The sequence below is a fragment of the Salmo trutta genome, unplaced genomic scaffold (assembly GCF_901001165.1).
Source record: "Salmo trutta unplaced genomic scaffold, fSalTru1.1, whole genome shotgun sequence".
In the NCBI taxonomy this organism is placed as follows: Eukaryota; Metazoa; Chordata; class Actinopteri; order Salmoniformes; family Salmonidae; genus Salmo; species Salmo trutta.
This window is the reverse complement of record NW_021822911.1, coordinates 10,103,915-10,165,677: the sequence shown is the minus strand read 5'-3', so window position 1 is coordinate 10,165,677 and position 61,763 is coordinate 10,103,915. Positions and strand designations below refer to the sequence as shown.

Below are 61,763 nucleotides of genomic sequence, written 5' to 3'. Positions count from 1 at the left end.
CTCTCTGCTCTTTGCTTTCCCTGCTCTCTCTGCTCTCTCAGCCTGCTCCCTCTCTCTGTTCTCTGCTCTCTCTGTTCTCTGCTCTCTCAGCCTGCTCCCTCTCTCTCTTCTCTCTCTTCTCTGCTCTCTCTGCTCTCTCTGCTCTCTCTCTCTGCTCTCTCTGCTCTCTCTGCTCTCTCTCTGTTCTCTGCTCTCTCTCTTTCTGCTCTCTCCCTCTCTGCTTTCGTGTCTTTGGTTATGCCAGATTAAGTGATATGACATGCTATCCTATAAAATCCTTTCTCTGTAATTAATATCACCTGATTAGCTAATCATGTAAATGTAATTAACTAGAAAGTCGGGACACCACGGAAGAGTGTTTATAGAGCCATTATCTTCCGAATAAACTCTTAACCTGATGGGGATAGGGGGCAGTATTTGCACGGCCGGATAAAAAACATACCCGATTTAATTTGGTTACTACTCCTGCACAGTAACTAGAATATGCATATAATTAGATTTGGATAGAAAACACTCTAAAGTTTCTAAAACTGTTTGAATGGTGTCTGTAAGTATAACAGCACTCATATGGCAGTCAAAACCCTGAGACAAATTCTGACAGGAAGTGGATACCTGATGTGTTGAATTACCTTTAAGCCTATGCCATTGAAACACACAGGGGCTTATTAATCGTTGAGCACTTCCTATGGCTTCCACTAGATGTCACCAGTCTTTACAAAGTGTTTTGAGTCTTATACTGTGAGATCTGACCGAACAAGAGCCTTGGAACGGTGGTGGCCGATTAGACTCTGGCGCGCGAGTTCATGTTGGGTACTCTCGTTCCAATACGTTCTAAAAGAGAACGCAATCGTCCGCCTTGAATATTATTCATGTTCTGGTTAAAAAAGGCACTAATGATTTATGCTATACAACGTTTGACATGTTTGAACGAACGTAAATATATTTTTTCCCCTCGTTCATGAAGTGAAGTCCGGCTGGCTTAGATCATGTGCTAACAACACGGAGCTTTTTGGACATAAATTATGAGCTTTTTTGAACAAAACTACATTCGTTATGGACCTGGGATTCCTGGAAGTGACATCTGATGAAGAGAATCAAAGGTAATGGATTATTTACATAGTATTTTCGATTTTAGATCTCTCCAACATGGCGGTTAGTCTGTATCGCAAAGCGTATTTTTCTGGGCGCAGTGCTCAGATTATTGCAAAGTGTGATTTCCCAGTAAGTTTATTTTTAAATCTGGCAATCCGGTTGCGTTCAAGAGATGTAAATTTATAATTATTTGAATGACAATATAATATTTTACCAATGTTTTCGAATAGTAATTATTTAATTTGTTGTGCTGATTTGACTGGCGGTATTGGAGGGAAAAGATTTCCTCAACATCAACGCCATAGTAAAACGCTGTTTTTGGATATAAATATGAACTTGATAGAACTAAAAATGCATGTATTGTCTAACATAATGTCCTAGGAGTGTCATCTGATGGAGATTGTCAAAGGTTAGTGCATACTTTTAGCTGGTTTTCTGCTTTTGGTGACGCGTGTCTTTGCATTGACAAAACATTACACACAGCTATAAAGGCACTGCATCTCAGTGCTAGAGACGTCACTACAGACACCCTGGTTCAAATCCAGGCTGTATCACAACTGGCTGTGATTGGGAGTCCCATAGGGCAGCGCACAATTGGCCCAGCGTTGTCCGAGTTTGGCCGGTGTAGGCCATCATAGGTAAATAATAATTAGTTGTTAAATGACTTGCCTAGTTAAATAAAATAAAACATATGACCATGGTTTGTTTATTTGGTCTATTCAGCATGGCTCTGTTCTGCCCTGCCTTGCCCCCTTGTGGAGCACAAAAGTTACTTTCTTACTGTTAGAACTCAAATCTGGGATTTTGTCAATGCAATAAACTAATTTTATGTTATTTGTAATATTGTTTTATTGCTATATCCTTATATTGTATTCTAATGAATAATTACTCTTTATTCTGTACTTTCAGAAACCACAAACAGTATTTGCCAATATCATAACTGGAACTGGACATCTTTCCAGCTGAAGATTGAGGACAGCTTTTGTATGTTAAGGTTTTCTCCTTAAAAGTTTTACTGGATGGAAACACAGCAAGAAAACACACAGGCCAATATGTAATAGTCCTCTATTTTATTGAAGTATTGGTAGTTGGTTCAACAACAACTTGTTTTACTAGAGGACAAAAAAATGGAATATGCATAACCCATATTTAATATTCATGCAGTGACTGAACAACAACTGCATTTCCACCCACACCTCTAAAGGCATAGTATCATGGCAGGTGACCTGGCAAGTCACCTGTCAAGTCACCTGTCAAGTCACCTGTCAAGTCACCTGTCAAGTCACCTGTCAAGTCACCTGTCAAGTCACCTGTCAAGTCACCTGTCAAGTCACCTGTCAAGTCAGTCACTTATTGCTGCAGATGGGCTCAATAATGCTTGAGCTAGGGCTGGGCGATATGGACCAGAAGTCATATCCCGATATATTTAGGCTGAATATCGATATAAGATATATATCCTGATATTTTTTCCGCAAAGTGAAAGCAAATGTTCAGTCAAAATCAAAGCCAGATATGACATGTCTCAAGTAGTTTTCTTGAAACCGGCTATTTCAGTGAACAGTTGAAAAATCAAATGAATAAATAATAAACAGGGCTCTTCACCTGGTTCAGATTAAATGCTCAGCTGTTCAAATAACAATAACATGTAAACATAAACACTGTATAACAACAGGAGAACCTTTTCTGAAATCAAAGCTCCATAAGGTGCACATTTAAATAAATACAAATATCTTAAACAAAAATAACCAATAAAATAAAATAGGCCTATCTTTTTCTGAAATAAATATTATATATATTTATGAGAAAAGTCAACTTTTTTTTTAGTTTGACAACTTTAAATGGCTTATTAAAATCAAATGACAGATTTCTTCTCCTTTCTAACAAATCCACAGATGCAAATAATGAACATTACAAAATAATAAAATATGACAAACCCTAGTAAGGGCAGCAATTATATATAAATAAAGAACAAAATAAAGTGCTCAGTTTGAGAAAATGTTTTTTAAACATCAGCCTGAGATTACCATTTGCTTTTTGTTAACTCAATTTCTTATCTGAACAGCCTCAACCAGTTGCACAAGAAAGACAGCGACTAATATACACCAAAACAGTGTAAAGAGCGTGAATGTTGTAGCTATGTTTGCTAGAAAGCTACCGAGGTGTCTGACTACCTGTTGTTGTTGAAGGAGCGTCCCGTCCACTAGATTATACGTCACACTGGCAGCATCGCCTGAACCTAAAAGACCCACATCGCCATCTGCTGACTGGAGGGCAACGCAGTTGAGGAACCAAACGTTTATTTTTCATTTATTTCAGGAAAGTTTAATATTATATTAAGTCGTTCAAAGAGAAGCATGTGTTGATTGATTCGTTTTTAATGAGTGAGAATTTAAAACAAACTTTACACCCACTACATATTTGCATTGAACCATACTTCTGACATGGATCATTTTGACCTCAGAGGCATATCTTTGATCATAGTCAAATTGTGGTTTATTCAATTCTACCAATTTTTCATGACTTTGTCAATCAACTTGTTCTTAATACATTTAAATCATGGTTTAGTGTTTCTGTATCAAAATGGACTTTTAACAAATTCAAATCCTTTGGAGTCATTTTGACCCCAGCCAAAAGCACCTTTAATAAATAGGACGTTTATTTGAAAACAAAATCAAATCACATTTTATTGGTCACATACACATGTTTAGCAGATGTTATTACGGGTGTAGTGAAATGCTTGTGTTTCTAGCTCCGACAGTGCAGTAATATCTAACAAGTAATATCTAACAATTTCACAACATAGACCCAATACACACAAATCTAAGTATTTGATTCTAGGTTTCTCTGTAGACATGATCCATTCCACCAGAGGGTGGAGGGGCACCTGTATCAGTGGATTTGACCAGATAGACACCTGCAGACACACAGTATAGTGCCTCCCATGTACTCTCCTAAGATTGGACTTTTCTATGCCACGTATCTCATGACCGTGTACAAAACTGCCAGCGGTAGAAAACTCTGCCAGTGGTAGAAAACTCTGCCAGTGGTATACAGTGCATTCGTTAAGTATTCAGACCCCTTCACTTTTTCCACACTTTTTAAAGTTACAGCCTTATTCTATAATTGAATAATTGTCCACCCTCATCAATCTACACACAATACCTCATAATGACAAATCAAAAACTGTTTTTTTTTTTGTTGTTTTTTTACATTTTTGCAAATGTATTTACTTAAGTATTCAGACCCTTTGCTATGAGACTCGAAATTGAGCTCAGATGCATCCTGGTTCCATTGATCATCCTTGAGATGTTTCTACAACTTGATTGGAGTCCACTTGTGGTAAATTCAATTGATTAGACATGATTTGGAAAGGCACACAACTGTCTATATAAGGTCCCACAGATTACAGTGCATATCAGAGCAAAAACCAAGCCATGAGGTCAAGGAATTGTCCATAGAGATCTGAGACAGGATAGTGTCGAGGCACAGATCTGGGGAAAGGAACCAAAAAATATCTTCAGCATTGAAGGTCCCCTTGAACACAATGGCCTCCATCATTATTAAACGGAAGAAGTTTGGAACCACCAAGACTGTTTGTAGAGCTGGCCACCCGGCCAAACTGAGAAATCGGGGGAGAAGGGCCTTGGTCAGGGAGGTGAACAAGAACCCGTTGTTCACTCTGACAGAGCTCCAGAGTTCCTCTGTGGAGATGGGAGAACCTTCCAGAAGGACAACCATCTCTGCAGCACTCCACCAATCAGGCCTTAATGTATCAATGATTAAATTGTCAAAATGTATTTCAATGGACAATTCTGTGAACTGTTCTGTGAAAGGTGTTGGCTAGAGATGACATGCAGGAGCTTGCAGGGATTTGTAGTCTTGCATGTCGTCTACTTTGATGCCAATTAGCATTTTCGAATCCGAGAGTAAAGAGAGACAAACATATTGATACAAGTATTTGTATTTATTATGGATCCCCATTAGTTCCTGCCAAGGCAGCAGCTACTCTTCCTGGGGTTTATTATGGATCCCCATTAGTTCCTGCCAAGGCAGCAGCTACTCTTCCTGGGGTTTATTATGGATCCCCATTAGTTCCTGTCAAGGCAGCAGCTACTCTTTCTGGGGTTTATTATGGATCCCCATTAGTTCCTGTCAAGGCAGCAGCTACTCTTCCTAGGGTTTATTATGGATCCCCATTAGTTCCTGTCAAGTAAGAAGTAAGGTCAGGGAGCGTGCCAGCCTGCCTGAACCACCCCTTTAGAGCAAAAGGTATAAATAATGGGTTATGAATTAACAGGCATAAATGATGGGTTATGAATTAACAGGTATAAATGATGGGTTATGAATTAACAGGTATAAATGATGGGTTATGAACTAACAGGTATAAATGATGGGTTATGAACTAACAGGTATAAATGATGGGTTATGAATTAACAGGTATAAATGATGGGTTGTGAATTAACAGGTATAAATGATGGGTTATGAATTAACAGGTATAAATGATGGGTTATGAATTAACAGGTATAAATGATGGGTTATGAATTAACAGGTATAAATGATGGGTTATGAATTAACAGGTATAAATGATGGGTTATGAATTAACAGGTATAAATGATGGGTTATGAACTAACAGGTATAAATGATGGGTTATGAATTAACAGGTATAAATGATGGGTTATGAATTAACAGGTATAAATGATGGGATATGAATTAACAGGTATAAATGATGGGTTATGAATTAACAGGTATAAATGATGGGTTATGAATTAACAGGTATAAATGATGGGTTATGAATTAACAGGTATAAATGATGGGTTATGAATTAACAGGTATAAATGATGGGTTATGAACTAACAGGTATAAATGATGGGTTATGAATTAACAGGTATAAATGATGGGTTGTGAATTAACAGGTATAAATGATGGGTTATGAATTAACAGGTATAAATGATGGGTTATGAATTAACAGGTATAAATGATGGGTAATGAACTAACAGGTATAAATGATGGGTTATGAATTAACAGGTATAAATGATGGGTTATGAATTAACAGGTATAAATTATGGGTTATGAATTACCACATCCCTTGCGAGCCCAGGCATTCCAATACATTCAGGATTTGTTACGGTCCATGTGCAATGTATATGGTTATCTCTGTCTCTCTCTCCATCTCTTCTTTAACAAGCAGCCATGTTGTTGTCATTCCACTAGGGACCTGTTTTCAGCATTTTAAGTCTCCAGTTAATAACCGGTACACTGGAATTATCCCTCAACACCCTTTACACATGTACTGCACTGGAATTATCCCTCTACACATGTACTGTACTGGAATTATCCCTCTACACCCTTTACACATGTACTGCACTGGAATTATCCCTCTACACATGTACTGCACTGGAATTATCCCTCTACACATGTACTGTACTGGAATTATCCCTCTACACCCTTTACACATGTACTGCACTGGAATTATCCCTCTACACATGTACTGCACTGGAATTATCCCTCTACACATGTACTGCACTGGAACGATCCCTCTACTCATGTACTGCACTGGAATTATCCCTCTACTCATGTACTGCACTGGAATTATCCCTCTACACATGTACTGCACTGGAATTATCCCTTTACACATGTACTGTACTGGAATTATCCCTCTACACATGTACTGCACTGGAATTATCCCTCTACACATGTACTGCACTGGAATTATCCCTCTACACCCTTTACACATGTACTGTACTGGAATTATCCCTCTACACATGTACTGTACTGGAATTATCCCTCTACACCCTTTACACATGTACTGCACTGGAATTATCCCTCTACACATGTACTGTACTGGAATTATCCCTCTACACATGTACTGTACTGGAATTATCCCTTTACACATGTACTGTACTGGAATTATCCCTCAACACCCTTTACACATGTACTGCACTGGAATTATCCCTCTACACCCTTTACACATGTACTGCACTGGAATTATCCCTCTACACATGTACTGCACTGGAATTATCCCTCTACACATGTACTGCACTGGAATTATCCCTCTACACCCTTTACACATGTACTGTACTGGAATTATCCCTCTACACATGTACTGCACTGGAATTATCCCTTTACACATGTACTGTACTGGAATTATCCCTCTACACCCTTTACACATGTACTGCACTGGAATTATCCCTTTACATATGTACTGCACTGGGATTATCCCTCTACACATGTACTGCACTGGAATTATCCCTCTACACCCTTAACACATGTACTGCACTGGAATTATCCCTCTACACATGTACTGCACTGGAATTATCCCTCTACACATGTACTGCACTGGAATTATCCCTCTACACATTTACTGTACTGGAATTATCCCTCTACACCCTTTACACATGTACTGCACTGGAATTATCCCTCTACACATGTACTGTACTGGAATTATCCCTCTACACCCTTTACACATGTACTGTACTGGAATTATCCCTCTACACATGTACTGCACTGGAATTATCCCTCTACACATGTACTGCACTGGAATTATCACTCTACACCCTTTACACATGTACTGCACTGGAATTATCCCTCTACACATGTACTGCACTGGAATTATGCCTCCACACATGTACTGTACTGGAATTATCCCTCTACACATGTACTGTACTGGAATTATCCCTCTACACATGTACTGTAATGGAATTATCCCTCTACACATGTACTGCACTGGAATTATCCCTCTACACATGTACTGTACTGGAATTATCCCTCAACACCCTTTACACATGTACTGCACTGGAATTATCCCTCTACACCCTTTACACATGTACTGTACTGGAATTATCCCTCTACACATGTACTGCACTGGAATTATCCCTTTACACATGTACTGTACTGGAATTATCCCTCTACACCCTTTACACATGTACTGCACTGGAATTATCCCTTTACATATGTACTGCACTGGGATTATCCCTCTACACATGTACTGCACTGGAATTATCCCTCTACACCCTTAACACATGTACTGCACTGGAATTATCCCTCTACACATGTACTGCACTGGAATTATCCCTCTACACATGTACTGCACTGGAATTATCCCTCTACACATGTACTGTACTGGAATTATCCCTCAACACCCTTTACACATGTACTGTACTGGAATTATCCCTCTACACATGTACTGTACTGGAATTATGCCTCTACACATGTACTGTACTGGAATTATCCCTCTACACCCTTTACACATGTACTGCACTGGAATTATCCCTCTACACATGTACTGTACTGGAATTATCCCTCTACACCCTTTACACATGTACTGTACTGGAATTATCCCTCTACACATGTACTGCACTGGAATTATCCCTCTACACATGTACTGCACTGGAATTATCCCTCAACACCCTTTACACATGTACTGTACTGGAATTATCCCTCTACACCCTTTACACATGTACTGCACTGGAATTATCCCTCTACACATGTACTGCACTGGAATTATCCCTCTACATATGTACTGCACTGGAATTATCCCTCTACACATGTACTGTACTGGAATTATCCCTCTACACCCTTTACACATGTACTGTACTGGGATTATCCCTCTACACCCTTTACACATGTACTGTACTGGAATTATCCCTCTACACATGTACTGCACTGGGATTATCCCTCTACACCCTCTACACATGTACTGCACTGGAATTATCCATTTACACATGTACTGCACTGGAATTATCCCTCTACACCCTCTACACATGTACTGTACTGGAATTATCCCTCTACACATGTACTGTACTGGAATTATCCCTCTACACATGTACTGTACTGGAATTATCCCTCTACACATGTACTGTACTGGAATTATCCCTCTACACATGTACTGCACTGGAATTATCCCTCAACACCCTCTACACATGTACTGCACTGGAATTATCCCTTTGCACATGTACTGCACTGGAATTATCCCTCTACACATGTACTGCACTGGAATTATCCCTCTACACATGTACTGTACTGGAATTATCCCTCTAAACCATTTACACATGTACTGCACTGGAATTATCCCTCTACACATGTACTGCACTGGAATTATCCCTCTACACATGTACTGCACTGGAATTATCCCTCTACACATGTACTGCACTGGAATTATCCCTCTACACATGTACTGTACTGGAATTATCCCTCTACACATGTACTGCACTGAAATTATCCCTCTACACATGTACTGTACTGGAATTATCCCTTTACACATGTACTGCACTGGGATTATCCCTCAACACCCTTTACTGCGTACTGCACTGGAATTATCCCTCTACACATGTACTGTACTGGAATTATCACATTGGCTGGCAGAAACTTACAGTTTTTTTATTGGGCCATCAAAGCTGTCTCAGTAAGAGACTAGTTGATTATGGACTAACAGTCTAACAGCTTGAAGGTCACAACTCACGTTATTCTGGTTAAACAGAGAGAGACCAGTTGATTAAGGAGTGGGGATTTTTTGACAATTAGGAAATAATGTCATGTTTTACTCGTACCTCAGCCAGCATTGTCAATGGTTAGGAAATAATATGTCATGTTTTACTCGTACCTCAGCCAGCATTGTGAATGGTTAGGAAATAATATGTCTAATGTCTACCTGGCCCACCACTCTACCCTGGACTTGAACAGCCTTTATGACCAGGTCCACCTCTGCAAGGTAGCAATCCCAACGTTTGCAGGACCCTGAAGGACGTCACTCTCATCTGTAGCCCCAGCACCTCACACAGGACAAACAGAGCAACAGACACCCTGCCCAGACACGCAGACACTCTCCCAGACCTGCAAGACCCCCTCCCGAAGGACCTGCACCGAGAGAACCCACACCAAGAGGACCTACACCCAGACCACCACTTCTACAGACACACCCCAACCAGCTGAGACCACCCCAAATAAACCTTGGCCACACCCTATATAGGCCCCCCAGATAAGACCTATGCCCCTTCTGCCCTCCCCCCCGCCCCTGCAGCAAGGACCTCAACATGACAGCCGCACATATGCCCAGGCAGTGAGCAGAGCAACAGGCCCAACCCCTACTAATGCACCCCCCCCCCAAAACTACTCTACTAAATTAGTCAAACCACAAACATTTTATATCTGGCTGGAAATTAATATGGAAATGATCTCAATAGAGAAAACGTCATGTTAGTAGAAGATATACTGAATTTATACTCTTTTTCATACTAAGATGGACCAAGATACATGTTGCTTTTGCACATATTTGTTCATTGGTTTTGCAAGAGTATGTTGATTGGTCAGTCATTGGGTTCATTTGTTTTACAATATGTTCAAATCAAATCAAGCTTTATTTATACAGCACATTTCAGACATGGATGCAACTCAATGGCTTCACAGGAAAAAACAAATAAAAAAACAATAAAAATAAACAGAAATATTTACTACTCAGCAAACATAAGAGGATACAAAACAGAATAATAACTGAAAGACTAATGAGCATTGTAAGGAAAATTCATTGATTAAAATTTTAACAATTGGATGCAATATTCAACATAACAAGATGGACAAGCCAGCACAGGTGTAACACATACTGACTAACGAGGTGACACCAATCAGTGCGTCCTACGTGCTAACGAGCTAGACGTGCTAACGAGCTAGACGGGCTAACGAGCTAGACGTGCTAACGAGCTAGACGTGCTAACGAGCTAGACGTGCTAACGAGCTAGACGTGCAACGAGCTAGACGAGCTAACGGGCTATACGTGCTAACGAGCTAGACGTGCTAAAGTCCAACCTCAAAACATAAATGGAAAAACCAAAGCCTGTAACACCTTCCCCCTTAATAAGACAACAAATATATCCTATATTTTTGTTGGACAAGTTTGCTCACCACCAACAGAAAACAACTTCCATTTCACATTATAATCAACTAAATTGATTCCCTTCTACAATATAAAAATGGTGTCTACTGGATGTCAACAATTAAAAACAATTAAAAACACGTATTTCTAAATAATACTATACAATAGTATTATTTTTCTCTCCTTTTTCTTTCTATAGAATCCTAAAACTCACTAGCTTCTAGAACTCTCGTCTTCCTAAAACTCACTAGCTTCTAGAACTCTCGTCTCCTTGGAACGAGCCCAAACAAAACTCATCTCCAATACGGAAAAACATGCAGTCAAAATAAATTGCGATCCATGGTAACTCACTGGCTAAATGCAAAACACAAAACGTTTTGACTGCCCACCCTTGAGACAATCAGAAACCAAATTGTCCTTGCCACGGACATGTCTGATTTCAAGAGGAAACTCCTGCAATATCCGTAGTAACTTTCCACCTCACTGCAGAGTTTCTCTCTCTTTTCAGGGTTCACTAGATAGGCATGTTGTTGGATCGGGGCCCAGTCCCCAATGTCATGCTCTAGTACATTTGGGTTGGCACATCTGAGAATGAACCCTGATATTCTAAAAGCAGGGCAACAATGTCAATATAATTGTACCCAAAAATTGTCAGTCGGTTGCATAATTAATAATTATTACTAAATGTTAAATGAATTGTAAATATGAAATATCAAAACGAAATATACACCCCTTTGTTAATATCTGTTGGCAATAATTAACTTAATGGTGAGGCATGAAATAATAAAAATGTATCTTTTGTCAGGTTGAATGTTTGAAATATGAGGTGATTTGGGTCATGCTTCTTCAGTAGTGGAATAAAGACAATTAGCACTTGAATGTTGTCAGGAAATACTGGAGTGATGTCAGATTGTTAATAAAATTGATTATAGACCAATTTATTATACTGCGTCCATGTGTATAGGCTGCAAGTATGTTGAAATGAAGTTGTTTGAGTATTTTAGCAAAACTACATATTTTGCTAGGTGGGATAGCCCCAATGTCAAAACACAGTTTTAACATGTCCAAATCAATAACCAATATGCAGAAACAGTTTGTGATATATTGAAAACCTAAACATAAAATGTGCAATATACACAAACATCAGCCATAATAATCATATTACTTGTATTTTTTAAACAAGCACCTTATAAACTGACCAAGCACCAGAAACGCTGATGTTTTGACAAGTAGCAATAAATCACTGATATCGATTAGGGGGGAAATCAGGTTGTACGTGCTGTTGAAACTAACAACTAAAATAAACACATGGAAATGGGAGATATATTTCACCTCACTGGTTAGAGGACAACCTGCAGAAGACAGTCAGCTACATTTTGGAGTGATACATTTAAATGTAGGGGTCGCTGAACAAAGGAACACAACACTTATTTGTCATCACTCATCGATATCCTGCTAAAATCATTTGTGCGAGAGGAGGGAGATGAGGTTGCACGTCTTGTTAAAACTAACAGCTCAAACACCACACGGAATCTGGGAATAATGTGTACATCACTGGTTAGAGGACAATTTGTAGAAAATAGATTGCTACATTTTGAAGTGTTGCATTTTGATTCAAATGGGTCACCAACGTGGTAACGTGGTACACAACTCTTTTTTTTGTCACTTTTTGTTAAAACTCATAAATAGTACTCTTCCATTTCAGAGCCTGGATTTTCCCCCTGAGGCTAATATCCATATCATGTTGAAATCAATAGAACAGGGGACAAACATTTAGGGTTCTACATTGTGACATCATTAAAATACTCCTACTACAATGTTAAAACATTCTACATTGTGACATCATTAAAATACTCCTACTACAATGTTAAAACATTCTACATTGTGACATTAATTCATTGATATCATGAAACAACTCCTTCATGTATGTATTTTTAGAAGCACAAGCATTTCGTTACACTTGCATTAACACCTGCTAACCATGTGTATGTGACAAATAAATTTGATTTGATTTCTAATATTTGATCAGAGATCTTTAAATCAGATTATCTCTGGTCAGAGCTATAAGGTTTATCTCCTGTGTGTGTTCTCTGGTGTATAGTCAGATAGCTAGATGTAGTAAAACTCTTCCCACATTGATCACAGCTATAAGATTTATCTCCTGTGTGTGTTCTCTGGTGTATAGTTAGATAGCTAGATGCAGTAAAACTCTTCCCACATTGATCACAGCTATAAGGTTTCTCTCCTGTGTGTGTTCTATGGTGTATAGTCAGATAGTTAGATGTAGTAAAACTCTTCCCACATTGATCACAGCTATATGATTTCTCTCCTGTGTGTGTTCTCTGGTGTCGTGTCAGGCTGCTTGGCTGAGTAAAACTCTTCCCACATTGATCACAGCTATAAGGTTTATCTCCCGTGTGTGTTCTCTGGTGTGATATCAGGTTGGTTAGCTGAGTAAAACTCTTCCCACATTGATCACAGCTATAAGGTTTCTCTCCTGTGTGTGTTCTCTGGTGTAGAGTCAGATGGTCAGATGTAGTAAAACTCTTCCCACATTGAGTACAGGTAAAAGGTTTCTCTCCTGTGTGGATTCTCTGATGAATTTTAATGCCTGCTGAGGAGGTGAATCTCTTCCCACAGTCAGAGCAGCGGTGAGTTCTCTTCCCTGTGGATCTCTGCAGGTGTTTCTTGAGGTGTTCTGATCTGGAGAGACCCTTCTCTGCCTTGTCAGCATCATGAGGTTGTTGAGGCTCCCCAGAGGATCCACGATAGTCACGTCTCTCTCCTGTGTGAACAACAAAGTCAGACAGATGGTTAAAGGCCCACAACAGCGGAAATCCACTGTAAAAGGTGATGCCAACAGCGTAGCCATGATGTTGTACAACAATTGACGTCTGTAATGAATGTAATGATTATTTGACATTTGTCTTAAAATGAGCAACAATAGTCATATTTTGTCTTGTTCTCACATTAGTAGTAACATCGATGATTGTAGGCTAGAAATAAGTTATTCATGTTGTTGAAACTATAAGCAGTGTGCCAGATGACTTTTGGTCTCCAATATAGGCCCCTTTCTGTGTTTAATAAAATTGTGGCACGAGGGCAATGCCCGTTCAATTTAGTTGTAGAAACTCCTCCCTACTAATGAGGAAACCACTAGTTATGGATGTTAGTATATCTGGTAACGAGGAAACCACTAGTTATGGATGTAGTATATCTGGTAATGAGGAAACCACTAGTTATGGATGTGGTATATCTGGTAATGAGGAAACCACTAGTTATGGATGTAGTATATCTGGTAATGAGGAAACCACTAGTTATGGATGTAGTATATCTGGTAATGAGGAAACCACTAGTTATGGATGTGGTATATCTGGTAATGAGGAAACCACTAGTTATGGATGTAGTATATCTGGTAATGAGGAAACCACTAGTTATGGATGTAGTATATCTGGTAATGAGGAAACCACTAGTTATGGATGTAGTATATCTGGTAATGAGGAAACCACTAGTTATGGATGTGGTATATCTGGTAATGAGGAAACCACTAGTTATGGATGTGGTATATCTGGTAATGAGGAAACCACTAGTTATGGATGTGGTATATCTGGTAATGAGGAAACCACTAGTTATGGATGTAGTATATCTGGTAATGAGGAAACTGTTTGTTATGGATGTAGTATATCTGGTAATGAGGAAACCACTAGTTATGGATGTAGTATATCTAGTAATGAGGAAACCACTAGTTATGGATGTAGTATATCTGGTAATGAGGAAACCACTAGTTATGGATGTAGTATATCTGGTAATGAGGAAACCACTAGTTATGGATGTAGTATATCTGGTAATGAGGAAACCACTAGTTATGGATGTAGTATATCTGGTAATGAGGAAACCACTAGTTATGGATGTAGTATATCTGGTAATGAGGAAACCACTAGTTATGGATGTAGTATATCTGGTAATGAGGAAACCACTAGTTATGGATGTAGTATATCTGGTAATGAGGAAACCACTATTTATGGATATAGTATATCTGGTAATGAGGAAACCACTAGTTATGGATGTTGTATATCTGGTAATGAGGAAACCACTAATTATGGATGTAGTATATCTGGTAATGAGGAAACCACTAGTTATGGATGTAGTATATCTGGTAATGAGGAAACTACAGCTATGGATGTAGTATATCTGGTAATGAGGAAACTACAGCTATGGATGTAGTATATCTGGTGTAAGTGGTGTTACATAGATGCTGTTTTCACGATGCATGATTAATACATAATTCAAGGTTTATTTGATGTAGTAAATAAATAAATGATTTATTGATGTCTAGATAAGAATTTAAATGTGATGTAACAGGTAAATTAACGTTAGGCCATTGTTTGTGTTTTTATGTTCCATCCAGGAACTGACGTTCTCTGTTGTGTTACTGCTACGGAATTTGTTAATTGACTGTGTGCAATTTAACTTAAGCAGATCTTAGTCTGAGTCATAATTGTTGATGGCAGAGGCTAAGAAAGACAGTAAAGGGACTTTCAAGGGACTTTAAGGATTCAAGAACCTCTTTTCTGGACAAGCAGCCAACGAGGTATTTTGTTCAACCTATAGAACTTTGTTTATAGTCGCGCCAAGGGCCATTTGTATTGTTGCGCCGAGCGCCATTTGTATTCCTTTGTTTTAGTACTGTATAATTTATCAACGTTACTGTGTTCATTCAAACATATAGTTCTCACGGCGTGACGTAGATGCATCGGAGAAAAAGACGTGCAAGGCAATAAACGCCGGTTTCAAGGAACCAACCTGTGTCTGTTGTCGTGAAGAGAGCTACAGAGGTTCTCACCCAAGATTTGACGATACATGGCCCCATCCACCGTCCCTTTGATGCGGTGAGGTTGTCCTGTCCCCTTAGCAGAAAAACACCCCCAAAGCATAATATTTCCACCTCCATGTTTGACCGTGGGGATGGTGTTCTTGGGGTCATAGGCAGCATTCCTCCTCCTCCAAACACGGCGAGTTGAGTTGATGCCAAAGAGCTCCATTTTGATCTCATCTGACCACAACACTTTCACCCAGTTGTCCTCTGAATGATTCAGATGTTCATTGGCAAACTTCAGACGGGCATGTAGATGTGCTTTCTTGAGCAGGGGGACCTTGCGGGCGCTGCAGGATTTCAGTCCTTCACGGCGTAGTGTGTTACCAATTGTTTTCTTGGTGACTATGGTCCCAGCTGCCTTGAGATCATTGACAAGATCCTCCCGTGTAGTTCTGGGCTGATTCCTCACCGTTCTCATGATCATTGCAACTCCACGAGGTGAGATCTTGCATGTAGCCCCAGGCCGAGGGAGATTGACAGTTCTTTTGTGTTTCTTCCATTTGCGAATAATCGCACCAACTGTTGTCACCTTCTCACCAAGCTGCTTGGCGATGGTCTTGTAGCCCATTCCAGCCTTGTGTAGGTCTACAATCTTGTCCCTGACATCCTTGGAGAGCTCTTTGGTCATGGCCATGGTTGAGAGTTTGGAATCTGATTGATTGATTGCTTCTGTGGACAGGTGTCTTTTATACAGGTAACAAGCTGAGTTTAGGAGTACTCCCTTTAAGAGTGTGCTCCTCATCTCAGCTCGTTACCTGTATAAAAGACACCTGGGAGCCAGAAATCTTTCTGATTGAGAGGGTGTCAAATACTTATTTCCCTCATTAAAATGCAAATCAATTTATAACATTTTTGACATGCGTTTTTCTGGATATTTTTTGTTATTCTGTCTCTCACTGTTCAAATAAACCTACCATTAAATTTATTTGTCAGTGGGCAAACGTACAAAATCAGCAGGGGATAAAATACTTTTTTCCCCTCACTGTAAGGTATGTCTTGACAAGTTCCATTGGGGCCTATGAAACAACAGAGCCCCATTCAATGAAGAGAAGCAAAGTGGGTGACACGAGCATGGGCGAGGGAGCGTGAACAGGGCAGGACCAAAGTTGGGGAAAGCTGAACAGTGATTTTTTTGGGGTACATTTTACCCCTTTTTCTCCCCAGTTTGTCCCTTCACTGCAACTCCCGTACTGACTCGGGAGAGGTGAAGGTTGAGAGCCATGCATCCTCCGAAACACGACCGTGCCAAGCCGCACTGCTTCTTAACACACTGCTCACTTAACCTGGAAGCCAGCCACACCAATGTGTCGGAGGAAACACCGTCCAGCTGGCGACCGAAGTCAGGGTGCATGCGCCCGGCCGCCACAAGGAGTCGCTAGAGCACGTTGGTTCAAGGACATCCAAGCCGGCCAAACCCTCCCCCATCCCGGACGACGCTGGGCCAATTGTGTGCCGCCTCATGGGTCTCCCGGTTGCGGCCGGCTGCAACACAGCCCGGGATCGAACCCGGATCTGTAGTGCGATGCAGAGCTGTGCCACTCGGGAGGCTGTTGGTACCTAGCACTACCTATTATGCTTGTTAGCACCACTCGGGAGGCTGTTGGTACCTAGCACTACCTATTATACTTGCTAGCACCACTCAGGAGGCTGTTGGTACCTAGCACTACCTATAATACTTTCTAGCACCACTCGGGAGGCTGTTGATACCTAGCACTACCTATTATATTTGTTAGCACCACTCGGGAGGCTGTTGATACCTAGCACTACCTATTATACTTGCTAGCACCACACGAGAGCGAAGCTAGCGTGGTTATCCACGTTTTACCAATAGTATAAACGCCCCTGCAAGCTCTTCCTCAACAACAATGCAGTATTCAATATCAAAAGTAAAGAAATGTTTTAAAATGCAGGGAACCAAGACTAAAGATTATATTTTAACAAACCAAACATAAATCTTATCAAACTCGCATGGTGCAGTTGAGTTGTGGGTGTCAGAAATAACGTAGCTATTTTTACAGCAGGAATTCTGATCAATAAGTTGTAGCTGTGGCGAGGGCTTAACCACTCACTGGCCAATGAAAACATGTTCCCAACCTTTTCATGTGGTTGCATCAAGTTGTGTATTTACGGTGTTTGATGTTGTGTTGTCATAACCTCCGGGAGGAGAGCATGGATGTTTATCCTGGGAGATTCCATGCCAGCGGAGCCTGGAAATATTTGTCAGAACAATCCGAGATATCAAAAATATTTTCAGGCTAGGCTGGTGTGTGTGTGTGTGTGTGTGTGTAATGTGAAGATAGTCAAGAAGCTCCCGACAAACAGTTCTTGTGCTGACGTTGCTTCCAGAGGCAGTTTGGAACTCGGTAGTGAGTGTTGCAACTGAGGACAGACGATTTTTACATGCTACACGCTTCAGCACTCAGCGGTCCCGTTCTGTGAGCTTGTGTGGCCTACCACTTCGCGGCTGAGCCATTGTTGCTCCTAGACGTTTCCACTTCACAATAACATCACTTACAGTTGACCGGGGCAGCTCAAGCAGGGCAGAAACTAGACAAACTGACTTGTTGGAAAGGTGGCATCCTATGACTGTGCCACGTTGAAAGTCACTGAGCTCTTCAGTAAGGCCATTCTACTGCCAATGTTTTTCTGTGGAGATTGCATGGCTGTGTGCTCAATTTTATACACCTGTCAGCAATGGGTGCGGCTGAATTAGCCGAATGTAAACTTAAGTTAACAAAAAATGTATTGGTTCTGCAATCTTGAAAATTCTACTTATTTTAGAATAAATGGGTCATTATTTAAGAAAAGTGCAACGGTGCCAATATGTTTATCTGCAAATGTATCCAATCAAATTAATTTAGCAATATTCAAATCATATATCAAATCCAATTCAAGAGGTTTCAAGGTTGGAATCAAGAAATGCAAAATTCCATTAATCTATATAACAACTTAATAGACTATCAAATCAAATCTTATGTCACATGCACTGAATACAACAGGTGTAGACCGTCACCTTACAGTGAAATACTTACAAGCCCTAACCAACAATGCAGTTAAATAAATAAATAATAATACCTTCAAAAAATACAAATGAGAAATAAAGATAACAAAATAATTAAAGAGCAGCAGTGAAAAATTAAGAGGATCTATAGACTAGAGTCCTGTCCAGGGGAAGTAGGTTCCTGTTACTATGAGCTGTTCTGGATCAGACAAGCCAAGGCTCCTGTAACTATGAGCTGTTCTGGATCAGACAAGACAAGGCTCCTGTTACTATGAGCAGTTCTGGATCAGACAAGCCAAGGCTCCTGTTACTATGAGCAGTTCTGGATCAGACAAGCCAAGGCTCCTGTTACTATGAGCTGTTCTGGATCAGACAAGCCAAGGCTCCTGTTACTATGAGCTGTTCTGGATCAGACAAGCCAAGGCTCCTGTTACTATGAGCTGTTCTGGATCAGACAAGCCAAGGCTCCTGTTACTATGAGCTGTTCTGGATCAGACAAGCCAAGGTTCCTGTTACTATGAGCTGTTCTGGATCAGACAAGCCAAGGTTCCTGTTACTATGAGCTGTTCTGGATCAGACAAGCCAAGGCTCCTGTTACTATGAGCAGTTCTGGATCAGACAAGCCAAGGCTCCTGTTACTATGAGCAGTTCTGGATCAGACAAGCCAAGGCTCCTGTTACTATGAGCAGTTCTGGATCAGACAAGCCAAGGCTCCTGCAAGGCTACTTACTTACTATCGTGGAAAATTACACACTTTGTTATGCACCTGCGCTGTATGAGCCTTAAACCTGTACATTTCCTCTGTCTGTTTCTCTCATGTTGGAAGAAACCAGTGTTTCTCCTCTCCTGTTTCTGAGTAACTTGGTCACGCGGCCAACAACAAAGGGCCGTCAGAGAGAGACCAGTTTTTGGTCCATCCTGTTCTTTTCGTATCTTTCAAGGGCAAAGCCGTGTGGAGATATGAAGAGAACAGAGGCTAGTTTGAGCAGCAGTGACAATTCTATCAGCAGAAAGGAGCAACAAAACTGGCGTCATCACTTGTTTGTACACTATGTTCCCATCATGATGTCACACACCTGCTAAACTGCCACGTAGACAAAGGTTCTAGAAGCGGAGACCTCTTGTTCGTTGGGCTCTTGGCTGTTGCACCTGTTGTGTGATTGTTAACTGCTCCACAATTGGAATTCTTATCATAAAATAAATTATTTGAAGAATCTACAGTCTCTCTTTCCCTTTCTGGTTAGAATTTCCACCACATTACTTATATAATAATTAACATTTTCAAAAATCCCAGTCATCAAATGAAAATCTAAGTCTTTACACTTGTATCCAATACATCAATGTACTTTTAAATCTCATTTTAGACACATAAAACATACTTTTTTTAAGTAAACCTATTTTGTTGAAGACTTCATATAAACAATATTTCATGTGGTATAAACAAAAACACACATTCTCAGTCAAAAACACAAGTCAGAACACAGTCTTTCTATTCTCTCATGTGATTCCAGGTCCTCTGACTGGGAAAATGTCTTTCCACAATGAGAGCAGTGGTATGCCTTCTCCTCCTGTGTATGTATTCTTTCATGCTTATTCAGATGCCTCAACCGGTTAAATCTCTTTCCACACAGGGAGCAGTGGTAGGTCTTATCCCCTCCTGTGTGTGTCCTCTCATGCCTAGTCAGGCCCTCTAACTTGGTAAAACTCTTTCCACACAGGGAGCATTGGTAGGGCTTTTCTTGTGGGTGTGTCCTCTCATGCTGTTTCAGGTTCACTAAACCCCTAAAATTCTTTCCACATTGGGAACATTGATAAGGCTTCTCTCCCGTATGTATTCTTCCATGTAATTTCATGGACTTTAACAGGGTAAATCTCTTTCCATATATGGTGCATTGGTAAGGCTTCTCTCTTGTGTGTGTCCTCTCATGCTGTTTCAGGCTCATTAAACCCCTAAAACTCTTTCCACAGTGGGAACAGTGATAAGGCTTATCTCCTGTGTGTGTCCTCTCATGCTGTTTCAGGCTCATTAAACCCCTAAAACCCTTTCCACACTGGGAACAGTGATAAGGCTTCTCTCCTGTGTGTGTCCTCTTGTGCCGATTTAGGTTCCCTAACTGGGTAAAATTCTTTCCACAGTGTGAACATTGGAAAGGATTTTCTCCAGTGTGAATTCTCTTGTGTGTTTTCAGGCTCCCTAACCAGGTAAAAGTCATTCCGCATTTGGAGCAATGGTAAGGCTTCTCTCCAGAGTGTATTCTCTTATGTATTAATAGGTACCCTAATTCGTTAAAACTCTTTCCACACTGGGAGCATTGGAAAGGTTTTTCTCCTGTGTGTGTCCTCTCATGCCTATTCAGGTTCCCTAACTTGGTAAAACTCTTTCCACAGTGGGAGCAGTGATGATGTCCTCCTGTTGCTTTGGGCATCTCTGGGCCTGATTCTGCTGATTCCCCTGAAAGACTCTTCCCTGGGTCTGATTCCCCTGAAGGACTCTTCCCGCTGTCAGAGGGAGAGTCTGGTCTCTCTCCTGTCAAAGACCAACAGAGTATCTAGTTACTTAGTTGTCTCCTGTGCTGTACTGTGTGGCCAAACTGGTGAAACGTATAAGTCTATGATTGGTTCAGATTGGATCTTGTTTGGGGGAGTTCATTAAAATAATAGCTAGTGTAAAAAACAGTGGTCACCAAGGCATTCCTAGTCAATCATCAAACATTTCTGTAAAAACCCAATGTGTTTTCTGTTTGCTGCAGCAGTATTCTTAAAATGTATGTGAAATTAGCAGTAAAACATTTATTTTCAAATATTAGTTTGATGAACCCGGCCTACAAGACCCAGTTTCATCACTGCCCTCTCCTGAGACTGAAAGCCCAGAGACTTGCACTTTGCCTGGGGGCTAAAATGAACATTCGAGGCCATTAAGCTACTACTCTCTAGGTCATGCCAGTAGGTTACAGTAGGTTGTATCTCTCTAGGTCATGCCAGTAGGTTACAGTAGGTTGTAACTCTCTAGGTCATGCCAGTAGGTTACAGTAGGTTGTAACTCTCTAGGTCATGCCAGTAGGTTACAGTAGGTTGTAACTCTCTAGGTCATGCCAATAGGTTACAGTAGGTTGTAACTCTCTAGGTCATGCCAGTAGGTTACAGTAGGTTGGAACTCTCTAGGTCATGCCAGTAGGCTACAGTAGGTTGTATCTCTCTAGGTCATGCCAGTAGGCTACAGTAGGTTGTAACTCTCTAGGTCATGCCAGTAGGTTACAGTATGTTGTATCTCTCTAGGTCATGCCAGTAGGCTACAGTAGGTTGTATCTCTCTAGGTCATGCCAGTAGGTTACAGTAGGTTGTATCTCTCTAGGTCATGCCAGTAGGTTACAGTAGGTTGTATCTCTCTAGGTCATGCCAGTAGGCTACAGCAGGTTGTATCTCTCTAGGTCATGCCAGTAGATTACAGTAGGTTGTATCTCTGTAGGTCATGCCAGTAGGCTACAGTAGGTAATATCTCTCTAGGTCATGCCAGTAGGTTACAGTAGGTTGTATCTCTCTAGGTCATGCCAGTAGGTTACAGTAGGTTACATCTCTCTAGGTCATGCCAGTAGGTTACAGTAGGTTGTATCTCTCTAGGCCATGCCAGTAGGCTACAGCAGGTTGTATCTCTCTAGGTCATGCCAGTAGGCTACAGTAGGTTGTAACTCTCTAGGTCATGCCAGTAGGTTACAGTAGGTTGTAACTCTCTAGGTCATGCCAGTAGGTTACAGTTGGTTGTATCTCTCTAGGTCATGCCAGTAGGCTACAGTAGGTTGTAACTCTCTAGGTCATGCCAGTAGGTTACAGTAGGTTGTAACTCTCTAGGTCATGCCAGTAGGTTACAGTAGGTTGTATCTCTCTAGGTCATGCCAGTAGGTTACAGTAGGTTGTAACTCTCTAGGTCATGCCAGTAGGTTACAGTAGGTTGTATCTCTCTAGGTCATGCCAGTAGGTTACAGTAGGTTGTATCTCTCTAGGTCATGCCAGTAGGCTACAGTAGGTTGTAACTCTCTAGGTCATGCCAGTAGGTTACAGTAGGTTGTAACTCTCTAGGTCATGCCAGTAGGTTACAGTAGGTTGTAACTCTCTAGGTCATGCCAGTAGGCTACAGTAGGTTGTAACTCTCTAGGTCATGCCAGTAGGTTACAGTAGGTTGTAACTCTCTAGGTCATGCCAGTAGGTTACAGTAGGTTGTAACTCTCTAGGTCATGCCAGTAGGTTACAGTAGGTTGTATCTCTCTAGGTCATGCCAGTAGGTTACAGTAGGTTGTAACTCTCTAGGTCATGCCAGTAGGTTACAGTAGGTTGTAACTCTCTAGGTCATGCCAATAGGTTACAGTAGGTTGTAACTCTCTAGGTCATGCCAGTAGGTTACAGTAGGTTGGAACTCTCTAGGTCATGCCAGTAGGCTACAGTAGGTTGTATCTCTCTAGGTCATGCCAGTAGGCTACAGTAGGTTGTAACTCTCTAGGTCATGCCAGTAGGTTACAGTAGGTTGTAACTCTCTAGGTCATGCCAATAGGTTACAGTAGGTTGTAACTCTCTAGGTCATGCCAGTAGGTTACAGTAGGTTGGAACTCTCTAGGTCATGCCAGTAGGCTACAGTAGGTTGTATCTCTCTAGGTCATGCCAGTAGGCTACAGTAGGTTGTAACTCTCTAGGTCATGCCAGTAGGTTACAGTATGTTGTATCTCTCTAGGTCATGCCAGTAGGCTACAGTAGGTTGTATCTCTCTAGGTCATGCCAGTAGGTTACAGTAGGTTGTATCTCTCTAGGTCATGCCAGTAGGCTACAGTAGGTTGTAACTCTCTAGGTCATGCCAGTAGGCTACAGTAGGTTGTAACTCTCTAGGTCATGCCAGTAGGCTACAGTAGGTTGTAACTCTCTAGGTCATGCCAGTAGGTTAAAGTAGGTTGTATCTCTCTAGGTCATGCCAGTAGGCTACAGTAGGTTGTAACTCTCTAGGTCATGCCAGTAGGTTACAGTAGGTTGTATCTCTCTAGGTCATGCCAGTAGGTTACAGTAGGTTGTAACTCTCTAGGTCATGCCAGTAGGTTACAGTAGGTTGTAACTCTCTAGGTCATGCCAGTAGGTTACAGTAGGTTGTATCTCTCTAGGTCATGCCAGTAGGTTACAGTAGGTTGTAACTCTCTAGGTCATGCCAGTAGGTTACAGTAGGTTGTATCTCTCTAGGTCATGCCAGTAGGTTACAGTAGGTTGTATCTCTCTAGGTCATGCCAGTAGGTTACAGTAGGTTGTATCTCTCTAGGTCATGACAGTAGGTTGTATCTCTCTAGGTCATGCCAGTAGGTTACTGTAGGTTGTAACTCTCTAGGTCATGCCAGTAGGTTACAGTAGATTGTATCTCTCTAGGTCATGCTAGTAGGCTACAGTAGGTTGTATCTCTCTAGGTCATGCCAGTAGGCTACAGTAGGTTGTATCTCTCTAGGTCATGCCAGTAGGTTACAGTAGGTTGTATCTCTCTAGGTCATGCCAGTAGGTTACAGTAGGTTGTAACTCTCTAGGTCATGCCAGTAGACTACAGTAGGTTGTAATTCTCTAGGTCATGCCAGTAGGTTACAGTAGGTTGTATCTATCTAGGTCATGCCAGTAGGTTACAGTAGGTTGTATCTCTCTAGGTCATGCCAGTAGGTTACAGTAGGTTGTATCCAAGTGGAAACAATTATCAACCCAATGTGGAAAGTGTTGAATTTGGTCAACAACAAAATGAATGGCTTATTTGCTACATGAGGTTTACTTGATCCAACAGAAGTTTCGTAATGATTAAGTTGTTTTGTGGACACGTGACATACCGACAACTTTGATAAAACACTATAGGATTTGTCTCCATATCGCTATGCATATTCATGCTAGTAGCTTAGCATCTCTCTCCATTGAATACAGGCGGTTGACGTCAACAACCCTCATAGAATATAAACAATAGATTACAATAATAAGATAAATGCTCTCTTAGGTTTTGAAGATGAAGTTTGCTAAGTTCACCCTCCCAGGGAGTAACCGTGAGAGCCCCGTGTCTGTACGGGCCCTGCAGGAGTCCCATTGCCTGTGGCCTCAGCGGGTGTTGGATTGGCCTGGCCCCCAGGGGGATGGGGACATGCCTGGCTCTACAGTCTGCATGCCCAAACTACGGCCTGCTTTCCCCGACCAGAGTCCCCTCTCAATGAAGTAAGATACCTGTCTGTCTGTTCCGCTGGGATAATTGGACCCGTGTGGCTCAGTTGGTAGAGCATGGTGTTTGCAACGCCAGGGTTGTGGGTTCGATTCCCACGGGGGACCAGTACAAAAAATGAAATGTATGCATTCACTACTGTAAGTCGCTCTGGATAAGAGCGTCTGCTAAATGACTAAAATGTAATGTAAATGTAAGATGTATCCACCAATCCAAAGACAGGATAGGTGGGAGATAGACAACCCACAGTGCAGCTTTGTGGACAACGACTCCCCTTGTTAGGACAGAGAGACATCTTGTCAGTATATCCATAATCTTTGGTGTAGCCAACCAACTCTCACATGGCTCTATTGGGGGTCACGGTGTGTAGTAAAACATCACTACATTAAAATCACTACATGCCGTGGCCCCCCCAGTCTGCGGTCAGCAGATAGACCCTTCTCAAATATATATGTTAAGTCACTTTTTGGAAACGGAACGGAGAAAACAAGGGGTAGCTTGTTCTCTACGTCGTCTGATTCTAGACATATCAGTCATCATCCCAGGGCCCTCCGTTGAAGAGGTATTGACGAGCCAACTCCGAATATCCAAAGTTAAAAACTAATTGAAGGTGGTACTTACTGGTGTTACTCAGATCTCCTGTCTCCTCCTCTTCATCTTTCAATGTGACAGTAATCTCTCCTTCCTTCTTCACTCCAAAAACAGCATCATCCTCTTCTTCCTCTTGTTTAACTGAAACGTCTTTCTCTTCATCTTTCACTGTAACAGCCTCACCCTCTACTTCTTGTTTTACTGTAACATCCTCCTCTTCCTTCTCCTCTTTCACGACAATGTTCAGCCCCAGAGCTTCTTTCTCCGTCCAGCAGACCTCCTCTTCTTTAACAGGAGGGGAGTAGTTTAGGGAGCTCATGTTCGGGGATGTTAGCTAGCTAGCTATCATTAGCGACTAGGCTAATGCTAACTTAACCAGCCAGCTACTATAGCTGACTAATAAAAAATAACGTAATATTAAATTAAATAGGTTAACAAGTAGATACGACAGAAGTGTGTCTAAAACACAGTAGCTAATATAGACCGAAAGCGTATAAATAGCTTGAATGTTTCGGCTATGTTGGCTAGCAAGCTACCGAGGTGGTTGACGAGCTGTTTATGAAGAACCGTCCACTAGATTATACGTCACGCTGCAGCATCGCCTGAAAGACGCACATCGCCGTCTGCTGACTGGAGGGAAACGCAGTTGAGGATCACATTTTATTTTCAGACTAAGATTATTTTACATGGATTTAATTAAATGATACTATTATATTGAGACATACAAAGACCTGAATGTGTTGGTTGATTAGTGAGAATAAAAAATGTTCACTACAGCACATTTAAGGTAGTTTCATTAAGTCAAACAACATCTAAATAAGTAGCCAGCTACTGTAGGTCTATACTGCTGCTACATGGTGTAACAATACATCATGTAGATGTATATAATGAACAGACTAGGTCTATACTGCTCCTACATGGTGTAACAATACATCATGTAGATGTACATAATGAACAGACTAGGTCTATACTGCTCCTACATGGTGTAACAATACATCATGTAGATGTATATAATGAACAGACTAGGTCTATACTGCTCCTACATGGTGTAACAATACATCATGTAGATGTATATAATGAACAGACTAGGTCTATACTGCTGCTACATGGTGTAACAATACAGTGCATTCGGAAAGTATTCAGACCCCTTCACTTTTTCCACATTTTGTTACATTACAGCCTTATTCTAAAATGATTAACACTACCGTTCAAAAAGAAAAACACTTTTTTTGTCCATTAAAATAACATCAAATTGATCTGAAATACAGTGTAGACATTGTTAATGTTGTGAATGACTATTGACCATCACTCCTGTGTTCCAATGCCACGTTGTGTTAGCTAATCCAAGTTTATTATTTTAAAAGGCTAATTGATCATTAGAAAACCCTTTTGCAATTATGTTAGCACAGCTGAAAACTGTTGTGCTGATTTAACAAAGCTTTTGTAAACAGTGTTGTTGCATAACAATCAGGCAGTAGAACAACAATAATCATCACCCTCTTGACCAATCTTCCCTCCCCTTAACATTGGGTTGATTCAGACCCTGTCAGTGTACCAAGTGGACATTGGGTTGATTCAGACCCTGTCAGTGTGCCAGGTGGACATTGAGTTTGATTCAGACCCTGTCAGTGTACCAGGTGGACATTGGGTTGATTCAGACCCTGTCAGTGTACCAGGTGGACATTGGGTTGATTCAGACCCTGTCAGTGTGCCAGGTGGACATTGAGTTTGATTCAGACCCTGTCAGTGTACCAGGTGGACATCGGGTTGATTCAGACCCTGTCAGTGTACCAGGTGGACATTGGGTTGATTCAGACCCTGTCAGTGTACCAGGTGGACATTGGGTTGATTCAGACCCTGCCAGTGGTTCAGGCAGGCTGGCACGCTCCCTGACCTTACTTCTTACTTGACAGGAACTAATGGGGATCCATAATAAACCCCAGGAAGAGTAGCTGCTGCCTTGACAGGAACTAATGGGGATCCATAATAAACCCCAGGAAGAGTAGCTGCTGCCTTGACAGGAACTAATGGGGATCCATAATAAACCCCAGAAAGAGTAGCTGCTGCCTTGGCAGGAACTAATGGGGATCCATAATTAACCCCAGGAAGAGTAGCTGCTGCCTTGACAGGAACTAATGGGTATCCATAATAAACCCCAGGAAGACTAGCTGCTGCCTTGGCAGGAACTAATGGGGATCCATAATAAACCCCAGGAAGAGTAGCTGCTGCCTTGACAGGAACTAATGGGGATCTATAATAAACCCCAGGAAGAATATCTGCTGCCTTGGCAGGAACTAATGGGGATCCATTATAAACCCCAGGAAGACTAGTTGCTTCCTTGGCAGGAACTAATGTGGATCCATAATCAATACAAATACTTGTATCAATATATTTGTGTCTCTTTACTCTCGGATTCGAAAAAGCTAATTAGCATCAAAGTAGACGACATGCAAGACTACAAATCCCTGCAAGCTCCTGCATGTCATCTCTAGCCAACACCTTTCACAGAACAGTTCACTGAATTGTCCATTGAAATAAATGTTGACAATTTAATCATTGCTACATTAAGGCCTAATTGCTGGAGTGCTGCAGAGATGGTTGTCCTTCTGGAAGGTTCTCCCATCTCCACAGAGGAACTCTGGAGCTCTGTCAGAGTGAACATCGGGTTCTTGTTCACCTCCCTGACCAAGACCCTTCTCCCACGATTTCTCAGTTTGGCCGGGCGGCCGGCTCTAGGAAAAGTCTTGGTGGTTCCAAACTTCTTCCATATAAGAATGATGGAGGCCACTGTGTTCTTGGGGACCTTCAATGCTGAAGACATTTTTTGGTACCCTTCCCCAGATCTGTGCCTCGACACAATCCTGTCTCAGAGCAATATGGACAATTCCTTTGACCTCATGGCTCGGTTTTTGTTCTGACATGCACTGTCAACTGTGGGACCTTATATAGACAGTTGTGTGCCTTTCCAAATCATGTCTAATCAATTGAATTTACCACAAGTGGACTCCAATCAAGTTGTAGAAACATTTCAAGGAAGATCAATTGAATCAGGATGCATCTGAGCTCAATTTCGAGTCTCATAGCAAAGGGTCTGAATACTTAAGTAAATACATTTGGAAAAATGTTTTTAAAAAATGATTTTGTTTTCTCATTATGGGTTATTGTGATGTCATTATGGGGTATTGATTATTCAATTATAAAATTATTCAACTTTAGAATAAGGCTGTAATGTAACTAAATGTTTAAAAAGTGAAGGGGTCTGAATACTTAATGAATGCACTGTATACCCCTTGCAGTTTTGTACACAGTCATGTGATACGTGGTATAGAAGAGTCCAATCTTAGGAGAGTACATGAGAGGCACTATAATGTGTGTCTGCAGGTGTCTATCTGGTTAAAACCACTGTTACAGGAGCCCCTCCACCCTCTGGTGGGATGGATCATGTCTACAGAGAAACCTAGATTCAAATACTTAGATTTGTGTGTATTGGGTATATGTCGTGAAATTGTTAGATATTACTTATTAGATATTACTGCACTGTCGGAGCTAGAAACACAAGCATTTCACTACACCCACAATAACATCTGCTAAACACGTATATGTGACCAATAAAATGTGATTTTGATTTGAAATAAACGTCCTATTTATCAAAGATGCTTTTGGCTGGAGTCAAAATCACTCCAAAGGATTTGAATTTGTTAAAAGTCCATATTGATACAGAAACACTAAACCATGATATAGATTTCTTAAGAACAAGTTGATTGACAAAGTCATGAAAATTTGGAAGAATTGAATGAACCACATTTTGGCTATGATAAAAGATATGCCTCTGGGGTCAAAATGATCCATGTCAGAAGTATGGTTCAACGCAAATATGTAGTGGGTGTAAAGTTTTGTTTTCAATTCTCACTTATTAAACACAAATCAATCAACACATGCTTCTCTTTGAACGACTTAATATAATATTAAACTTTTCTGAAATAAATGAAAAATTAACGTTTGGTTCCTCCACTGCGTTGCCCTCCAGTCAGCAGATGGCGATGTGCGTCTTTTAGGTTCAGGCGATGCTGCCAGTGTGACGTATAATCTAGTGGACGGGACGCTCCTTCAACAACAACAGCTAGTCAGACACCTCGGTAGCTTTCTAGCAAACATAGCTACAACATTCACGCTCATTACACTGGTTTGGTGTATATTAGTCGCTGTGTTTTAAACACACTTCTGTCGTATGTACTTGTTGGCCCATTTAATTCTATATTTACGTTGTTTGTCAGCTAGCTGGTTTGCTAAGTTAGCTTAGAACTAGGCTAGTCGCTAATGCTAGCTAGCTAACATCTCCGACCATGAGTTCACTAAGCTACTCTCCTCCTACTAAAGAAGAGGAGGTCTGCTGGACGGAGAAAGAAGTTCTAGTGAAAGAGGAGGAGGAGGAGAAAGATGTTACAATACAAAAACAAGTGGAGGGTGAGGCTGTTACCGTGAAAGAAGAAGATAAAGACGTTACAGTGAAAGAAGAGGAAGAGGCGTTCAGAGTGAAAGAGGAGGAGGATGTTACTGTAAAAGAAGAGGAGGATGAGAAAGAGGAGGAGGCAGTTTTTGGAGTGAAAGAGGAGGAGGGGGAGATGACTGTCACATTGGAGGAAGAAGAGGAGGTTGGAGATCTGTTTAACACCAGTAAGTACCGTCTCTGCAGTCGTTGAACCAATATGCAGTAAAGGGGTTCTACACTTTAATGTTGTTCTGTAGGAATGGCTGAAGCTACACTGTAACGTGTAGAACATCAAGAGTGGACCATCAACAAAACGTTAACAATTGATGAAATGCATCCAATGACAATGCCTGAAATACTGTAGTCCTCAATATCTCCTATTAGATTAGCCCAATATGTTCTCTTAAAGGGGCCATCAGCAGTTGTTACATCCATTTAGGGACTTATACATTAATGATATGTACCCATTGTTTCTTGAAGAAATCACTTATAAATGCCTCATGAGCTTAGTTCAACTGTTGTACCCCATCAGAACCCAAAATAGAAGCTTTTATTTACTCCAATGTTTGTCAGTAAATATAAACAAACATTGTATATCCTCAAAACATGGTTAAAACTATTATGTTGATATCATGGATGGTTACATTTCTCCAGCCCCATCCCTCAGCTTTTTACCGAAACGGGCAGGGAGTACGCTTTGTTATTGTTTCTACTGCTGATTGCTGCCCCTGTTACTCCTCAAGGTCCAAGGACTGCATGTTATTTTCAGAGGTAGACTGGCTCTGGCAGCTAAAATAGTAAAATATTCCATCTAAATGTGAATCGATTCTCAATTGCGATACGTTTCTAGAAACATAAATTGCGGTACTTTCATATAACGTCAAATCATTTCACACAATACTTAAAAATAACATAAAAATCGGTAAAGTCTAAGTTGGTGTCTTGACAGATTTGTAAAAACGGTTTATCATAAAACACTATATATATTTTTTAAATGTTGCTGACACCCCTCCCCAGAGGTGTCTCATTATTGGGATTCATTGCTGATTCCTACCTGTAGCTCACTATGAGGTGTCTAGTGATACAGGTTAAGGGCCCTGTTGGAGATTGGTGGTTGGTAGCGGAGTGGAGGGAACAAGCAGGGTTGGACACGGCCATGTTATTATCCCACACACAGTCTCTGTGGTTCATATGAACCCCATTCCTGGGAATTAGATTTGATTACAAATCTCCCCTGTCTGTTACCACAGAAGGGTTCCGTCTGTCCCATTCCCAGCTAGGTTACGAGGTGCTTTGTCACCAGTACCTATGACTGGTTGATAGGGGAGTGGTTTCAGTCTGTCCATTCCCAGCTAGGTTACGAGGTGCTTTGTCACCAGTACCTATGACTGGTTGATAGGGGAGTGGTTTCAGTCTGTCCCATTCCCAGCTAGGTTACGAGGTGCTTTGTCACCAGTACCTATGACTGGTTGATAGGGGAGTGGTTTCAGTCTGTCCCATTCCCAGCTAGGTTACGAGGTGCTTTGTCACCAGTACCTATGACTGGTTGATAGGGGAGTGGTTTCAGTCTGTCCATTCCCAGCTAGGTTACGAGGTGCTTTGTCACCAGTACCTATGACTGGTTGATAGGGGAGTGGTTTCAGTCTGTCCATTCCCAGCTAGGTTACGAGGTGCTTTGTCACCAGTACCTATGACTGGTTGATAGGGGAGTGGTTTCAGTCTGTCCCATTCCCAGCTAGGTTACGAGGTGCTTTGTCACCAGTACCTATGACTGGTTGATAGGGGAGTGGTTTCAGTCTGTCCATTCCCAGCTAGGTTACGAGGTGCTTTGTCACCAGTACCTATGACTGGTTGATAGGGGAGTGGTTTCAGTCTGTCCATTCCCAGCTAGGTTACGAGGTGCTTTGTCACCAGTACCTATGACTGGTTGATAGGGGAGTGGTTTCAGTCTGTCCATTCCCAGCTAGGTTACGAGGTGCTTTGTCACCAGTACCTATGACTCGTTGATAGGGGAGTGGTTTCAGTCTGTCCCATTCCCAGCTAGGTTACGAGGTGCTTTGTCACCAGTACCTATGACTGGTTGATAGGGGAGTGGTTTCAGTCTGTCCATTCCCAGCTAGGTTACGAGGTGCTTTGTCACCAGTACCTATGACTGGTTGATAGGGGAGTGGTTTCAGTCTGTCCATTCCCAGCTAGGTTACGAGGTGCTTTGTCACCAGTACCTATGACTGGTTGATAGAGGAGTGGTTTCAGTCTGTCCATTCCCAGCTAGGTTACGAGGTGCTTTGTCACCAGTACCTATGACTGGTTGATAGGGGAGTGGTTTCAGTCTGTCCATTCCCAGCTAGGTTACGAGGTGCTTTGTCACCAGTACCTATGACTGGTTGATAGGGGAGTGGTTTCAGTCTGTCCATTCCCAGCTAGGGTACGAGGTGCTTTGTCACCAGTACCTATGACTGGTTGATAGGGGAGTGGTTTCAGTCTGTCCATTCCCAGCTAGGTTACGAGGTGCTTTGTTACCAGTACCTATGACTGGTTGATAGGGGAGTGGTTTCAGTCTGTCCCATTCCCAGCTAGGTTACGAGGTGCTTTGTCACCAGTACCTATGACTGGTTGATAGGGGAGTGGTTTCAGTCTGTCCCATTCCCAGCTAGGTTACGAGGGGCTTTGTCACCAGAACCTATGACTGGTTGATAGGGGAGTGGTTTCAGTCTGTCCATTCCCAGCTAGGTTACGAGGTGCTTTGTCACCAGTACCTATGACTGGTTGATAGGGGAGTGGTTTCAGTCTGTCCATTCCCAGCTAGGTTACGAGGTGCTTTGTCACCAGTACCTATGACTGGTTGATAGGGGAGTGGTTTCAGTCTGTCCCATTCCCAGCTAGGTTACGAGGTGCTTTGTCACCAGTACCTATGACTGGTTGATAGGGGAGTGGTTTCAGTCTGTCCCATTCCCAGCTAGGTTACGAGGTGCTTTGTCACCAGTACCCCACGACTGGTTGATAGGGGAGTGGTTTCCGTCTGTCCATTCCCAGCTAGGTTACGAGGTGCTTTGTCACCAGTACCTATGACTGGTTGATAGGGGAGTGGTTTCAGTCTGTCCCATTCCCAGCTAGGTTACGAGGTGCTTTGTCACCAGTACCTATGACTGGTTGATAGGGGAGTGGTTTCAGTCTGTCCATTCCCAGCTAGGTTACGAGGTGCTTTGTCACCAGTACCTATGACTGGTTGATAGGGGAGTGGTTTCAGTCTGTCCATTCCCAGCTAGGTTACGAGGTGCTTTGTCACCAGTACCTATGACTGGTTGATAGGGGAGTGGTTTCAGTCTGTCCATTCCCAGCTAGGGTACGAGGTGCTTTGTCACCAGTACCTATGACTGGTTGATAGGGGAGTGGTTTCAGTCTGTCCATTCCCAGCTAGGTTACGAGGTGCTTTGTCACCAGTACCTATGACTGGTTGATAGGGGAGTGGTTTCAGTCTGTCCCATTCCCAGCTAGGTTACGAGGTGCTTTGTCACCAGTACCTATGACTGGTTGATAGGGGAGTGGTTTCAGTCTGTCCCATTCCCAGCTAGGTTACGAGGTGCTTTGTCACCAGTACCTATGACTGGTTGATAGGGGAGTGGTTTCAGTCTGTCCATTCCCAGCTAGGTTACGAGGTGCTTTGTCACCAGTACCTATGACTGGTTGATAGGGGAGTGGTTTCAGTCTGTCCCATTCCCAGCTAGGTTACGAGGTGCTTTGTCACCAGTACCTATGACTGGTTGATAGGGGAGTGGTTTCAGTCTGTCCCATTCCCAGCTAGGTTACGAGGTGCTTTGTCACCAGTACCCCACGACACGACTGGTTGATAGGGGAGTGGTTTCCGTCTGTCCATTCCCAGCTAGGTTACGAGGTGCTTTGTCACCAGTACCTATGACTGGTTGATAGGGGAGTGGTTTCAGTCTGTCCCATTCCCAGCTAGGTTACGAGGTGCTTTGTCACCAGTACCTATGACTGGTTGATAGGGGAGTGGTTTCAGTCTGTCCATTCCCAGCTAGGTTACGAGGTGCTTTGTCACCAGTACCTATGACTGGTTGATAGGGGAGTGGTTTCAGTCTGTCCATTCCCAGCTAGGTTACGAGGTGCTTTTTCACCAGTACCTATGACTGGTTGATAGGGGGAAAACCTCCATGCTTATTATAGAAAATGTAATTAGGGGAAAACTATTTAGTAAACTGAAATAAAATAACAAACCTGTTTGAAAACTATTCCAAAACTATCTTTGACTCCAAAACTAAAATAGCCTAAAATAATAACCAGCATGAATTATGTTCAGTTTGAATAATTTATATCTTAACTTTGGGCAAAAATAGAATTGGGTTTAAAATATTTTTTATGTGGTTTTAAAGCTTCTGAACCTGGTGGCTGGTAAATGCTGCCATGGGATGGCAATGTTTCAAATAGACCTAGCTTGTGTATCACTATCACTAGCCATCACCAGAAATACTTTAAGAAATGAGGATATTGGAAACTCCTTTCGATTCGTATTAACAGCTTAAAGAAAAGAACATTGGCATGAATTACCCTCCGTGAACAAGAAGCACAACATTACAAATATTTTCAGAGATGTGAGATAATGAACTTGTTCTCTGTAATATTGTATAGCTTTGCAATCGTGACTTTCCGTACTTTCAAGGAAAATAGGCATGTTTCTCGACTCATACCATGACTTTAAAAAGGGATTTTTGTGAGAATGAGCTTAGGAACTGCGTGTCACAGCATGACAATGTGAACGCGATTGGTCGACAGTCTCTTGGATGGGAGTTATATACGCCCTGACATTTTCTGGAATAGTTTTTCTTTGAAAACGTTTTTGTTTACTTGCCTGCCTATTGAATTTGGAATGCACTGTACTGTTCATCTCTGAAACTCACTGAGATAATTCCTTTGATACAGCAGTAGCAATATAGGGATATAACATCTACAGAAAAGACCCGTGTGGCTCAGTTGGTAGAGCATGGTGTTTGCAACGCCAGGGTTGTGGTTTCGATTCCCACGGGGGGCCAGCACAGAAAAAAAATAATAATGAAATGTATGCATTCACTACTGTAAGTCGCTCTGGATAAGAGCGTCTGCTAAATGACTAAAATGTACATGTAAGACAGGAATGCTTATGGGGGAGGTGTTGCTGTATACAGTGCATTCGGAAAGTATTCAGACCCCTTGACTTTTTCCACATTTTGTTACGTTAAAGCCTTATTCAAAAACTGATTAAATTATTTTTTCCCCCCATTCATTTAGCTCATTTATTTGGCACACCTGCATTTGGGGAGTTCCTCCCATCCTTCTCTGCAGATTCTCTCCAACTCTGTCAGGTTGGATGGGGAACATCACTGCACAGCTATTTTCAGGTCTCTCCAGAGATGTTAGATCGGGCTCTGGCTGGGCCACTCAAGGACATTCAGAGACTTCTAATGAAGCCACTCCTGTGTTGTCTTGGTTGTGTGCTTAAGGTCGTTGTCCTGTTGGACGGTGAACCTTCGTCCCCAGTCTGAGGTCCTCAGCACTCTGGAGCAGGTTTTCATCAAGGATCTCTCTGCACTTTGCTCCGTTAATATTTCCCTGGATCCTGACTAGTCCCCCAGTCCCTGCTGCTGAAAAACATCCCCACAGCATGATGCTGCCACCACCATGCTTCACCGTAGGGATGGTGCCAGGTTTCCTCAAGACGTGTCACTTGGCATTCAGGCCAAAGAGTTCAATCTTGGTTTCATCAAGCCAGAGAATGTTGTTTCTCATGGTCTTAGAGTCTTAACCTCCCTGGGCAAGGTGGGACGCTTGCCCAGTGGAATCGCGTGGCGCGAAATACAAATACCTCATAAATGCTATAACTTCAATTTCTCAAACATATGACTATTTTACACCATTTTAAAGACAAGACTCTCGTTAATCTAACCACATTGTCCGATTTCAAAAAGGCTTTACAGCGAAAGCAAAACATTTGATTATATCAGGAGAGTACCCTGCCAAAAATAATCACACAGCCATTTTCAAAGTAAGCATATATGTCACAAAAACCAAAACCACAGCTAAATGCAGAACTAACCTTTGATGATCTTCATCAGATGACACTCCTATGACATTGTTATACAATACATGCATGTTTTGTTCAATCAAGTTCATATTTATATCAAAAAACAGCTTTTTACGTTAGCATGTGATGTTCAGAACTAGCATACCCATCGCAAACTTCCGGTGAATTTACTAAATTACTCACGATTAACATTCAGAAAATACATAACAATTATTTTAAGAATTATAGATACAGAACTCCTTAATGCAATCGCGGTGTCAGATTTTAAAATAGCTTTTGGGCGAAAGCACATTTTGCAATATTCTGAGTACATAGCCCGGCCATCACGGCTAGCTAATTTGACACCCACCAAGTTTGGCCCTCACCAAACTCAGATTTACTATAAGAAAAATTGGATTACCTTTGCTGTTCTTCGTCAGAATGCACTCCCATGACTTCTACTTCAACAACAAATGTTGTTTTGGTTCCAAATAATTCATAGTTATATCCAAATTCCGCCGTTTTGTTCATGCGTTCAGGTAACTATCCAAACGGTGACGCGCGAGCGTATTTCGTGACAAAAAAAATCTAAATATTCCATTACCGTACTTCGAAGCATGTCAAACGCTGTTTAAAATCAATTTCTATGCTACTTTTCTCGTAAAATAGTGATAATATTCCAACCGGGTGACGTTGTATTCATTCAAAGGCTGAAAGAAAAAATGGAGAATTCTCATAAACGCGCATCTCCAGTGTCACTGTCCCCAGACTTACCACTCACAAACAGAGCTGCTGTACTTCGCCCAGAGACTGCAGACATCTCATTCCACTTTCTGGCGCCTTCTGAGAGCAAATGGAAGCCTTAGAAAATGTCACGTTACAGCAGAGATGCTGTATTTTTGATAGAGATGCAACAGAAGGATAACAAATTGTCAGACACGGCACATCCTGTATGGAATCTTCTCAGGTTTTGGCCTGCCATATGAGTTCTGTTATACTCAGACACCATTCAAACAGTTTTAGAAACTTTTGTGTTTTCTATCCAAATCTACTATGTATGTGCATATTCTCGTTTCTGGGCAAGAGTAGTAACCAGTTTAAATCGGGTACGTTTTTTTATCCGGACGTGCAAATACTGCCCCATAGCCCCAACAGGTTAAGGTGCCTTTTGTCAAACTCCAAGCAGGTTGTCATGTGCCTTTTACTGAGGAGTGGTTTCCGTCTGGCCACTCTACCATAAAGGTCTGATTGGTGGAGTGCTGCAGAGATGGTTGTCCTTCTGGAAGTTTCTCCTATCTCCACAGAGGAACTTTGGAGCTCTGTCAGAGTGACCATCAGGTTTTTGGTCAACTCCCTGACCAAGGCCCTTGTCGCTCAGTTTGGCCGGGTGACCAGCTCTAGGAAGAGTATTCCATTTAAGAATGATGGAGGCCACTGTGTTCTTAGGGACCTTCAATGCTGCAGAATTTTTTTTGGTGCCCTTCCCCAGATCTGTGCCTCGACACAATCCTGTCTTAGAGCTCTACGGACAATTCCTTCGTCCTCATTGCTTGGTTTTTGCTCTGACATGCACTGTCAACTCTGGGACCTTATATAGACAGGTGTGTGCCTTCCAAATCATGTCCAATCAATTTAATTTACCACAGGTGGATTCTGAACAGGTTGTAGATGCATTTCAAAGATGATTAATGGAAACAGGATGCACCCGAAGCGATTTCGAGTCTCATAGCAAAGGGTCTGAATACTTAAGTAAATAAGGTATTTCTGTTTTTTTACCTGTTTTCACTTTTTCATTATTGTGTGTGGATTAATGAGGATTCTATTTTTTAAATCCATTTTAAAATAATGCTCTAACGTAACAAAATGTGTAAAAAAGGAAGGGGTGTGAACTTTCTGAATGAACTGTTTTATTTCATTTTTAAAAATGTAACCTTTATTTAACTCCCAATCATGGCCGGTTGTGACACAGCCTGGACTCGAACCGGGGTTTCTGTAGTGACGCCTCAAGCACTGAGATACAGTGTCTTAGACCGCTGCGCCACTCAGGGGCCCCAAAATCATGTTCTAGTGCTGTCCCCACCTAAAATAAATCTTGGTCAACCAAGAGTCGTCTTTTCTTTCTACCAATCGATTGGTTGAAATGTTACGTGTATTTTTCCATATATAGACACACCCCATGTGTTTTAATAAAATCAACTCTATGTACTGAACTGGTCTGATGTTTTAAGCACGCTGCTTGATCAAATAATTAAGACACACAAATGACTGAAGGGAGCCAGAGATCAAGATAACCTAACCAGAAGGAGAGAAATTCTGCCGTTATGCTCCTGAAGTTTCCGTTAATGGGCTACACCAGCGGTCGGCAACCTTTTCCATTTGGAGTGGCAATGTATCTTACCATTTCTACTGATCTGGTGCCAGTTATGATTTTCATATGCACATTTTCGTGGAACAGTTTCATTTAATTTATAATAGTATCTCAAGATCATTGTCTGTGATTAATCTACATTCTATCTAAATGAAAATTATACAAATCTAAAAGTAACTTTTATTGCCATTGCCAACTATGTAAAAATAGCCTACATAAAGCCAACAAATAAAAACATTGCAGCTTGCAGGTAGAAAATATCCTACAAAATCACATTGGCTACACATGGCCTGTCTACAACGAACTTGAAACATTGTATCAACTATCAACTGGGTCTGCCCAAAACTCGAGGTAACAAGCTTGCAACATTGTATAAAATATTCTCGGCCCTCAGAGTTTCCCGCGCCAGTGAGTTTGGGACAGACACAGCTGTCGGCTATTTGTACAAAGGATAAGAAGTAATCAGGTATTTTATGACATTTCCACAGGATCAGTGAATTGCATTTTTCCCTTTTATGCCGAGTGGTTATCGAAAGGGCGAGAGCTGGAAATATTTTACAAAAATACTTTGAGGAACTATTGTCATTTGCAATTGATTTTTATTAGACTTTGTTTACTTGCTGTTTGAGGTGAAGAAAAACATTACTTTGAGAAGCTCCACAACTCATTAGTGGTGGTGCATTAAGACAATCAGAAATACTATCAGACATCCCCAAATGGGCACATTTATAGGCCTACATTTGTACACAGGCCAGGTAGATTAATCCTACTTCTATATGTGTAATCAGGTGTGTGTCCTTACTCAACATTGACAGGAGTGCTTCAAACAAAAGACAATAAATAAATTGCCAGAACTGACGTATCTTGCGGGGTAAGGTCTGGGTGGTCTGCCAGGGGCCGTTTCATTTAGTATCCGTTTGGGTTAGCATGGGGAATGATTGTATTTCCCCATAGTATGTTGTACCGAAGTTGACTGACTGAAAGGGAGTGTAACTTTATGACTATAATTACTGTTCCCTGAAGGAGGGAAACGAGGTAAAACACCTGTTTGTCTCCGCCCTTTCCTGGGTCGGTGAAGTGAGGTATTAAATTTAAGGAATAAATCCGAGCCTCACAGTCATCACCTGTGGAAGGTGGGGCTTCCAAAAATGGCGTGGATTTAATAGTATGTTGTTCCTAGTTTCCCTCCTTCAGGGAACAGTAGTTATAGTCATAACGTGTGGATTTAATAGTATGTTGTACCTAGTTTCCCTCCTTCAGGGAACAGTAGTTATAGTCATAACGTTACGCTTGTCATATGATGAACTTCAACTTAAATACGGGATCTTGCTGTCGGACAGTTTTTTTTGTATTCTGAAATGCACTCAAACTATGTATCATTTAGTGGCTCCTTTGTTACGCTGGGAAAACAGTTTTCGTGGGCACAGAAATACTAAATAATTTCAGAGTTGGCTAAATCCAATGGTTTTTAACTGAGAGTCATCTTGTAATCCAAGATGGCGTAGCAGTAAGACGTGGTTGTTGTAAATGTTATGTTTTTTTAGTCTTTTTTTGTATATATTACAATATATTTCAATCTCTTTTTCCATTTTTAAATTAAATATACCTTCCGGCAACCCGCCTCACCCAATGTGATACGGATCTGCTATTTTTTAGACCTTATAGCTAGAACCTCCATCAGCATCTAGCCATCAGGAGCTAAGCAGCTAATTAGCTACTAGCTATTTAGTCATTGTTAGCCACTGCTAGCGGCCTTTATCTTTTCAGCTCAGACACCAGCCGCTTTTGCCTGGATAATACCTGACAGTCTGCACAGCCGATATCAACCATGAGCATATCGGACTGTTTTTCTCCACTACATCACCGTATTCCTGCCGTAAGCACTGGACCATTACACCAGATAATCGCAGCTAGCTAGCTGCTACCGAGTGGCCCAGCCCCGAAGCTAGCCTTGAGCCAGGCCCATCTCCCGGCCTGCTCAGTGGACCCTATGATCACTCGGCTACACAGCTGATGCCTCCCAGACTCTTCACCAAGACTACATCACCGGATTCCTGCCGTAAGCTCTGGACCTTTGCACCGGACGCACCGGAGTGGCTATAGTGGCTAATTCCCTTGTCCCAAAGCTAGCACCAGTTAGCTTCGAGCCAGGTGCATCTCCCGGGTAGCAAACAAAATTACTCCAGCTACAATACCTCTTTTGCCAATTGGCCTGGACCCTTTGTTGACACGGAGCCCCGCCGATCCATCACGTCTGGTCTGTCGATGCAATTCCGTCCGATGTGCTCTCAACCAGCCTTTGCAAGATGTCGGTGATGCCCTTGTCCCGAAGCTAGCACCAGTTAGCCTCGAGCCAGGCACATGTCCCGGCTAGCGTAGTAATGACTACCTAACAGCTTCCCTGGTTCATATATTGCTGTTCACTGGACCCTATGATCACTTGGCTACATAGCTGATGCCTTCTGGACTGTTCATTAATCACTACTCCATTTTGTTTATCTGTTGGCCCAAGCCTCGAACTCAGGCCCTGTGTGTAGTTAACTGACCCTCTCTGCCCAATCATCGCCATTTTACCTGTTGTTGTTGTCTTAGCTGATTAACTGTTGTCTTACCCGTTGTTGTCTTAGCTAGCTCTCCCTATCAACACCTGTGATTGCTTTATGCCTTGCTTTATGTCTCTCTCTAATGTCAATATACCTTGTATACTGTTGTTTAGGGTAGTTATCATTGTTTTATTTTACTGCGGAGCCCCTAGTCCCACTCAACATGCCTCAGAGAACTCTTTTGTCCCACCTCCCACACATGCGGTGACCACACCTAGCATAATTGGTGCCTCCAGAGATGCAACCTCTCTTATCGTCACTCAATGCCTAGGTTTACCTCCATTGTACCCGCACCCTACCATACCCCTGTCTGTACATTATGCCTTGAATCTATCCTACCACGCCCAGAAATCTGCTCCTTTTATTCTCTGTTCCCAACGCACTAGAAGACCAGTTCTGATAGCCTTTAGCCTTACCCTCATCATTCTCCTCTGTTCCTAGGGTGATGTAGAGGTTAACCCAGGCCCTGTGTGTCTCCAGGCGCTCTCATTTGTTAACTTCTGTAACCGTAAAAGCCTTGGTTTCATGCATGTTAACATCAGAAGCCTCCTCCCTAAGTTTGTTTTATTCACTGCTTTAGCACACTCCGCCAACCCTGATGTCTTAGCCATGTCTGAATCCTGGCTTTGGAAGGCCACCAAAAATTCTGAAATTTCCGTTCCCAACTACAACATTATCCGTCAAGATAGAACTGCCAAAGGGGGAGGAGTTGCAATCTACTGCAGAGATGGCCTGCAAAGTTCTGTCATACTTTCCAGGTCCATGCCCAAACAGTTCGAGCTTCTAATTTAAAAAAATAATCTCTCCAGAAATAAGTCTCTCACTGTTGCCGCCTGTTACAGACCCCCCTCAGCTCCCAGCTGTGCCCTGGACACCATATGTGAATCGATTGCCCCCCATCTATCTTCAGAGTTTGTTCTGTTAGGTGACCTAAACTGGGATGTGCTTAACACCCCGGCCGTCCTACAATCCAAGCTAGATGCCCTCAATCTCACACAAATTATCAAGGAACCCACCAGGTACAACCCTAAATCCGTAAACATTGGCACCCTCATAGATATTATCCTGACCAACTTGCCCTCCAAATACAGCTCTGCTGTTTTCAATCAGAATCTCAGCGATCTCTGCCTCATTGCCTGCATCTGTTATGGGTTCTCGGTCGAACGATCACCCCTCATCACTGTCAAACGCTCCCTAAAACACTTCTGCAAGCAGGACTTTCTAATCGACCTGGCCCGGGTCACCTGGAAGGTAATTGACCTCATCCCGTCAGTAGAGGATGCCTGGTTGTTTTTTTAATTATAATTTCCTCACCACCTTAAATAAGCATGCCCCTTTCAAAAAATATCGATCTAAGAACAGATATAGCCCTTGGTTCACACCAGACCTGACTTCCCTCAACCAGCACAAAAACATCCTGTGGCGTACTGCACTAACAGCTCCCCACCCCCCGCAGCTACTTCCCCAAGCCTCCCCAGCATCTCCTTCTTCTTCCATCTTCTCAAGATTCCTAAAGATTGGAACGCTTCCGTGGTCATCCCCCTCTTTAAAGGGGGTGACACTCTAGACCCAAACTGTTACAGACCTATATCCATCCTGCCCTGCCTTTCTAAAGTCTTTGAAAGTCAAGTTAACAAACAGATCACTGACCATTTTGAATCCCACCATACCTTCTCCGCTGTGCAATCCAGTTTCCGAGTTTCCGGGTGCACCTCAGCCACGCTCAAGGTACTAAACGATATCATAACCGCCATCAATAAAAGACAGTACTGTGCAGCCGTCTTCATCAACCTGGCCAAGGCTTTCGACTCTGTCAATCACTGTATTCTTATCGGCAGACTCAATAGCCTTGGTTTCTCAAATGACTGACTCGCCTGGTTCCCCAACTACTTCTCAGACAGAGTTCAGTGTGTCAAATCGGAGGGCCTGTTGTCCGGACCTTTGGCAGTCTCTATGGGGGTACCACAGGGTTCAATTCTCGGACCGACTCTTTTCTCTGTTCAACGATGTTGCTCTTGCTGCGGGTGATTCCTTGATCCACCTCTACGCAGACGACACCATTTTGTATACATCTGGCCCTTCATTGGACACTGTGTTAAAACAGGGACATTGATCTGTTTAACACCAGTAAGTACAGTGAGTAATATCTAATAAAACAGGGACATTGATCTGATTAACACCAGTAAATACAGTGAGTACTATCTTATAAAACAGGGACATTGATCTGATTAACACCAGTAAATACAGTGAGTACTATCTAATAAAACAGGGACATTGATCTGATTAACACCAGTAAATACAGTGAGTAATATCTAATAAAACAGGGACATTGATCTGATTAACACCAGTAAATACAGTGAGTAATATCTTATAAAACAGGGACACAAACTCTGCAGTTGTTGAACTAATTTGTGATTTTTAAAAGGGCATTCTACACTCAAATATGTTTTTGTACTGTATGAATTGTTCATGACGTCCTCCAGGGATTTTTAAAATTTTCCTGTTGAAAAGTGATATAAATACAGTAAAGTATAAACACACTAATGGGAAACAAATACATTTTTGGAGCAAAATAGTGTTTTTTTAACAACTGCAAACTAGGAGTGAGTGATGTCATAGTAAGGCCTTCAAGGAGTTGGCTTGATGGGAAGTCGTGATGTCCTCCAATAGGAGACTGATCTTCATGTGAATATTCATTATTCTTTTTAAAATCCTTCCTGTTCTGTCAAGTTGGTTGTTGATCATTGCTAGAAAGCCGTTTTCAAGTCTTGCTATAGACTTTCAAGATGATTTAAGTCCAAACTGTAACTAGGCCACTCAGGAACATTCAATATCATCTTGGTAAGCTCCTCCAGTGTAGATATGGCCTTGTGGTTTAGGTTATTGTCCTGTTAGGACAGTTTTTGTTGTATTCAGATCTCTGAAATGCTCTCTACCTACGTAACATTTAGTATTTCCTTATGTTACGCTGGGAAACAGTTTTCATGGGCACAGAAATCCTAAATTATTTTAGAGTTTGCTAAATCCAATGGTTCTAACCTAGAGTCACCTTAACTTTATTGACACCCAAATGGATACTGTCATTAATGCGGTTCTTCAATAATTACACATAATTCTTAATACTGTAGCTGTTTAGTTACAGTCACATGTTCAACTATCATCAGCTGATCCAGAAAATCATTTTCTGAATGACAGTCATATGACAAACATCACGACATGCAACAACAACCAAAGTGCTTCTTCATTCATTACTCTGGTAAAGACAGTTATGCCGTGCTCCACGTTGGATCCATCATCTCAAACAAATTGATGTTTATAATGTGTTATTGTTTGGTTGATTTACAGTAGGGTCTCGTTAGTCCGTTTGGACACAGAGATACTTAGCTCATAATGTGTAGAGAACTGTTCCTTGATGGATAGGCTATTGTACAACACACAGAGCTATTTTCCTATATTTGTTGTTTGGTGAAGTTATGGGTCCTACAGTAGGTCTATGTTGTTGTTAGGTGAAGTTATGGGCCATTTTGGCAAACAGTGTACAAACCCTCATTGTCTCATTGATGAAAAAGCCAAAGAGTTTAAGTGTTTTTTAAGTACAAAGAGGTTGATTTGCGATGATGACACAACCATTATATTAAGCAGGACATTCAAGCGAGCCTTACAATTATAATCCAAAGTAGTGTGAAATGCACTCATAAGCAACCTGGAAATGGAGGTTACTCCCCTGAGCAAAAATCTTTTCTCACCAGCAAACACAGAAAGGGGCTACAATCTTAGATGTTACTACTAATGTGAAAACAAGACAAAATATGACTATTGTTGCTCATTTTAAGACAAATGTCAAATAATCATTACATTCATTACAGACGTCAATTGTTGTACAACATCAACATCATGGCTACGCTGTTGGCATCACCTTTTACAGTGGATTTCTGCTGTTGTGGGCCTTTGACCTGTTGGGGCTAGGGGGCAGTATTTTCACGGCCGGATAAAAAACGTACCCGATCTAATCTGGTTACTACCCCTGTCCAGAAACTGGAGTATGCATATAATTAGTAGATTTGGATAGAAAACACTCTAAAGTTTCTAAAACTGTTTGAATGGTGTCTGTGAGTATAATAGAACTCATATGGCAGGCCAAAACCTGAGAAAATTCCATACAGGTAGTGCCCTGTCTGACAATTTATTGTCCTTCTGTTGCATCTCTATCGAAAATACAGCATCTGTGCTGTAACGTGACATTTTCTAAGGCTTCCATTGGCTCTCTAAAGCCGCCAGAAAGTGGAATGGGGTGTCTGCTGTCTCTGGGCAAAGTACAGCAGCTCTGTTTGTGAGTGGTCAGCCTGGGGACAGTGAGACTGAGATGTGCGTTCACGAGACTTCTGAAATTTTTTTTCTTTCAGCCTTTGAATTAATACAACGTTGCCCGGTTGGAATATTATCGCTATTTTACGAGAAAAATAGCATAAAAATTGATTTTAACCTGTCTGGGGTATGTGGGACGATTTCGTCCCACCTACGTAACAGCTACTGATATTCCAGTGGCGCGATTTTTGAATCGTTAGAAATACTATTACTTCAATTTCTCAAACATATGACTATTTTACAGCTATTTAAAGACAAGAATCTCGTTAATCTAACCCCACTGTCCGATTTCAAAAAGGCTTTACAACGAAAGCAAAACATTAGATTATGTCAGCAGAGTGCCCAGCCAGAAAAAATCAGACAGCCATTTTTCAAGCTAGCATATCATGTCACATAAACCCAAACCACAGCTAAATGCAGCACTAACCTTTGATGATCTTCATCAGATGACACACCTAGGACATTGTGTTATACAATACATGCATGTCTGTTCAATCAAGTTCATATTTATATCAAAAAACAGCTTTTTGCATTAGCATGTGACGTTCAGAAAACGCATAACCCCCGGCAAACTTCCGTTGAATTTACTAACAGTTTGCTAAATTACTCACGATAAACGTTCACAAAAAGCATAACAATTATTTTAAGAATTATAGATACATTACTCCTCTATGCACTCGATATGTCCGATTTTAAAATAGCTTTTCGGATGAAGCACATTTTGCAATAATCTAAGTACATAGCCCGGCATTACAGGGCTAGCTATTTAGATACCCACCCAGGTCAGCATCCACCAAAATCACATTTCCTATAAGAAAAATGTTCTTACCTTGCTTGTTCTTCATCAGAATACACTGCCAGGACTTCTACTTCAATAACAAATGTTGGTTTGGTCCCAAATAATCCATCGTTATATCCAAACAGCGACGTTTTGTTCGTGAGTTCTAGAATGCTTCTTCCCGGTTTCGCGCATGGCGCATTGGCGTGTCAAAAATGTCTAAATATTCCATTACCGTACTTCGAAGCATGTCAACCGCTGTTTAAAACCAATTTTTATGCCATTTATGTCGTAGAGAAGTGATAATATTCCGACCGGGAGTATGCATTGAGCCTAAACAGCCGAATAAAATTTCTCCTCAGAAGCGACTCATGCACGCGCATCATTCAAAGGTCCTCGGAGCATCCACTTACAAAAGGCGATAATATGTTTCAACCTGAGGCTCCCTCGTAAACCTTCAGTTATTTCGCGGGCTCTGAGAGCCTATTGGAGCCCTGGGAATTGTCACGTTACAGCTAAGATCCTTACTTTTCAATAAAAAGATGCAAGACGCACGACTCCTTGTCAGACAGGGTACTTCCTGCTTGAAACCTTGTCAGGTTTTTGCCTGCCATAGGAGTTCTGTTATACTCACAGACACCATTCAAACAGTTTTAGAAAATTCAGAGTGTTTTCTATCCAAACCTGAACAATAATATGCATATTCTAGCTTCTGAGTTGGTGTAGGAGGCAGTTAAAAATGGGAACATATTTTTCCAAAATTCTCAATACTGCCCCCTAGCCCAGACAGGTTAAACAGCGTTTGACATACTTCTAAGTACGGTAATGGAATATTTTGAAATTCTTTGTCACGAAATGCGCTCGCATTTTTGAGGTATTTGTATTTCGCGCCACACGATTCCACTGGCTGTTGACTAGGGTGGGACGTAGAAGTTAACCATCTGTATGACTTTGTCATTCACACAGGAGAAAGACTTGACTATCGTGGATCCTCTGGGGAGCCTCAACAACCTCATGATGCTGACAAGGCAGAGAAGAGTCTCTCCAGATCAGAACTCCTCAAGAAACACCAGCAGAGAACCACAGGGAAGATAATTCACCGCTCTGACTGTGGGAAGAGATTCACCTCATCAGCAGGCACTAAAATTAATCAGAGAAGCCACACAGTAGAGAAACCTTTTTGCTGTACTCAATGTGGGAAGAGTTTTGATACATCTAGCCATCTTATTGTAAACCAAAGAACACACACAGGAGAGAAACCTTATAGCTGTGATCAATGTGGGAAGAGTTTTACTCAGCTAAGCCACCTGATATCACACCAGAGAATACACACAGGAGAGAAACCTTATAGCTGTGATCAATGTGGGAAGAGTTTTACTCACCAAAGCAGCCTGATATCACACAAGAGAATACACACAGGAGAGAAACCTTATAGCTGTGATCAATGTGGGAAGAGTTTTACAAAGTCGAACAATCTGACCCTTCACCAGAGAACACACACAGGAGAGAAACCTTATAGCTGTGATCAATGTGGGAAGAGTTTAACTCATTCAACCAGCCTGATATTACACCAGAGAACACACACAGGAGAGAAACCTTATATCTGTGATCAATGTGGGAAGAGTTTTACTCAGCTCAGCAGCCTGACATCACACCAGAGAACACACACAGGAGAGAAACCATATAGCTGTGATGAATGTGGGAAGCGTTTTACTAGGTCGAGCAGTGTGACTCTCCACCAGAGAACACACACAGGAGAGAAACCCTATAGCTGTACTCAATGTGGGAAGTTTTTTTTTACATCTAGCCATCTGAAGATACATCAGAGAATACACACAGGAGAGAAACCCTATAGCTGTACTCAATGTGGGAAGTTTTTTTTTACATCTAGCCATCTGAAGATACACCAGAGAAGACACAGAGGAGAGAAATGTTATAGCTGTACTCAATGTGGGAAGAGTTTTGTTCAATCTGGCGAACTGAAGAAACACCAGAGAACACACATAGGAGAGAAACCTCATGGCTGTGACCAGACATAATCTGATAAAAGATCTCTGATCAAATATCAGAAAATACATGAAGGAGTTGTTTCATGATATCAATAAATTAATGTCACAATGTAGAATGTTTTAACATTGTAGTAGGAGTATTTTAATGATGTCACAATGTAGAATGTTTTAACATTGTAGTAGGAGTATTTTAATGATGTCACAATGTAGAACCCTAAACGTTTGTCCCCTGTTCTATTGATATCAACATGATATGGATATTAGCCTCAGGGAAAAATTGATGAATGATGACAGACAAGTGTTGCTTCCTTTGTTTAGTGTCCCCTACATTTAAATTCATCACTCCCAAATATAGCTGACTGTCTTCTGCAGGACTGTCAAAACTCATGTTTTAATATTCCATCATCATTAAGTTAATTATTGCCAAATCAAAATTAACAAAGGGGTGTACATTTGGTTTTGATATTTCGTATTTACAATTCATGTAACATTTAGTGATCATAATTATTCATGCAACCAACTGACAATTTTCAGGTATAATTATATTGACGTTGTTGCCCTTCTTTTAGAATATCAGGGTTCATTCTCAGATGTGCCAACCCAAATGTACTAGAGCATGACATTGGGGACTGGGCCCCGATCCAACAACATGCCTATCTAGTGAACCCTGAAAAGAGAGAGAAGCTCCGCAGTGAGGTGGAAAGTTACTACGGATATTGCAGGAGTTTCCTCTTGAAATCAGACATGTCCGTGGTAAGGACAACTTGGTTGCTGATTGTCTCAAGTATGGGCAGTCTCAAATATGCGTTTTGCGTTTAGGCAGTGCCTTACCATGGATCACAATTTATTTTGACTGCACGTTTTTCTGTATTGGAGATGTGTTTTGTTTGGGCTCGTTCCAAGGTGACGGGAGTTCTAGAAATTAGTGAGTTTTTCAAAACTTAAGATTGTAGAAAAATATATTTAGAAATGTGTTTTTTCCTGTTTTTAATTGTTGACAGCCAGTAGACACCATGTTTATATTGTAGTTGATTATGTGAAATGGAAGCTGTTTTCTTTTGGTGGTGAGCAAACTTGTCCAACAAAAATATAGGATATATTTGTTGTTTTCAGGGGGAAGGTGTTACAGGCTTTGGTTTTTCCATTTATGTTTCGAGGTTGGACTTTAGCACGTCTAGCTCGTTAGCACGTCTAGCTCGTTAGCACGTCTAGCTCGTTAGCACGTCTAGCTCCTTAGCACGTCTAGCTCCTTAGCACGTCTAGCTCCTTAGCACGTCTAGCTCGTTAGCCCGTCTAGCTCGTTAGCACGTAGGACGCACTGATTGGTGTCACCTCGTTAGTCAGTATGTGTTACACCTGTGCTGGCTTGTCCATCTCGTTAGTGGGAAGGTGTTTCACCTGAGCTGGTCCAGGTTCTATTTAAGAGTGTCTGGCCCAGTGCTCCAGTTGTCTTGATACATGTGGAGAGTCAACACCTTTAGTTGCTCCACCTTTTTGGTTTGCTTCCTGTCTTTAAGTTTGGTGTGTGTTTTTCTTTTGTTTGCCTCTTCTTGGGCAGATTTAGTGGGTCTCATGGTGGGTGTCTTTTAGGTCCCAGTTGTTGTTACTAGTCAACTTCCAGTGGACACCCCCATAGTGTCTTTCAGAGCCCCTCCTAAAAAACAAGTTATATTTTGGGTTGGATATTGCATCATATTGTTGATATTTTAATCAATGGCATTTCCTTAGAATGCTCATTAGTATTTCAGTTGTTAGTCTTCTGTTTTTTATCCTTGTATTTGTGTACTACATATTTATGTTTATTTTCATTGTTTTTTCCTGTGAAGCCATTGTGTTGCATCCATGTCTGACAAGTCTGTATAAATAAAGCTTGATTTTATTTGAACACATTGTAAAACAAATTAACCCAATGACTGACCAATCAACAGACTCTTGGTCCACCTTAGTATGAAAAACTGTATCAATCCCACTTTTCCAGCCTGCTGAAGGCATGGTGGAGTGGTAAACACCACCCCCGGCTCTACCAGGGGCTTGAGGTGGTCTCCCACAGCTCTGCTTATGTCTTGTTCTGTGGCCTTGCTGTTCCATTTCTTGACTGCCCCTGCAACACAGAAACACATTTAGTCATATTATATAAAACACTCAAAGTAATGGATATGGAGCATCTATGGCCTCAGTTACACCTGGCACCTAAATGTGACTTCTGTCATCTGATCACTCCAAGCTGCATTAGGTTCAGATCTACCAGGATGGGGCTTTGACATAGTCTGGACACAGTCAGGCCACTGATTATGCATAAGCAATGTAAAGAGATGGGGTGAATGAGTGGGGAAAAGTACATTTTACACAAATTACCTTCATAACAAATCAAATGTTGTTGGTCACATACAGGTGTTCATATGTTATTGCAGGTGTAGCGAAATGCTTGTCCTTCTAGTTCCCACAGTGCAGCAATATCTAACAATTAATATCTAACAATTTCACAACAAATACCTAATACACACAAATCTATGTTAAAGGAATGGAATTAGGAATATATAAATATATGGAATAACAATGTCAGAGCAGCATAGACTGAGATACAGTTTATACATATGAGATGAGAAATGATATGTAAACATTATTAAAGTGACTAGTGTTCCATTTATTAAAGTGGCCAATGATGTCAAGTCTATATGTAGGCTGCAGTCTCTCTGTGCTGTTTAACAGTCTGATGGCCTTGAGATAGAAGCTGTTTTTCAGTCTTTCGGTCCCAGCTTTGATGCACCTGTACTGATCTCGCCTTCTGAATGATAGCGGGTGAACAGGCAGTGGCTCGGGTAATAACAAAGAACATGTATGTATGCCTGGGGGGAAATTCACTTTCATACAGCCAGAAGTGATGAGAAATTACAGCAATATCAGTGGACAATTTGCACTAAATAAACATAAATGGAACATGTTCCCTTTTGCTGACATGATGAACCACTAAGGGGACATAAATATTTACCATCTAAACCATGTGTGACCTCTCACCTCTCTGGCTGTAGAAGTGTTCTTCCTAACCAGTCCCTCAACAGCTCTCTGACTGAGCTCCACCCTCACTGGGTCTTCAGAGGAGTGGAAGGCTGAGGAGGGATGGAAGGATGAATGGATCAGTCAGTCAATAAAGTGTAGAGCTGCTGTCTATGCTGTCTGACAAAATCACTATTTTAGTAGTTCATTAAAGTAAATTAGGCTTTATGACTGCTGAATACCAACTATCAATCACTTAGATCATGTATTTCCAGGTAGAGATACATCCTTGGGACGTCCCTAGCCCGTTAAAGTTGACATTTAAAATGGTTAAGGTTAGGGGTTAAGGTTAGGGTTTAGGGTAGGGATGTCCCAAGGATCCCAGATAGCATTGACCATTGTGCATTCTTCTGTCTCTTTTACATAGCAGGTGATGGGTTCTGACTTCTGAACTTGAAAATATGAAATATCCTTATTATGTGAAATTGAATGAAACAATAATGTATGTTGATGCTATTATGATGTACAATATTCCATGATGTTTCTATATGATAACAATACAGTAATATATTTAATATGATGTACAATATTCCATGATGTTTCTATATGATAACAATAGAGTAATATATTTAATATGATGTACAATATTCCATGATGTTTCTATAAGATAACAATACAGTAATATATTTAATATGATGTACAATATTCCATGATGTTTCTATATGATAACAATAGAGTAATATATTTAATATGATGTACAATATTCCATGATGTTTCTATATCATAACAATAGAGTAATATATTTAATATGACATATACTATTTAACTATTCAACATCAACAACTGACTGCCCAGTTCAACATCAGTTCACCGTCTCACCTCATACTGTATTGGAGCAGCAGCAGCTGACTGCCCAGTTCAACATCAGTTCACCGTCTCACCTCATACTGTATTGGAGCAGCAGCAGCTGACTGCCCGGTTCAACATCAGTTCACCGTCTCACCTCATACTGTATTGGAGCAGCAGCGGCTGACTGCCCAGTTCAACATCAGTTCACCGTCTCACCTCATACTGTATTGGAGCAGCAGCGGCTGACTGCCCGGTTCAACATCAGTTCACCGTCTCACCTCATACTGTATTGGAGCAGCAGCGGCTGACTGCCCGGTTCAACATCAGTTCACCGTCTCACCTCATACTGTATTGGAGCAGCAGCGGCTGACTGCCCGGTTCAACATCAGTTCACCGTCTCACCTCATACTGTATTGGAGCAGCAGCGGCTGACTGCCCGGTTCAACATCAGTTCACCGTCTCACCTCATACTGTATTGGAGCAGCAGCGGCTGACTGTCCGGTTCAACATCAGTTCACCGTCTCACCTCATACTGTATTGGAGCAGCAGCGGCTGACTGCCCGGTTCAACATCAGTTCACCGTCTCACCTCATACTGTATTGGAGCAGCAGCGGCTGACTGCCCGGTTCAACATCAGTTCACCGTCTCACCTCATACTGTATTGGAGCAGCAGCGGCTGACTGCCCGGTTCAACATCAGTTCACCGTCTCACCTCATACTGTATTGGAGCAGCAGCCGCTGACTGCCCGGTTCAACATCAGTTCACCGTCTCACCTCATACTGTATTGGAGCAGCAGCAGCTGACTGCCCGGTTCAACATCAGTTCACCGTCTCACCTCATACTGTATTGGAGCAGCAGCAGCTGACTGCCCGGTTCAACATCAGTTCACCGTCTCACGTCATACTGTATTGGAGCAGCAGCAGCTGACTGCCCGGTTCAACATCAGTTCATCGTCTCACCTCATACTGTATTGGAGCAGCAGCAGCTGACTGCCCGGTTCAACACCAGTTCACCGTCTCACCTCATACTGTATTGGAGCAGCAGCAGCTGACTTGATCGTTGATACTAATCATCATGTTTGAATCTGAGAGTAAATAGAGCCGACTACACTCTAAAAATGAAGGGTTCAACTGGAGTTGTTCTCAGATCCCCTAAGAACCGTAGGGTTCTCGGTCAATGAAAAACAGCCCCAAAAGGTTCTTCAAAGAACTTGTTAGAAGGTGGGTTCATCGAGGAACCTCCGTTGTTGCTGGACTTCTTCCGGGAACTTCGCAATTACAACTGAAAACGATGGTGACAAGTTTGGATGCGACAACAGTTAAAAAGGTTAAGTTGGTTTGATGTTTGGCTCTGAATATGTCTCGAAATAATTTATTATAAGGATATAACATACTAATAATGAATAACGAAGACAATGATGGTTTTCTGTGAATATCTTCCATAACGTTAATACAGTTAATGAACGTAAATATTAGAAAGCCGGGTTTGACCGTCGGCGTTGTATGAGCTACAGTACAGTACAGTTATCTAGCTAGCTAACGTTATGTCCTAACTAGGCACAACTAGGTTTGGATTATTTCCTCAACTATATTCTTTCCTATATATTGTATATCGTTTCCATAAAGCCAACATATCTTTACACTCATTAACGTAAGTTTCCAATCTAGAGCAGTTCTCACTTTTGTGATAATGAACTAGCTAACGTTAGCTTTGTTAACTAACTAACTAACTAACTAACTAACTAACTAACTAACTAACTAACTAACTAACTAACTAACTAACTAACTAACTAACCAACCAACCAACCAACCAACCAACCAACCAACCAACCAACCAACCAACCAACCAACCAACCAACCAACCAACCAACCAACCAACCAACCAACCAACCAACCAACCAACCAACCAACCAACCAACCAACCAACCAACCAACCAACCAACCAACCAACCAACCAACCAACCAACCAACCAACCAACCAACCAACCAACCAACCAACCAACCAACCAACCAACCAACCAACCAACCAACCAACCAACCAACCAACCAACCAACCAACCAACCAACCACCACTAAGGACGGTGACCTGTCCAGACCAGATGTTACAACGAACTGAATCGTCAATGGAGGTCTTCCTCTTTATATAGCCTGCTACAGCATGCAATACTATTAACTCACAAGGGGGCATAACGTAACATGTACAATACTATCCCATTTTGGAAATGTTACATGGACAATACTATCCCATTTTGGAAACGTTACATGTACAATACTATCCCATTTTGGAAACGTTACATGTACAATACTATCCCATTTTGGAAACGTTACATGTCCGCCCCCTTGTGGAGGGAAATTAATATCTTAGCCTCTTATGGCTAGGGGGCAGTATTTTCACGGCTGGATAAAAAACGTACCCAATTTAATCTGATTATTAGTCCTGCCCAGAAACTAGAATATGCATATAATTATTAGCTTTGGATAGAAAACACTCCAAAGTTTCTAAAACTGTTTGAATGGTGTCTGTGAGTATAACAGAACTCATTTGGCAGGCCAAAACGTGAGAAGATTCTGTACAGGAAGTACCCTGTCTGACCATTTCTTGCCCTTCTTTGTCATCTCTATCCATTACAAAGGATCTCTGCTGTTACGTGACACTTCCTACGGCTCCAATGGGCTCTCAGAGCCCGGGAAAAAGTTGAATGACGTAATTCAAAGCCCTGGCTGAAACACACGAGCGCTTTTGCTAAGTGGTTTATCAGAGGACAAAGGGCTTAGGCTCGTGCACTGGCCTCCCCCGCCTTTCTGTTTTTCCCTCTATTTACCGAAACACAGATTCCCGGTCGGAATATTATCGCTTTTTTACGAGAAAAATGGCATAAAAATTGATTTTAAACAGCGGTTGACATGCTTCGAAGTACGGTAATGAAATATTTAGAAATCTTTTGTCACAAAATGCGCCATGTGCGCGACCCTTATTTACCATTCGGATAGTGTCTAGAACGCACGAACAAAACGCCGCTGTTTGGATATAACGATGGATTATTTTGGACCAAACCAACATTTGTTATTGAAGTAGAAGTCCTGGGAGTGCATTCTGACGAAGAACAGGAAAGGTAATCAAACTTTTCTAATAGTAAATCTGATTTTGGTAAAGGCTAAACTTGGTGGGTGTCTAAATAGCTAGCCCTGTGATGCCGGGCTATCTACTGAGAATATTGTAAAATGTGCTTTCACCGAAAAGCTATTTTAAAATCGGACATATCGAGTGCATAGAGGAGTTCTGTATCTATAATTCTTAAAATAATTGTTATGTTTTTGGTGAACATTTATCGTGAGTAATTTAGTAAATTCACCGGAGGTTTGCGGGGGTATGCTAGTTCTGAATGTCACATGCTAATGTAAAAAAGCTGGTTTTTGATATAAATATGAACTTGATTGAACAAAACATGCATGCATTGTGTAACATAATGTCCTAGGGTTGTCATCTGATGAAGATCATCAAAGGTTAGTGCTGCATTTAGCTGTGGTTTTGTTTTTTGTGACATTATATGCTAGCTTGAAAAATGGGTAGTCTGATTATTTCTGGCTGGGTACTCTGCTGACATAATCTAATGTTTTGCTTTCGCTGTAAAGCCTTTTTGAAATCGGACAGTGTGGTTAGATTAACGAGAGTCTTGTCTTTAAAATGCTGTAAAATAGTCATATGTTTGAAAAATGGAAGTTTTCGGATTTTAGAGGAATTTGTATTTCGCGCCCCGCCCATCATTGGATATTGGAGCAGGTGTTCCGCTAGCGGAACATCTAGATGTAAGAGGTTAGATGGTAGCTGTAGATGGGATTCAAATGCATAATGGTATTACTGCAGTGTCTAGACTACCTCTTTTGTATAAATGCCCTTCAGAATCCAAACACAGTATTGCCACGCAGCAAAATGTTGCATATAATCTTTCAAGTCAGCCTGATAAAATATTGAACAATTTGTGTACAAAGATATCTTGAAATGTGATATTAGGCCTGTATGGCAGTACTGTTACTGTATGGCAGTACTGTATTGGCTAGTGCTTTCTCCAATATGTTCTTCTATTTTACATTCCATTGTATGTCGATGTCATTTATCTTTCAAAATGTATTTAATATATATATTTGTTTTTTTGAAAGACTTCTTTGACACATTTTCTCTTCCTTTGAAATTCTTATAGGACAGAACATGGACACAATGCAATTGGGATCAAGAAGAAGGTACAGATATGTTGTAGGACAGCTGCATTTGAAGTGTACATTTAACCTACATAGCAGTCAATACAAACTGAAATCTATTAGCGTACAAATGTGTGCAAATTATATTTTCAGATCTAGTCAGAAATGAATCAAGTCCATGGAATGGATATAGACAAAAATATAATTCAAAGACTATCAGAGGTAGAGAGGCGAGGCAGGGGTGAGGACATCATCCTGCTATTTTGACAGTCCCTGAAGGACAATACAGAAGAGGGATTTGCTCTTATTCCTTCCCTTTCTCTAATGTATTTTGGAGTAAAATTAGCAAGTGTAGTAAGATCATTGCTTTACTTTACTAGGACTGGAGACCACAGCAGCGATTCTGCTCTTGCCCAACCTCTTCAATGAGGACCCGAGTGGCCTTTATGTCCATGACAAGGTATGTCTATACACCAATCATCTGTTTCTTCATTAACATAGGTGTGCATGCTTATATAAAACTACAGCTGAACATTTTTTATGTTCTTTGTTAATTGTATGTGTATTAATCTTTTCTTACTTTTGTTGACACAGATTTCACCGCTCTTCACTCCTTTACTTCACATCGGTGGAAATCCATTTCTTTAGCGAGTTGGGGTGAAGTTCCTGTGTTCTGGGGATCAGAGGAGTTGGGGTGAAGTTCCTGTGTTCTGGGGATCAGAGGAGTTGGGGTGAAGTTACCAGGGCCGGTCATAAAGATGGAAAACTTCCTAACATAACTAAGTGGATACGATATACACACTAAAGCTGAAACATCTGTATTTAGCATCAAGTCTACAATATTGGTAGTTTACCTGTGATTCATTTTTAATGTTGTTTTTATTGTACATCATTATTTTATATATTTTAAATGTCATGAAAAGCACCGTACAAAGTAAATGTATTATTTATCATGTTCTGACATGTCTGCAGAAATTTTGCAATTTTCTAATGCGTTTTGTTTGGTAAATTGTTTTGTAAATATTAATTCACATTTGTGGTGCCACTAAATAAACTAAGAATTATTTGAAACATCAATATTGTCAATATTATTATTATTAAAATATTTCTTATAATGGAAAGAGAGTGGACAGGGAGTTTAAAAAATGAACCCCAAAAGGTTCTTTGAGGAACCATGATAAGGGGTTCTTCAAAGAACTTATAGGGGTTCCCACAAAATGTTCTTCAAATAACTTTTAGGTGTTCCCCCACAGTTTCAATTTGAAGAACCCCTAAAGGATACTCCAGGAACCTTTACTTTTTAGAGTGTATATTGATAAAAGTCACCTTGTCCGAGAGACATTTACATAGTTATAGACAGCCCAATTTGGGATGACTATTTTAGGGCGAAATGGCGTCACAACAGACAGACCTGATATCGACCATAATTCAACGTCCTTTGACGTCACGTGCTGACTGGGTATGACCAAAGTTATTCTATTTAGCTACACTTTTTACACTATAATAAATGTTTCTGATGCCGCATCGCCCGTTTTCAAAGGGAGTCATTGGTTTGTAGGGGAAGTCGCTTGTAGGGGCAGCCCCCCCCCCAGACCTTAAGGGCAGTTTTATTTCAAATATAGTACCCGGACGGAGAAAGTCCAAAAAGCATTTTATAGTTTCATCGTTAGGGTAACTTCGCCTAAAGTGGACACACTCCCATCAGTTTCTGAGACAACTGGCCAGACTTTGTAGACTGTTTAATAATGCTTAAACCTCATCTTTATCAAATGATCCATTAAAGATACCAACTCAAAACCTACGTTCGTCTACATATGGGTTGTTTAAATTGTATCTAATTATATTCCCATTATTACTTCATCAAATCTCTAGTAATCATTATACACACATACATTTCATCATATTTTCATATATTCACAGAATCCATATAAAACGTGAGAAATTCTCAGGTAGTCACGACAACCATTCCATTTGCTTTTTCAAGGACTCTCCACAGCTACGAAGCAGCTCTCCAAACATCCTCCCAGCAGAACCAAAAATAAACTTTTGTTTCCCGGACAATGACCATGGGATCCTCAACGGTTCTATATTCTCCCAGAGACCACGGCAAAATCAAGCCTCCCAGGAACTATAGACCTTCCGCTGCTTTCTAAAATATCATCCCTCTTATTATCCACATTTCAATCATCTGATTAAGCATATTTCTATATGTTACTATCCAGACGACAGATTAAGACTCATTTCCACAGTCACACAACTCTCATATCACAGTCGCACAACTCTCATATCACAGTCACACAACTCTCATATCACAGTCACACAACTCTCATACCACAGTCACACAACTCTCATACCACAGTCACACAACTCTATCACAGTCACACAACTCTCATATCACAGTCACACAACTCTCATACCACAGTCACACAATGCTATTCTCAAACATACCTAATCAATTTGTTGTTTTTCAACAATATTTTAACCTGCAGGAATATTTTCACATTTCTATCTCATGGTTAGTTCCTAGGATAATGTAACTCATACATTTACATCTTTCAATACTTCTAAAATGGGGTCCAGGTTTAAAACAATTACAGGTTTAAAACAATTACAGGTGCACCTTACTATCTTATACTATATCATAAATGGTCTTAACTAGTAAACACAGATTCTAGTTTTCATCCAGTTCACACAGATAGCTGACTCAGCCTCAGATTCTACTGACTGGGCCCTGTTTACACCTCCACACAGGAATACACACTCAGAGCCTCCTGACTGGGCCCTGTTTACACCTCCACACAGGAATACACACTCAGAGCCTACAAGGATTTTCTAAAAACTCCACTTTGCGTGCTTCGCTCACCTCTTCCTTTTAAAACTACGTTGGAGATGTGGTATCCACTCGGCTCACTGCCTCTCAGATCAAAGGTGGGTCCATTTGCTCCGTTCCCGCAGTGTGGTCTCCCTGAGATCCCAAGTTAGAGGGATCCCTGGTGCACCATTTACCCAGGTCATCAGGAGCGGTCACCAAGTCAAGATTCACATCCCCGTCGCCAAATGTGGTGGTTAATATCAAATGAGGAGACAAACTTATCACACAAGTCAGAGTTATTCTTAAACTAAATCTTTATTCACATATAAGGGAGCAGGTCAATACAACGTACACATATAAAGTCAATCAATTGGGTGCCCTATGATAATGATGGCTGGTCGAACAATCAACCCCAGATGATTCGTTGAGAGCCATGAAACAAAAGTACAAAGGTCTTTTACAGCCAAGATGCACCCCTTTCAACCTACATGACCAACAACAGATGTATAGAACGGGTCACAAGGTTAAGATACTTATAATTCTCAGCAGACAGTATCTGCTGTAAAAACAGTACTCTTTGTGTAGAGACCAGGGTCTGGCCCTGGGGTCATCTCTCCCTGGTACCATATAGAACAGAAACATTAACTCATGCTCTGGAATGCAGTCTCTAGGTTTTATCACCCAAAAGACATTGTAAATCTCCTGTCAGTGTTTTCTCCCAGAGGCCCATCCTCAGTTGAACACACAGACAATAGTTCTAAGAACCCTCTATTCTGTTGCATAAAACAACCATTTGATGCAATAAAAGTATTATAACATAATCTTGCAGTTTTGCTCTCAGTGTCCACTGAAAGTTGACTAGTAACAACAACTGGGACCTAAAAGACACCCACCATGAGACCCACTAAATCTGCCCAAGAAGAGGAAAACAAAAGACAAACCCACACCAAACTTAAAGACAGGAAGCAAACCAAAATGGTGGAGCAACTAACGGTGTTGACTCTCCACATGTATCAAGACAACTGGAACACTTGGCCAGACACTCTTAAATAGAACCTGGACCAGCTCAGGTGAAACACCTTCCCACTAACGAGATGGACAAGCCAGCACAGGTGTAACACATACTGACTAACGAGGTGACACCAATCAGTGCGTCCTACGTGCTAACGAGCTAGACGTGCTAACGAGCTAGATGGGCTAACGAGCTAGATGTGCTAACGAGCTAGACGTGCTAACGAGCTAGACGTGCTAACGAGCTATACCTGCTAACGAGCTAGACGGGCTAACGAGCTAGATGTGCTAACGAGCTAGACGTGCTAACGAGCTAGACGGAAAAACCAAAGTCTAACACCTTAAAAGTTTGCTTACTTACCACCAACAGAAAACAACTTCAATTTCACATTATAATCAACTACAATGCTTCACCTTCTACAATATAAACATGGTGTCTACTGGCTGTCAACAATTAAAAAAAACAAGAAAAAAACCTTGTCTTCCTAAAACTCACTAGCTTCTGGAACAAATTTTTCATATTTTTTTTTCCCCACTAGCTTCTAGAACTCTGGTCCCCTTGGAACGAAAAATACGGAAAAGAATAAGAGATAAAACTCATCTCCAATACGGAAAACCAGTCAAAATAAATTGTAATCAATGGCAACTCACTGGCTAAACACAAAACTTTTTAACTGCCCAAAATCAGCAACCAAGTTGTCCTTACTACGGACATGTCTGATTTCGAGCTTCTCTCTCTTCTCAGGGTTCACTAGATAGGCATGTTGTTGGATCGGGGCCCAGTCCCCAATGTCATGCTCTAGTACATTTGGTTTGGCACATCTGAGAATGAACCCTGATATTCTAAAAGCAGGGCAACAATGTCAATATAATTGTACCAAAAATTGTCAGTTGGTTGCATAAATAAATATTTGGTTGCATAGTCCTTTTTTCAAAGTATTTTCAATTACATTTTTCTAGGTGGGATAGCCCCAATGTCAAAACACAGTTTTAACATGTACAAATCAATAACCAATATGCAGAAACAGTTTGTGATAAATTGAAAACCTAAACATAACATGTGCTATATACACAAACATCTGCCACATTAATCATATTACTTTTTAAGCACAAGCACCAAAAACGCAGTTGTTTTGACAAGTAGCAATAAATCACTGATATCGATTAGGGGTGAAATCAGGTTGTACGGGATGTTGAAACTAACACAACTAAAAAAACACATGGAAATGGGAGATATATTTTACCTCACTGGTTAGAGGACAACCTGCCGAAGACAGTCAGCTACATTTTGGAGTGATGCATTTCAATTTAGGGGTCGCTAAACAAAGGAACACAACACTTATTTGTCATAACTCATCGCTAAAATCATTTGTGCGAGAGGAGGGAGATGAGGTTGCACACCCTGTTAAAACTAACAGCTCAAAAACCACACGGAATCTGGGAATAATGTGTACATCCCTGGTTAGAAGACAATTTGTAGAAAACAGCTCGCTACATTTTGAAGTGTTGCGTTTTGATTCAAGTGGGTCACCAACATGGTAAGTGTAACACAACTCTTTTTTTGTTAGTCACTTTTTGTTAAATCACATAAATAGTAACT

The 61,763-nt window shown here is 41.3% G+C and overlaps 1 protein-coding gene across 1 annotated transcript; it reads left to right on the top strand.

Annotated features, from left to right (window-relative positions):
• Positions 1 to 24,838: 24,838 nt before the first annotated feature.
• Positions 24,839 to 48,330, top strand: LOC115186456 (zinc finger protein 180-like). Its single transcript, XM_029746081.1, has 2 exons — positions 24,839 to 25,025; positions 47,273 to 48,330. The coding sequence occupies exons 1-2, from the start codon at positions 24,839 to 24,841 to the stop codon at positions 48,328 to 48,330; spliced, it is 1,245 nt and encodes a 414-aa protein (XP_029601941.1).
• Positions 48,331 to 61,763: the final 13,433 nt, after the last annotated feature.

Coding starts and splice junctions, on each gene's coding strand:
- LOC115186456 (XM_029746081.1), top strand. CDS start 24,839: ATGAAGTTTGCTAAGTTCACCCTCCCAGGGAGTAACCGTGAGAGCCCC. Junction 25,026..47,272: donor GCCTGCTTTCCCCGACCAGA/GTCCCCTCTCAA, acceptor AAAGACTTGACT/ATCGTGGATCCTCTGGGGAG.